Source organism: Barbatula barbatula (assembly GCF_947034865.1).
Source record: "Barbatula barbatula genome assembly, chromosome: 19".
NCBI classification, from domain to species: Eukaryota; Metazoa; Chordata; class Actinopteri; order Cypriniformes; family Nemacheilidae; genus Barbatula; species Barbatula barbatula.
In genome coordinates, this window is record NC_136782.1 from 17269070 (window position 1) to 17320068 (window position 50999).

Consider the following 50999-nt stretch of genomic DNA (forward strand, 5'->3'; position numbering starts at 1 on the left):
TATAAACCCTTTTGTAGTTCATCTTTCGTCGCCAAGCACTTACAACAGAAAACAATTGCACTGAATGCGGTCCAAGCCCCATGAAAAATAATAGAAAAATTATATACAAATAGTATTATTATTTAGATCTGATTGATTTGTGTTCATGATTTCATGATTATGTTCCATTTCATCATAGTTATATGTTATTATATACAGTATGTAGTATAGAATAACAATGCATGCCTGTATAAGTAGAAATGTACTGTATATGGCCTTCTCAGCAAAGAATGTAAAGAGAACATATTACAGAACTCGAGACTAAACTTGCCGTGGATCATTGCCATATAGAGGTCATAAAGTGACATGTCAAACAGTGGCCAGTGGGAACATGCATCCTGAAGTGTGAGCATCCAGCTGTGATTGTTCCAAGAACTACACTCATATCACAATGCAGATACCAACATTACTGTCCTGGCAAGCTGTTTAGATCACATCAGGTCAACTTGGATATTTGAGTCCTAATTTTAGACTGACAAAACATAAACATGTCCTCCGATTTTCTATATGCAAAATGTCCTATTAAACAGTCACGCTTGAGGGCAACCCTCAGTAGCTTGTTCAGACAAGTCACAGGGAAAAGTGGGTTGATAGATTATACAAACCCACACCCTTTGAAACAATGTATCGTGATATTACAAGGGTCATGTTTCAAAAGGGAAAAACCGGCGTATGTATCCCCAGTTTGAGAGAAGCTTTATTGTCACTTATGGAAGAATGGGTAATTGAAAATCAAGCATGTTGTTGTTGTGAAAGTTATTACTATAGTTGTAATTTGGCGAAAACTCTTTTCATGTTTCTTTCGAAACCACGTGCTACATATTACAAGTAAATCTTGCATAAAAAAACATGATTTTATTTATATGGCCCATTTTTTGGAGACACACATACAAATGGGTTTAGCCATGCCCAGGAGGCAAAGGCCGCCACCCCATCACAAGACCTTTAAGACCCATTTAACACATGGGCCGGGTGAAAATTGAAACAACTTTACACATTTATTACAACAGTTGGTGTAAAACATGAAAGAAAAGAGTCAATTACTTGCTTAATAAACTTCCAAACATCAGTAATTATGTTGTTGGTCATAAGGAGTGAGTCAGAAGAGAAAATTTTTTTTCATGCATTTACTGTACAATACGTTTATTTTGTTAAACCCATTACCTTCAGTGCGGTTTGCTTCATAAACTACATCCCGCTACAAGTTTTTGTAAAACCAAGGAGGTAAAAGACTTGCTTGATGTTAAAAAGGATTCAGGGCTCAACTTGATCAGATTCAGTTAATTGAAAGCGCACAACCAAATAAGAATAATGAGTAAAAGTTGAGTAACTTGAGTAAAAGTACAAATTTCTTGCCAGAAAATTACATTGGTAGAAGTGAATGTAACCTTTTAGAATATGACTTGAGTAAAAGTCTTAAAGTAACAGATAGAGACTGTACTTAAGTATCAAAATTACTTTTTACATTAAATCTACTGGTAACGGGCAGGACGCAGTCCAAGGTTACCAGAGTGGGCAGGACGCAGTCCAAGTTTACCAGAGCGGGCAGGACGCAGTCTAAGGTTACCAGAGCGGGCAGGACGCAGTCCAATGTTACCAGAGCGGGCAGGATGCAGTCCAAGGTTACCAGAGCGGGCAGGACGCAGTCCAAGGTTACCAGAGTGGGCAGGACGCAGTCCAAGATTACCAGAGCGGGCAGGACGCAGTCCAAGGTTACCAGAGCGGGCAGGACGCAGTCCAAGGTTACCAGAGTGGGCAGGACGCAGTCCAAGTTTACCAGAGCGGGCAGGACGCAGTCTAAGGTTACCAGAGCGGGCAGGACGCAGTCCAATGTTACCAGAGCGGGCAGGATGCAGTCCAAGGTTACCAGAGCGGGCAGGACGCAGTCCAAGGTTACCAGAGTGGGCAGGACGCAGTCCAAGGTTACCAGAGCGGGCAGGACGCAGTCCAAGGTTACCAAAGCGGGCAGGACGCAGTCCAAGGTTACCAGAGCGGGCAGGACGCAGTCCAAGGTTACCAGAGCGGGCAGGACGCAGTCCAAGGTTACCAGAGCGGGCAGGACGCAGTCCAATGTTACCAGAGCGGGTAGGACGCAGTCTTACCAGAGCGGGCAGGACACGGTCTAAGGTTAGCAGAGCGGGCAGGACGCAGTCCAAGGTTACCAGAGCGGGCAGGACGCAGTCCAAGGTTAGCAGAGCGGGCAGGACGCAGTCCATGCCAAAACCTGACAAAAGCTGGGATAGAGCTGGATAAAGAAGGACACAGCGACTTCACACGTCTTCACTACACAATTTCAGCTGCTATTAGATTATTAATGAAATTCTTAAATCTAATTTCTTTTTTATTTTGCCTTGTTATGCAAGCACTGTCGAGCTTGTGCAGAGGCTGCAGCTGCCAGAGGGGAACTGGAATCCCCTGGTTAGGCCTGTTTTCCTCTGCGTTTTTTTTTTCTCCTCCAATGGAGTTTTGGATTCCTCGCATCCGTTTGGATACTGTTTTGCACTGTTTGCCTGGCCGGGGGGCTGAAGGAATTTTAGAGTTTTATTTAATTAACACTGCATGTAGGAATTTATAGTCTGTCTGATATTTGACCTGTGTTTTGATTTGCGTAAATATGTTTTGCTTATAGTCAGTATGTTTTCTTGTACAGCTGCTTTGTAACAATTAAAATAGTAAAAAGCGCTACATAAATAAAGTTGACTCGACTTCTTTTCTTGCATTTCCCTTACAGTAACAACCCAGTCATTTGATGATTCATGGAACTGAAAAATGTCCTGTTTATCTGTAAAAGAAGCAGCACATTAAAACCTTGTGTAGACATTAACCGCAGAGAGCACCATTTGCACTTGCACATCGAGCTGTAACCAATGATTGGTTCAGCATTTTCATGTTGACCGGATCGCCGACTTGTCTACTTCAGTTCCGTTTCTACGCTTTTATTTTGTAGTAACGAACATGCTTAGAGGAAATGTATCAGAGTTAAAGTATACATTTTGTTCAGGAAATGCAGTGGAGAAAAAGTCTGCAGAAATATGAAGACTCGAGTAAAGTACAGATACTCCCAAAAATACTTTTGTAATGTACTTAAGTATATTTTTACTTTGTTAGATTACAACACTGCCCATTAGTGTTCACTGCATAGGATATTGAGGAAAGGAGGACTGTCCAGTTCGATAACATTTCTTAAATTGGATAAACTCAGTAGCATCCATCTCACCCATCCCAGTAGTCCATCTGAAAGGCATACATCTGTTGAGTCTGCACAGAAAAGTGATTTTGTTATGCTATTTTATTGCCTTTAATGTATTGTGAATTATTGATTTCTCTCCACAAAAGGCACAAGATGCATCCGTATAGAGTCTTTAAAGGTTGAATATATGCAAAAAGGCCAAAACTTCAATCCATTGACCCCGACAATATAAAGAACACAAACCTAACCCTGGAGATTTAGATTAAAAAAGATTGGAGATTATGAAACTATTTCTAACATTATTTACTGACCTATCATCTCTTGTCATTTCAAACCTGTTTGACTTTCTTCCTTCTGCAGGATACAAAAGATATTTTGAAAAATTGGTAAAAGAGAACTGTTGGTCCCCATTGACATGCATTCGTTTTGTGTCCATACAATAGAAGTCAATGGGGACCATTGGTTACCAAAATATTTTTGTGTGTTCTGCAGAAGAAAGAAATCACACAGGTTTAAAATGACAAATTATAACAGAATTTTAATTTTGAAGGTGAACTATTCCTTAAAGAGTTAATCTTATCAACTCCATTTGTGTTATAATAAAGGATCTGTCATTGCCAAGGAATGGAGCCCAATAAATATACCATACATGTGCAGATGTTCAATTTCGGTTTGATAGTTTAGTTTTTCCCTAATGAACAAAAGCCAAGAGATTCAAGGAACTAAAAAGTCAAAACCAACCTTGTGCACTAAATGGTTGTGCTCTGCTTTTGGTCTGCATTGTATTCCTCTTGCACAACCGTTGCACAACCATACTCCCCAATCAATGGTAGAGAATATTTTCACTTTATCCAAAAGGTATATCCAAGAAGTTGACTTAAGATTGAGAAATCAAGATGAACATCTACACAACTCTGTCTGGCCAATTGCTGTCCCATGAAAACCTTCAGATAGGAGAATGAGAGCAACAGCTGTCATGACAGATTGTGCACTTATCCATCACATGATGGAAAATACAAACACTGGCAGGAAAGGAGATTTTTGTGATGATACTGATTCTTTTAATGTCTAGAGGTCTCCAACATTAATGCCAGAAAATCATTTATGTAGAGCAGTTCTTCCAGTGAGGTGCTAAATCTAACTCCCTCAGTCTGTAACTCAGGAACCAGATGAGACGGTTCTTCTCAAGAAACCAGTTGATCTGGTTCACATTAGACTAAACAATGCTGACATCTAAGTTTTAACTACTGATAATATTATTATACCACTATTTGAATACTGTTTATTTAGTTGTGATTTTGTTTATTTGTAATCTATGATATATATTAGTTATATTTTTCAAAATTTAGTGTCACTCTCCCCATCAATACCTGCCTTTGAATGATGTTTATTTGTATTGTAGTGAAGAAGGTGAATCGTCCAGGAGAAAGGGCATCCAATAGGGTAAAATAATGAATAATGGATGCGCATCATAAAGTGCGAGGATTACCGTCAAAACAGATGTTTTGACCGTCTGAACTCTTGGCAGTTATCGACACATAGCAGTTACGTGGACTCATTTGGATCAGAATCTCAACAAGCTGCATGGATATGGAGATTCTGAGAATTACATTTGAAGGAAAGATAATCGTCCAAGAAACATCAACAGTTTTTTGTGATGTACCTAGATTGTGGAGGCTTTGCATTCGCAGATAGGCTATATACTGTAAGTAGAATCTGAAAGCTTGTCCTAGAAACATATGCTTTTAATAGAACGCATACATATTAATGCTACATAACTAGTGTGATTAATCTTGTTTAAGTTTTACATTGAATGAAACCTCATTTATGCACATGAATAAGCTTTTAAAAGTTTAACCACAAAATGTTTTCAGATGATGTAGGTTTCTATTAGATGAAAATAGAGTGCAATGAAAATAATAAAAGTGACTACAATTATAGGGTTTTGTCAAAATTATCCAAAATCGGATGCCAGTGATTAATAATGCAGACATATTTTTTAACAAAATAAAATGAATGGTTGTAAAACACAAGTCAGCATAGAACTAGATTTTTTTAACGTCATTATAATATTGTTTTGTTTGTTTTTTTCATGCTTAGATAGGAAGAGTGTCTGAACTATTGGTGTGACTGAAAGGAAGATAACAAAGTGGTAAAGATGATGAATTTTCCATCATTTTTTTGTGAAACAGATTTACAGGCGACAAAATAAAGCTGGTTTTTCATTATGCCAATAGCAGGATTTGGCAGAAATAAATTCGGCATGCGCTGTACATAAGTATAATTCGCATTGCACAGAAATGAAGAACATTTCCCCTCATGAATTGTGGTTAAGTGACCATTCTTACAAATTCAACTTTCATGGAAACATTTAAAGGCAAATTGCTGACAGTTACAAGCACCAGAGAAGTACAGAAGGATATTTGAATTGACAGTTTTTATGCCTTTGCTTAATGTTAGAGTTAGAGCTGATTAACATTACAGTGTCCTGCGTACTAAGCTGAGCATTGCATTCAGCATCAACAGCTTCGGACGTCCGTCCAAAAAAAGAAACACTTCTGAAACACAATTTTGTGTCACACTGTGATGTAAGTGTTTCGCTGTAAAATTGGAGAACAGGGCCACACACGTGGATTGTATGAAAAACACATTTCTTGTGTTCATAGTATTTCCTCAACATATGACTATACATGTCACTAATGGACGTGCATAAATGTAACCTATTATTTTGTCTGTCTTTTTAGTAGAATTTTGCATGGACAGAATACCATGGTTATATTAAACCCCAAAAATGTATAATAATTGAATCGTGTTTTGAAGTATATTAACAAAATGCACAGAAAAAAAGATTGAATATCGTATAATCATTTTGCTGTCTTGAGCCTTTTGTGTTTTACAGTTCATCTGTTACAAAATTACTTGTTTTTAATCTGCTGCCAGAATTTACAAACTGATCACAAACAGAAATGAAACGCTCAATAAAAATGAATATAAATAGAGTTAATGTGTCCCTTTTGTTGAGAGATAGACAACAACATCTCCTCCAGATGCATAACTAGCGGCATGACTAATATCAGTTAGACAACCAGGTATTAATTTTGTATTATGTATATTTTGTAAGTTTTTATATAATTAGATGCTTTGCAGACTAGATGATCTATTAAAATAAAAACATCTTATTTTTGCTTTTAATGAAAGCATTATGTTTAAACTGACTACGGAGTTGATATATTTTTCCCCAAATTGGAGACAGGCAAAGATAAACTTTTACAAGACTGTATCTGCCTTTTATAATGGGCATTTTGCCTTTGGATGGTTTTTAAAAATATTTTAACTGTGAGCTTCAAAGCAACTGAGTTTAACGCAGAAGATTTACACACAAATCAACCCAAATATTCAGATAAAATGTCACACCAATCCAAGTTTAGATTTTATTGTTCACGACATATTCAGACATCTGCATCACTGCAACATTTCAAAACTAAAGCTTTGACCTGCCAAGCTTTAAGCTACTCATTATAGTAGTTTAAAACAGTTTTTACCTTCCCTATAAATTACTAATAAAATCATATTTGAGCTGTACAATGAGGACATTAGCTTATAGGCTAACAGAATTTTTTGTTTGATTTACGAGTCAAACACGAACTGGACGAAAGAACTGCACTTCCCTGTGCTTCATTTGAGAGAAAGCGGAACAGTGACTCGTTTTTGCGGTCACTTAAAGTTATAGTTCACCCACAAATGAAAATTCTTTCATCATTTACTGACCCTCAAGTTGTGTCAAACCTGTATAGGCTACTTTGTTCTGCTGAACAAAAAAGAAGATATTTGAAAGGATGTCAGCAATATTCAGTTCTGGGACGTCATTGACTACCGTAAGACTAAAATCGTCTGAAAGAACTGTTTGCTTTCCCAAAAATTCTTCAAATATCTCATTTTGTGTTCAACTATAAAAAAAATCTACTATGGGAGTAAAGGATGTTCCTGAACTGAAAATTGTTAACATTGTTCCAAATATCTCTCTTTGTGTTCAACCGGACAAAGAAAATGTCCCTTTAAGTGAATCAGGATTTATTTTCCTGTGAAAAAATGTAAGAGGTCAAATAATTGATTTTTTTGGTGAATCGTTGTTTACATAATGTCCAAACAAATTCAAATGAAGCAGATTTCCCATCGCTACTGCCTTGAGAAAACGGGGAAGAGCAGCATGATTCGTTTTGCTGTAGAATCGTGTGCAGAACACACTGTTCTAAATAATAACTAATAAGTTTGTAACTTCTGTAAACAACTCATTACTATAAACAAAGCTTTGTTATTTGGAAAAAGGTCCACACTTGAGTAAAGCCTCGCTAACATTCATTGTCATACTTCCAGATTTTAATTTTCTCACATTCTCACAAAGATCAGTGTCGCGGTGAAGAATAGAGACTGTTAGAAAGAAAGCATATGTCACAGACACTTGGCCTTGTCTGCCAAACCCTTGTGCCTCTCATTTTTCAGGATCGTGTGTATATGTTAGTAGAGTAAAGTGGAAGGATTCCCCACAGGTCGGTAACTGGGAAAGTGCTTCTTTTCCCAAACTCTAATGGATTTCCCACATGTCATTGTAATAAATTAGGCTAATCCCGCTCCCGTTTTACCCAGATGTTAATGAATATCACATAACATTGACATATATATAAATTGTAAAAAAGGTTTTGAATGAAAAGGCTGGTGTGGTTACAAACTATGATAAATTCCTGCAAACATTTCAAAGATGTGTTTTCTATTAGGCTTGTAACAACTTTACACATGACACTAATTTAAACAGTTTGGGGACACATGGATTTCTAACTAATTATGTTTTATAAATCTGAGACGCATGGTTTAAAAATGCCGTTGAAACTGTTACAACACTCCGCAGTTTCCCTTAACCTTCATTTGCACATTGGTAAAACTGGCTTGCAATGGCAAGAAGTGGACACTGCAGGCTCACAATGTTTTGACATCTAAAAAGCTGTTTTCGCATTAATGTTAAATCAGCAATTGCAAATTTAGAAATGGCAACACAAAGCAGGGGTTTGAAACATAATTCTGGAAGACATGTTTCGGTTTAAAAAGTCAGATTTGAAAGTAACAGTGTGTCTAAATGTTGTCTGAGATGCTCTTGAGATCGTTTCTTTACTGGTTTACATGATTAATGTGATGTTTGTGATGTAATTCACAATCTCAATATGTTATTGTTACTACACAGCCCAGTTTCAGGTTGTAATTGAGGCTGCCTTATGCCAAGAGATTTCACTCAAAAAGCCATTTTAGGGCAAAAAATACACTAGACTTTTGCTCAGATTTTGCCCAGATTTTCAGTCTGGACTTGTTGCAGAAAGACTGTGCCATCTGAAACTTTCAAAAGGTCTGCAAGTGTATGATGTCTAGTTAAAAAAATATGTTCAGATTTCATTAAGCAATTTATGGCTGGAATACACTAAAATACTTTTTTCCTTCATGAAATCCTCCTCTTGTCCTGGTTGAGTATTGTGAGAACAGTTCGGGAACAGTTAGCCACGTAGACGGGGTTCCCTGTGTTGCCTGGGGCCAGATTTCCACTGCAGCGTGTGTGTCGTGCGAGGGAGGGCCAGCTGAATGCAAAAACAGAGCGCTCCTCCAACTCTTTGTCCATGTGTTCATCCAACAGCATCAACTGTTTTGGGAACAATTATTATACACTATAACTCAATATATATTTTTTGCTCATATTCATTGAAACCTATTTTAATTAAATGCTAATTAAAATGGACATTTGTTAGGGTTAGAGATAAATCATTTTTTATTTAATAACTACGTAAGAAACGTGTTTGGATTCTTAATCACCATAAAATAATAATAAAAAAAAGATTTTACTCATCTTTATGTTGTTTAGAATCCTTTCTTACTATAATAAAACACAGACATGGATGGGGCTCCAAAAAGCACATTGGTCCACAAGAGGATTCTTTTCTGTATCCATTTTCCCCGGAAAAAGGAATAGAAAATTGTCAAAACAGATGTCCCCTCCATCAACTTTAGCAATGCGATCCATGCCTGTGAATGTATGAAATCAGTTTGTTTTAGAAATTAGTAGTGGAATTCTAAGGAAATCGAACAGGGAGTTGTTGATGCGTATGTGCTCATGACACCAGATTTGGCATGACTCCATTTCCGTCTATACTTTCTAATACTATACTGTAGTCAAACACCTGTTGTTTTACATTTAAACATATGCTATATATGTTAACATACAAACGTATGCATGCAATTGACCAAATCGTGCTGGATGATGAAGTAGGTTTGCTTTAGAGATCTCTGTTTTCCAGCCTGGGGCATTCTTGCATTTGTGCGAGCATGATTCTTTTTAATATAAAGCTAATGGAATTCCTGATCTGTGCCAAGAAGCACACTTTTATTTTACAGCAGGGGCTACATGCCAAGGATCTGTAACAGTCTGTGTTGAAGAAATGTTGGCACATGTTTAGGACAAGCTTACATTGGCCCAGTTTAAACAGATTCAGTGGCAGAAGACTCTACTCTCTGTTCAATCTTTTTAGCTATAATAAATCCCAGTAACAAATCCAGAGATTAGGAGTTTTGAAACTTACATTAAAACTATAACTTCTACTTTGATAAATGCACACATTTTTTCTTTAACCAGTTTAAATACAATGATTGAAAAACTCATAATGGGATTAAAATAAAGTATATACATGTCAAAAAATAGAATATCAAAGTGTAACAATATACACAACAGGAATTTTCATATTTCTGATAAGTGTGCATGATATAAACATTTCTCTTTGTATAGCAACTGTATTTTCCCAAAAGAAAAACAGGACAACATTTTTGGGGGCGAGAGGCACATTTTATACAAACAGAAGGCATTCATTTAGTTTTGTTGCATGTACAGATGGACATTTATTATCGTTTGCCTATATTTCATCGGCGCTAGAACAGCAAACACTACACTCTTGATGTATGTACTGCCTAAGTTACACAACATTTTCACCATATTTCTTTGGGGTTTAATATCTTGAAAACACTTATGTATCTGTATTTCAAGAAAACGCCTGCAAAATGTCCCTTGCTATTTTCACAGATTTCTCCAACTGCACACAACAAAAAGTCTGCTACTGATTTGTGAATTTTGACGTTTTTGACAGGCTAATAAAAATATTTTTTTATCACAAAAATCCCCATAATAATTCTGAACATATCTGCAATAGTTTAAGGGAATAGTTCACTCAAAAAGAATGTCCCATATCAGGGCTGTTTTTGTTCATATAATGATGGCGAATTGGAATTGACTTTTTTTTTTAAAAGGCTTTAACTCAACTGCTGTCCTAAATGTATTGTAGTGTGTCAGCTGATGGTGTACAGATGATGGACAGATAAGCAGTAATTGAACCTCTTGTTTAAGTTCAAGTTGGAAAGGATATGTATATATATTTACAATTCGGAAGCAGTTGCACGTTTGACCTCAATGAATAATTGAAGAAAGAAGTGAACTTAACCACTGAGTCAACAGTTTTAAAACTTCCATATTTGTACAGCACCGTATATATAACTAGATTGAATCTTTCAGCACAGGATATGACCGTCTATTTTTGTTAAAACAACATATCATGCATAGCAGAAAAATCAATTCCACGATCTATTTAGTTAGTTGGCATTGCGACAACTCAGCCAGCTATACCAACATCAAAATAACCCAAAGTGTTGTGAAGTGTGTGTACACTACAGTATACTGTATGTTTGACTATGAGGTATGTCTGGACAAAATGAGTCAATGCTTGGTTGTGGTTTACATATCATCTTCTAGCCTAATTTAAATAATCTTTGTGGCTGTCTTACTTATCTAAAATATTTCCTTCCAAACTAACTTTGTTGTTCAACACTATGGTCTGTACCTCTGCTCCTAAAGGCTCGATCCAGCGGAATAGCCAGCAGTAGATTTCATGAGGAGCGGCTGGCTCTGGAGAGGTATTATATCAATTAAAATGGAACAGGTCTTTGAGGGCCATGCATGTGCTACAGTTTAATCCAGACCACAATATTTCATAAAACAGATCATTTAAAAAGATTTGACAATCCCAGATGGAACAGAGGACAATTGGACGCCAGAAGGTTTGCTAAACATGATGTGCCCCTTTTGAGGGACTCTGCCAGCCTTTGTGAAGTCCTGGAAATCTACTAGAACATATTTCTATAAATAACAGTTTAATTTGGACTCATCTCTCACGTATGTATGATTTTGTGTTTGGACATGTTATCATATCAATCATTCTTATGGAAGAATAGTTATTCTGAAGTGTCTTCAAAGACTACAATTTATAAATGACTATTTTTATTTAATTTTTTTGCTTTATGCATCTTCTCAAACCAATATCACATGCATAAAATACTTGTGTGGATAAATAAAAGAAAATGAATTCAGCGTTTTATGTGCATGTCTTCACCCTCTCAGATTTCATGTCAAAACATGCAGGCAGCCATAACAAAACTAAATGCGTATTAACTAAAAGGGAGAGAAATGGCAGAAAAATAGGGTCAACTACAATGAACCTGCACGCCATTGTGTTTAGCTCAAGGGTGCACTCCAACTCCACCCCTTTGTAGCACATTTCACATTATTTTTGTTATAATTATGATACCGTGACAGGTTCTGAAGGCTGTATTTCAAACACCTCACCTTGCAATTAAATATACTTATCTCAACATATTACCTCTGCTTATCTTAGAGCAGATGTTCCTGCATGCTCCAGTATGATGCAACCACCCTGCTGAAAAGACAATAGTAACCATCTCAGAAATTATAATGGATTTAATGGTCATCATGGGAACACAATGGTTTTCCTGGAAACAATAATGCTACTGGTAATGTGTTGGATTCTATTGGTGGGGTGTTTTCTGGTTTATGAGAACTATTAGGACATAAAAAATAGGAATCATTTTTTGATAAAAACATAGTTATTTGTGTTCTGTGTTCAGTAGGCCACAGAATGTATATTGTGCATTCATATTTTCCTTAATATTTTAGAGACATAATTTGCCTAAACTTTATTTACAAGATGTTTAATGGAGACTAGAGGGGACATTTTAAAAGATTGGGTCCAAAATGAGATAACTCTTTAGAAAAATTCTAAATGTTATTGCGTTAACATGTTTTTATAGTGTTTTATTGTGTACGTTTTTTTTTTGTTAATATGGCTCAAATCAAAACAAACAGGGTGTTTTGAAACATTAAAGAACTGAGTTATCTCATTTTGGAACCAAATGCGGCTTATGTTGTTTTCACACATTTTGGATTTTTGACTGTCAAATTCGAACACAATGTCCTACCATAATGTGCAAGGTATCATTTTTTAGGAAAACAACTATCTTTCAATAACAAGGGTTTTCACATTACTGTGTGTTGTGAGATTGTAAATAGAACTGAAATATACAAACACTTAAATACATTTTTATTCAGACATTCTCAAAAAGCAACAGAATCTAGCACTTCAGACATGAAGAATATACTGTAGTGAATGCAAAAAAAGTATTTTAGTGTCACAAATGTACATAGTTTTCTTTCAGGAGCCTTTTTTGACCCCATCTCCAGGCGTTTTTTTTTTGTTGCACTTTTCACTCCATTCACTAATGTGGTATCGTCTGAACCCGTCTGAAGCTTTCCAATTACAAGCACAGGCACGCACGCACACACTCAGATGCACTGCGCATGTTCACGCATATGTGCGCACATGCACGCATTAGAGCGCACACGCATGCAAATCCACACATGAGCATGCATATGCACATCCCACATTCTAAGATGTGTGAATCAAACCGATTTTACAAACATTTCTAATGAGACAAAATTCTCGACACCCATATTTCTTCTGGATGTCTGAATATGCCGACACCGTCAGTCTAGCTCCCCGTGAGTTTCATCCCGATCGCCTCTAATGTTGTGTATGTTCTCTATGCCATGTTTTTTTATTGCCTATTTTATACTTTACTTGCTCAAAAACTCTCCGATCTGTCGCACTCCGTAACTGCCCTCTACCGCCTCTCCACGAAAACTGCAGCAATTGGCTGATGAAACGCTAGGGATTATCGTTACAGATACACATACAGAAGTGCATACATGTCCAAAAAGCCCAATTTGTCTACTTTTAGGAGCAATTCGATTTTTTTATTGCACAAATGGTTGAAGAGTTCCGGTGAAACGAATACCGCTTGAAAGTGCGTTGGCGACGACGCATCCGATTTTAATTGGTCAAGGACACATTAATCATTTTTTTCTATAAAATATTTTTCTTTTGCACTTTTTTTGCAGTGCGAGTCATACTCTTTATAAATGGAACATCCAGTTCTTTTTTATCCCAAGGAACACAGTAGCCTACGAGTAGAAAATATTAGATCTAACCAGGCCAGTCATTATCCCATCATCGGCACATGTGTCTGAGGATCACGTCAGTCTCACATAACTGAGGTTGAACCTGACCTGCAGACGTTATTATCCGCAAAACTGCATATGTGAATGTTTATAATATTCACAAATATAACATGTGTTTTGTGAGTTTGATTGGACCCCTGTTGTCTTACAGTGCCCCCTAACGACAACTGCAGAAATTGCATTCTCCACAGTATTAGGTTTTGCTTATTCATCAACATTAGAAAAAATCAAATTTGATATACACCCATGATAAATAAAATTCCCGTAACTCATAATTTAAAAACCTTAATTTTATATGAAGACATTTTCAAGTTCTACTGGGCTATTTTGAACATTACCTACAGTAAACCATGTGTTTTTATATATTTGGGTATGCTTTTAACTAAAGCCTACCCACAAGTTCCATGTTTTTCTACCTGACAGTTTTAAAATAGAAAACAAATATTTCTAAAGACATTCCCTTGTTTTTTCCTCTCTGGTGTGTCAGTGTTATGTCAGTTTCTCAGTCCCTGAGATATATGGGAGTCATGTTTGATGACCAGCTGTCCTTCAATGATAACATTGCAAAGACAACGCGGTCATGCTGATTTGCCTTATTTAACACTAGAAAGGTTATAACATATCTTACCGAGCATGCCGCACAATTCCGTGTCCAGGCCCTTGTAATCTCAAGGTTGGACTACTGCAATGCTCTCATTGCTGGTCTTCCTGCAAAGGCTATCAAACCACTTCAGCTGGTTCAGAATGATGCAGCAGCATACCTCGTCTTCTAAAAGAGCCCAAAAGGGTTCATCTGACACCCCTTTTCATCTCTCTCCACTGGCTACCGGTTGAAGCCTGGATCAGATTCAAGTCACTAATGTTTGCCTACAGGACTATCACTGGATCTGCACAGGCATACTTCACACCCTCCTACACCCCATAAAGAACCCTGCGTTCAGCAAATGAGCGCCGTATTGCCTTCTCATAAGGGCAGTAAAACACTTTCCTGCTCTCCTTCACAACTCCTTCCTTGTGGAACATTCTTCCCAACTCTGTCCGGTCGACCACATTTCTAACAACCTTCAAAAAACTACTTAAAACCCATCTCTTCTGTGATTACTTGACAGGCAAATGTCTGTTCATTCTCTCAATGGGTTTTTTTCTGGCTTTCGTGGAAACTAGTAACTTGGTATAGCACCTATAGTATTATTGCTCCTGTATGAGATATCGCTTTATTGCTCCCTGAACTCTCTGTAAGTCACTTTGGATAGAAGCGTCTGCTAAATGACTACATGTGAATGTATATCTTTACAAGGAATTAGAAAGTTAAATATCACACAATGCGTAGGCTTAAATGCGTAGGCTTTAGGTCCAGCAGCTAATGATTTACAGCTGTTTCTATGCAATAGCATTAAAACTACATCTAGGCCTAACTGATGCATTTCAAGCAAATGTATGTCAGCGAAATCAATAATGCATTTATAATCTTCCAGGAATAATTCCTTTTGCAAAGATATTTTCCATTTTCCTCTGCAGAAAACAAATTGTCAGCTTTCGTTTGCATTTGGAGTGTTGGTGAGTGGTCAACATGTAACATATGGTTTGCATTTGAACCGCTGTTGTAAATCTGTGTAAATATTCCATAAATCTGTAAGCAGCCCTTTTTATAGAAGCTCAGGGGTCAAACGTGACCCACGCGTTCCTCCAGAGAGTTTGGAGACCTGGTAATATTTTCCAAGGACCATGTTGTAAAATACTTGTTGTTTAATAGTGTTGATCATATGTCAAAAAAAATGAATACAAATGCATGAAAAGTACACATGTAAGATTGTATGCCTGTTTACAGTTGCAAACCTCGATTTTTCTATAAGCTTTTATAAACACTCCTGTGACAGTGTACAAAGATTTATTGTGCAATAACCTGGTCTTTCCTCAGGGGATTTTATGTGAATTCCTTCTTTATGCATCGTACATGCCCAGCCGTATGCTTCGGTTTAGTTTTGTCAGTTCTGTGAGGTCTTGCCAACAATGATGTCATGTCCTTATAGTTACTTTATGTCTATTTTCATACATACGTTTACACATCCAACCTTTTCATGTGTCAGCGTGTAATAAAATCCCACACACAGTGTGTGTAAACGTGTTTTTTCCAGCTGGCTCTCATGAAGCCTTCTGTATGTTGTTTTGTCCGTGGGAAGTATATTTTGCTGGTCAGCAGATTTCGGGATGCCGGTACTAATGTCAAACTTAAGGTCTGTCTGTCTGTCTGTATCCAATATCACAGATATTTTGGGTCTTTACAGTATCTTTCCATCATCTGCTTAAAACACCAACAGAGATTTCCTCACATGTAACTTGCCAACCACCTGCTCCAGGTGTTTTCCAATACATTCCAGTGCAAAAAATGGAGCTTCAAAATAGGTTCAAGCTCTTGATGCAGAACAAGCAAATGTATAGAGATGCAGGGCCCTCTGCTGGTGAAAATGTTTAAGTAGCTCATGATTCATTGAAGACTGAACAGCTGTGTTCGTAATTGTGATGTTCATGCTAGTGTTGAATCTATGACATGAAGCAGATGCTTGATACTTTGATTTGTTTCCTCTGTGAAAAGACACTTTGGGACACTCTACAAAAAGTCTTGCTCGGAAAAAGCATAGCTTTCTTTCTGTTGACTAAATGTGAAATAAGGTGTAAACATACACAAGTTAAGAATTGCTTACATAACTACATCTGTGCGGTATCATTTGATGCTCTTAGCAGACACGGCATTTTCATATGACTGCTCTAAAATAGACATTTGCGGCTTTTGTAAAACATTTTGATAACAAATACAAATGAAGCTAGCTTTTACTTCTTTACGCAAATTAACTGTAAAGGAGAAACACAAAGCACTACTCTTATCCTAACTTTAAATCTAGTTGTTGAGTTCATTAAAAGATTAATCTAAAATATTTCATCACGCGCTCATCTCGAGAATCAAGATCAGTAGCCAATCACAAACGTTGTTAAATTACATGTGATTAACCCGGAAGTGCAAGCCGAGTTGACGCTCTACGAGCTCTACTTAGAGAATCTTCTTGGTCTATTACGTAACAGACACGAGTGAGTAGAGGGGCAGCTCAGCTGTCAGAGGGCTTATCTCTGAAGAACAACCCGGAATAAACATTTAAAACCATATTAAACGTTTATTTCGTTTTCTGGTGAGTGTTGTTAAATACTATGAAATTGAACTGGACAGGAAATTAGAGGGTAAGGGTTAGATGAGATATTTGCTAGCCAGCGACGCAAATGTCGTCGTTGTCGTCGGTGTTGTGACGGTTTAAATACGTGAATGTTTACAGTAAGTTTAGCTCGTTTAACTATTATTTTAATGTGTTTGTGTATTGTTTATAAAGCATTACGCGTTGTCAATGACATAGTGTCACTTCGTGAGATCTGCACATGGAGATTAAATCATGCGCGCAGGGTTACGTTGTGACAGCGTACGTGACATTGCAAACATACATTCTTTCTTTATTACAAAAATAAAAAGTTTTGTAAAATTGTAAATCAACCATGCGAAAGACAACACGTTTTGCAGTATTGAATGGTTAAGCGTAATCCATGTGTTGTGAAACGGCAATAACGTAAAATAATTATGATCTGTATTCTTCTGACGCTTACACTTTTTATTGTATTTTGCGCTGAAATACAGCCAAACGCATTGCGAGTGTGTAAACAGGGGTGTCATGCAAAAACAATGCGAATGCAGTTCATTGTGCATCCCTCATGTATAACAATAATGTGGGAAAATGTTTGGACTTGAGTTGGCAACATTCTATTCTCCTTTCAGATATGGAACAAGCAAAGCAGGAGGCCTTCGATCGAGCCAGACAGCAGGTGATCAAAGATGGCTACGAGAGAGCATTCGAGTGCATCAATAAAGGTCTTTCTGCAGATGAGTCCGGGAACAAGACGGAAGCGCTGAAACTGTATCAGCAAGGACGACAGCACCTCCTCAGGGCTCTGACTGTGCCCACTCAGGGCGAGGAATGTGTAGGTCCCTCCTGGGAGTCAGCTAGACAGATGCAGCGTAAGATGCAAGAGACCCTTAACAACATCACAACCCGTCTAGCTAACCTGGAGACCACCCCGCACCCCTCACCTGAGACCGTATCTCACACAGCACTTCAGAAGCTTTACCCTGATGTTCCCAAACCAAAGACAGAGAGGCCGGCTCTACCACAGGGGCATGTTTCCAACGGTGGAGCAACAGGGGCTACGGGTGGGCCCGCAGCACAACGTAATGTTGTAGGTGAACAGCCCCCTGCGTACACCCCGCAAGCCGCTGACGGCCACCTGTCCATTTCGTACGGGACTGACTCGGGTGAGCTCTCACTTGTCGGCGACGAGTTTTATAGTCATACGTCTAATTCTACACCTTCTCCTCAAAGTCTGGGGGAAGATGGAGAGGAGCTCTTTTTCCTTCCTCAAGGGGTGCAGATCTTTTTCGTTACCCCTGAGGGGCACGTAAGCGCTCCCTCTTACCCAGGGTACCTACGCATCGTGAAGTTCACCAATGAATGCTCAGATAGATTTCCAAACAGGCCACCTGGTTTCCTTCAGGTAAGCGATTGTGCCATTGTACATTCCAAAACTATACTGTAGATTGTTGTGTCGTTCTGCCTTTAGTTACATCTATAGATTCTTATATAGAGATGACATGATGTCAGATTTAGGCATTAATGTATGCGTGTTCGGATTTAATCTCTTATAGACTCTTATAGCCAAATAGACTCATCATGTCGTTAAATTCTTTCATTTGGTAAGAGCAGTCCAGGGAGGTTTGTTTGGCTTGTTTTAAAGGCATGGTGTCCTTTAACCTACTTTCACAACCTTGTCTAACTCTTAAGCTCATTGCGCAGATGATGTTGTCTTTAATGAGGCCTATCTCTTCTCCTGTGTCCTAATGATATCATGCGAGTGTGGGCTCACTGCTTCAATCCAGTAGGCTTTCAATGAATGATGTCATTCCAGGAAATCCCCAGTCACCCGGTTGTCCGGTGTTATTGAGTAATTGTTGGCCAGCTTTATAACCTTGCTAAGGAATGTTCTTAAATTGAACCTTCACGAGAGACGTACTCCGAACTCTCACTCTCCCAATGAACTAAACAATTATTGGTTTATGATAGCATCTGATAATATTCGTCTGATAACAGGCTTAATGTAAACAGAGTTATGAAATCATGAGCGGATAATTGTTATGATACTGTAATGAAGTCACGGTCGATATGAATGCCTTGCGTAAAATTCTAGACCCAGTTATGGTCTAACAATGCCTTAGATCCAAAAAATAGAGCACGTGAACTCTCCACACTGACATTGAGGTTGTACATATGCTGCATCCTGGAGACAGGACCATTGCTGTGCTTTTGGATTTGACTGTAATCCAATTTAATGCTAGCAGTCATGAGGGCAGGATGAATGGTATTCAGATTTTCTCTGCGGTCACCCTCTCACATGACTCGGGGAGGAACTCCAGAAAGGAACCTCAAATCTTGATCCTTTTGGAGAGTTACAAATTCTGCTTTTGGCCTTTTCATCCAAAAAATGATGTACTCACCCCATCATGCCAGATTTGTTTGACTGCCTTTCTTCAGTTAAACACAAAAAAAAAAAAATATATATATATATATTTATAAATAATGTAATCTTATATGGTGCTCAAAGTCAAAATGATGACGCTCCAAAAGGCACAAGACTCCATCATAAAAGTAATCTCTCACTAGTGGGTCAATAGATGTCTTTGAAGTGAAAAAACAGGCTTGTGACAGAATGGAATTAATAACTTTTTGTGTGTTTAAAGTAAATACTAATTCATATTTTTTTTATGTGATTAGCTAAATTAAAATGTAAATAAACAGATCTGTGCACTAGATTGATCGATAACTTCAAGTGTTATTGGTTCTCGCATAGATTCACGTTTGATAAACTTGAAAGAACATCAGGATATTTATTCTACTGTTATGTTTTTAATTTCAGGTTTGTGACTGGCTTTACCCCCTGATGGCCACTGACTCTCCGGTCCTGCTTTGCAACACAGGTGTCTACATGTTCCCAGACATGATGGCTCCCACCCCAGGTTCCTACGTTGGAGTGGTCCTCTCCTGTGAACTTCCTCAGAAGGAGCGTGAGGTTTTCCAGGACCTTCTCTCTCAGATGACTGACCTGCATGTCCAGGTGAGCTGCCCCTGCGTCCCTTGCAGTCCTACCTTAAACGCATCCGGGGCAGCTGAGGAATCAAAGCAGGTGTGGCAGATCGACCTTGTATCACAGTTTGCCTGTCGCTTGTTCTTTCTCTTCCACCTGAATGTTAATTCCAGTGTTTGGCTGATGCTGTGTATGGTATTTATTTTGAGTTTTTGCTAATATTGCAACAGACTAGCATGAAGAATGACATGGTTTAAACCTTTTACAAATTTTAGATGCATAATCTCAACATACTGTGCGCGCTATGCATGATCTTATATGCATGTACATTTGTTTTAACACTTTACTATCTTCACAGCTTACAGGTGCATTTGAGAGGCTAAGAGATTTATTTAACAAGGTACTAAAGCATTGTAATACCACTGAATGTCAAGTGCCTTTTGAGTGTATTTTATACATTTTAATACCATTAGGCAGATGGAAAATGTTGATAACTGTCCATCGTCAGTTCATTACATTTATAATAAATGTAAATGTAAATAATAAAATGTCTTTTGTTGAGGATGGAAACTGTAACTTTGAACTTTTAATGGACTTGACAGTTCATGTGGTTGTTATAATGCCTCTAAGCTTTCTGCTGCTTGCACGGCTCAGAATTACTTTTGGTTTCGGGTATGATTTGAAAAAAAAATCAGGAAACAGCGAGATGGCTTGGCTTGCGTATTTAAGTTGCGAGGCACACCTCTTCCCTCACTGTTTGCACTCACCGCAGCAATCCAGGGACTAAGAGCTGACAATGGAGAAGCAGCTGTAATGTTTTAGCAGAAGAAGAACGCTATTTACAGCTATCGGTTGGCTCTCATCGAGAAGTCATATTATAGAAGTCATATATATTGTGAAATACAAATTGTTTGTCCATGTTTTTAGAAATCATTTCAAATGCCTGCTTAGGCAGCTTTAAAATGTTTTCATTAATAGAGAGAAAAGCTGCAACCAAGTGCCGCCATTCTCTGTAAAGGAGGGGGCAACAACAAACACTCGCATTGTTGTGACAATAACAGGTTCTTGTACCAAATCCTGCTGACTCACTGGCTCAAGAACAGTGTTCGGACAACAAAGGATTATTTGGCAAGAGGAAAAATCTAGAAGATCAGACTTGCAATATTCTCCTATTCCTTGATACACAGTACTGGCGTATATCCATGCTTGTCCTTAAAAGTCACCACTTGCTTGTAGTAACTGCTCAAGCTATCTTCTGCATTCTTAATGATGCTGTGTTTTAACTGTTGCCCCCTATCGTGTGTCCCCAAGGCATCAGATGGCGCAACAGATACCATTAACCTGGGCCAGAAGGTGCCAATCGTACCAGCCGAAGCAGCGCCACATACTGCCGAGGAGGAGAAGGTACTTCCTGAATGGAGCGAGAAGGTGGCACAGGGAATTTTGACAGGTAGGGTAAGAATATATCGTATAAAAACCGGTTTCAGCAGCAACAACATAAACAAACATTATGTGGCCCAAAGTTTACTTCTGTTAGACCTCAGCAAATAATCTATAACTGTTGAGTAGTTTTAATGAAGTATAAATAGTCTACAATAAAATATTAATATCAATTAAATAAATACAAATATATTACAACCTTGGTGTTGCAAATACAATGCTTTACCATTTGAGCTCCGGGAAAGTTGTAGGTTATGTGCGTTAAGCTTTAATTGTTTCAACTGTATATGATAGGAGCTTCATGGTTGAGCTGGGGAATGGTGAAGGGTGCGGAGTTCACAGGAAAAGCCATCCATAAAGGTGCGTCCAAGCTACGAGAGCACATCACCCCAGAGGACAAACCAACCCAAGTCAGCCCAACCGTAGCCAAAAGCCTTAGTGTAGCCAAACAGGCCACCGGGGGTGCAGTGAAGGTCAGCCAGTTTCTTGGTAAGGTTTCCTTTTCTTTGTTAGTCATTTGACCAAATCAATAATAACGATGTGACTGTGAGATGCACTTAAAAGACTGTTCCATCGAATTGTGTTCCATACTTTTTCAGTGGATGGACTGTGTACTGTCGCTGGCCATGTTGGCCGAGAGTTGGCCCCCCATGTAAAGAAGCATGGAGGAAAACTTATCCCAGAGTCTGTAAAGAAAGACAAGGATGGCCGCTCCAATATTGATGGGGCTATGGTCGTCGCAGCAAGTGGAGTTCAAGGTAAAATGGTTCTCTTCAGGGTGATTCACATTTTTCATGGCATGTCGGAGCTGCATCCAGATGGAAATGGTTTTTTAGAGTGCCGCGCGCGTGCCGTGGGTCATTTCACTAGAGAAAGGAGATTGGCAGTGGCAGAGTTAGACTCGAGATGTGAATTGCCCCTAAAGGTCCAGTGTGTAGTTTTTTGGAGGGTCTTTTGACAGAAATGCAATATGATATACATAACTATGTCTTCATAGGTATGTAAAGAAATAGTGAGCTTTTTCTTTCTACATGTGCCTCGGGTCCCCTTACATGGACTTCGCCATGTTGTTTCTTCAATAGCCTTAAAGGGCCAAACTGCTCTACAGAACATTTTGTAAATAATTTCTCCTACGGCAAGGTAGAAAAACGTGACGACATATTGGTCCTCTGTCAGTTGCCGTAGTGTGTCGAAAGGGAGGGGTTGGAGTTAGTCGGTGGTCGCAATTCGCAATCTCACCTCAACACTAGATGCTGCTAAATCTCCGCATTGGTCTGTATAAAAAATACATAAATTCATTGGCTCTTTAAGTCAAGAAAATTTAATTTTTATTATGTATTTTTTGTTTAATACATTCAATTCGACATCTCACTGAAATAAAGAAAAAAGGATTAAAAATGTATGTTTTGCTTTTACAGGATTTGCAACAATGTGGACTGGGTTGGAGGTTGCATCTAAAAACATTGCAAAGAGTGTTGCTACAGAGACGGTTACCACTGTAAAACACAAGTAAGTTACCCCTCCCGATTCTCAAATCTTTCCAACTGCTTTGAACTTGATCATACTAATTTGCAATTGAACTAAGAGGGACAAACAAATTGCACTCACACACGTTTCTTGCATATTTATTTGCAGATTTAGGGGTCTAGAGATTTCAGACCCTCCAAAAGAAAGAAAGTAGAAACATTTTCCCCTTCACCTTTACAAACGGCCTTACTTTATGCTTAAAAGCATGGCTGAAGCTTATGTGGCAGCCCCTGCACGCAATACTAATGATTAATTGTTCATAATGATTTTGAGACCTCCATTAACATCCTTTCTTACTCTGTGCGCTGATCCACAGTTTAATGGAATGAAAATCTGCATCTAACAGCTGACAGTAATTCACAACATTGAGTTTGGCTTTAAATATGAAATTGCATCAACGAAAAATTTTATCAGGGTAGAAATGTTTGCTACAAACAGTAAATGACGTTTGTTTCTAATACATATTGTATAATATCAAGAATGGTGTATAATGGTGGCTGATACTGGCTCCAAAAGTCTGATGAAGTAGTTTCATAGCAGACTTTAATTTCAGCACATTTTTGAGTATAAATTAAATATGAATTTCATATTGTTTCAGACTTTTGGACTCCAGTGATATTAAATCCCACCCTTAAAGTATTGACAAATTTTCCATTTGTACAGTAAATCTCAAAACATTGACGATCAAAAAAGGCATGTGTGGGATTAATTTTCCTTCCCAATTATGATGTTCTCGAGGAAACTGAAGCCGTGCATGACTGTTTAACTGCTTTTCTCTGCTTTGAGAATCCTCTGTCTCCTAAATCTCATGAATTTACATCTCTATCTCTCATCACCCTTCATCTCAATCTGGGTTATCTGTAATCAAGGTATGGGGCTGAAGCGGGCCAGGCCACAGATCACGCTGTCAACTCAGCCATCAATGTGGGCGTCACAGCCTTCAATATCGACAACCTGGGAATCAAGGCGATGGTCAAGAAGACGGGCAAAGAGACTGCACATGCCATTCTGTCTGACTATAAAGTCAGGGAGCCAGGTAGTCAAATTGAAAAACAAGACCCAAAATAGCTTAAATTGTTCAGACCTCTTTCTTTTTGGTGTCCATTTTTAAGAGCAAGCCAAAGGTTGTGCATTTAGAAAAAAATTATGAACTGGATGGATAGATGTTATTTGTGTACACGACTGAGATCCCACTTTAAAGACTTGACAGACCACTAGCTACTATACTAGATAGAGCGAACTGTAGTACTGCCTATACACTGCATACTTCATTCACTGTGCCGCAGTAAATGCACTTTAAAAATTATCTCTTCCGTCAAACTGACAGCCCTGACTGCCATGCGGTTTTCCTGATCTTGCCTTACATTTCACCAGCAATGTGAACTTATCAATTTGATATAAACAATAACTTAATGGGATCCACCAGAAAGTTAAAAAAGTCTAAAACCTTTTGTTTCCTATTCTAATGGACTGGGAAGGATGTAAGCCAAAAATGTATTATTCTGTTTTCCCGTAAAGCCTTAACAGAAAATATTATTTTATTTAATATGAGTGCTTATAACTCTGAGCTGTGTATAGCATATTCGAATGCTTTATAGCTGGTTTATATTAGCAGTTTGCTATCCGTACTTGTGAGTTATGTTTTAATAATATTAAAAAGCACTTTAACCCCGGTTAAGAACAGACATAAACAATTGATTTGGAAGATGTGTGGTAGATATTCCTGTGTACAATACTGTATGTGCATTAAATATAAAAGCATTTGAAGTCTGTTGAACTCAATGTCTGATCTTTTGAGGTTAGATGTTGTGGAATGCAGTATAGTTAAAACCTTTTTGGAAATGTTTAAATACAGTCATTGACAGTATATTTATTTTAATAATATTTTAAATAAGATATGTATAATTCATACTAACTACATTTAATCGTAACACACCATATAATGTATGTGTGAGTGTGAGTGTGTGTGTTTAGCAGAGTTTTGATTAACAATGTTGACAATGGCTTTCCTTTTTACGATTACATTACCTGCTTGAAATGTCATAACATTTCAGATTAACAGACGGGTCCTACAGGGAACAAAATATAAATCTTCATGTCAATCCTTATGGCACTATGGGGCGGTTTCCCAGACAGGGTTTAAGCCTAACTTAAATGTTAGAAGATGTCCTGATTGACAACAACTGACAGTGCGATTGTTTTGTCTCGCATTGTTAAAACAGTGCGATTGTTTTGTCTAAAGATGCACAACATTAAGGTTTTTTTAGTAAATTATATTCTAAAACGACTTAAATATCCTAAACTGACCAAAATCTAGTCCTGGCCCAATCCCTGTCTGGGAAACCGCCTATATATGTCTTATTAAATTGTGCTGTAAATTTAACCACATTAAAAGCCAGTTTGCTGGCTGTCAGAATCTACGGTTATCTGACTCCATAATAAATGATATATTTTAATCAGTATTGTCTTTTGCAGTAATTCTTTTTTAGTGTGATCATTTTAATTTTGTTACAATTAAGTTATTGTGTAATAGTTGATGCCAATCAGAGCTGTATACAGTAACTGTACATAGTCTACATGTACTGCTCTAGTCAGATTAATTTATATTGCGATTTTCTTTTTTCACTTTAGTTGTTTCGCTTGAATTTTTACTGTCTCTTTGTGAAATTGAACAAGCTGAAAGCCCAAATCATATATTTATTTTACCATCAAAGGCACTAAGCGTACAATTAAATGTTTGCATCTGTCTTTTATGACTCATACTGTCCTCAGGAACCAAGTTCCAGACGTAGTCATCCATCATTCATTGCTTCATCTCACCCTTCCTGTGCCACAGACATTCCTAGAAGACAGTGATATTTATATATATTATTTTTAATTTGTGCAGGTTTTGTTTATTTTCAAAATACGGTTATATCGTAATTAATAATATAAGATCATAATTGACATGAGCTAGACATACACTAAAACATTGATGCTACATGGAAATAAATATTACCACAATAATGAGCACCACAGCAGATCAGGCGAAACAAAAATATGTTAGGCGTGATACCATCTAGTGGTGCCATGCTATATCTATAATCTATATGTTAGGGTTTTATATTTTCAAAACTCTTACTATATATATATATATATATATATATATATCTTGCATATATATATATATATATAGTAAGAGTTTTGAAAATATAAAACCCTTAAATAGAACATATAGATGTGATATATATACAGGCCTACGAAAGAATGTTTAATGGAGTCTATGTGAAATTGTTACAGAAGAATGGTTGTCATTATGTGAATGTATTTCATTCATATATTATAAATGCAGAACTGAAATACACAAGCAGTGAAACTTTCCAGTTTTTTTTATTTATTAATATAAGTAGTAGTAGTAGTATTAGTAGTGAAAGTAGGCTGTGGTGTATCTTTAAGTGGTGAAATATATCAGAGTCAGACAATAATGTGAATGAACATTATACTAATTAATAAAAACAAAAAAACAAGCCTTTGCAGAAAACAATTCCTTGTCGGTTCATGTCAAAATTCAGCCCTAAATGATGCATTCGAGCACCTGCTTTTATTAAAGGCGTGTGAAACGATATCAGTACAATAGTAGTTGTGACACTGCATGACGCGAGGAGCGCTGGACATCCCCAGTTCACCTCTTTTATTAAAGAATAAAGAATGAGAAATATGATCAATAAACGAATCCTTAATGTCATCATTTGGATAGATTACAATTTACAGCGACTGTCCTGAACTGAGGGAAGACCTCACAGTCCCCCCCTACCCGGGAGGAGCCGCATGCAGCATCATTCTCTACATACAGCTGAAAAGCGTCTAGGTAGGCTGGTGACTTCCTTCATCCATTTACCGATTTCTACATGGCATACGACAAACGCTACGGTTTGCATTGAAACGAGAGATAATCTGATGTAAATACGTGCAAAGGAGCAGACAGACGCCGGCTGAGCCCATCCTCCCCATTCAACATCACTTGAGAGGGACCGGAGCTCACAAAGAAGCGCTCGTGAATATCTCCCCCTGCTCTTAAAATCCAGCACCTTTTGCAAGAGATGACAAGCCGTTATTCGACAGTGACATCGGATATTTAAACACGCAAAAGTAAGATGAATGAATTCTTGTGCGTCTTTGGAGCAAGTTTGTGCATTAATATCGTTTTTAAATCGAGAATGAAATCACGACTTATGTGAGTCTTCGTCATTGTGCCATTCCATTGGGCGTGTTTAACTTGGAATTAATGTACAGTATAGGCCTATCGTTTAAGCCATGCTTGTATTATAATTTAAATAAAACAAAATGCCTAATTTAGTAAATCTCGCTTATAATTTGACTATCAGTAATGTTTGTCCAAAGAGTTAGATTGAAATGATATAGCAGAATATTGCACAGTAATGGTGACAGGTGCACTACAAATAGTTCAACGTGACTTGTTTGTCTCTTATTCCAAAAAGCGACAACAGCCACGGGTTTTGAAATGGAGTTGGAGCATTTCGACGAACGGGACAAAGCGCAGAGATACAGCCGTGCGGGTTCACGGGCGAACGGGCTCCCCAGCCCCACGCACAGCGCCCACTGCAGTTTGTACCGGACCCGAACCCTACAGGCTCTGAGCTCCGAGAAGAAAGCCAAAAAGGTTCGGTTCTACCGCAATGGGGACCGGTACTTCAAAGGAATCGTGTACGCTATCTCCAACGACAGGTTTAGGTCATTCGATGCATTGCTGGCAGACCTCACCCGCGCCCTGTCAGACAATGTCAATCTGCCCCAGGGGGTCCGGACCATTTATACCATTGATGGGGGCAAGATTACCGGCATGGACCAGTTGGTGGAAGGTAAGGATGGATGTCTGTGGACATGTGGTCCTGATGCAGATGTCTGGAGGTCCACGTGTGCTTGTGTTGGGGATCTCTATCCTATCGATGTATACACCTGTGAAAGATTTATTATTTATTCATATTATTTATAATTGTAATACATTTTTTATTGGGATAGCTAATTTCATTGGAGCAGATACATTGAGATCATTTTAAAATGCTCATTAATATTTTACAACTTTTGCATCTCTACTACTTCCTTCCTCTCAGTGTTGAACAATAAATCAAACCTAAACAAGCCTATTAGGTCATTAATGTATGTTTGTGCTTAAATTGCATGATAAGTAACTTGAATTTGAAGAGACTGTGCCATGCTGTCATTTGGGGTCTTTCTGCAGTTCAACTTGTGCAAGACATATTCGGTTGTGTAGCTGTACAAGTGCTTTAACTGTAATCTCGGAATAGTCTTGGTAACAGAGCCTTTTATTTCTGTTGTTTATTGTGTTTTACAGGGGAGAGCTATGTGTGTGGATCAATTGAGCCTTACAAGAACCTGGAATACACTAAAAATGTCAACCCTAACTGGTCGGTCAACATCAGGACCGGTGCATCCGCACAGGCACCCACCTCTCTGGCCAGCGCCAAGGCTGGTTCTTCAGAAACAAAGGATAACAAAGATTTCATCCGGCCCAAACTGGTGACCATAATCCGCAGTGGGGTGAAGCCCCGGAAAGCCGTGCGCATTCTTCTCAACAAAAAGACGGCCCACTCCTTCGAGCAGGTTCTCACGGATATCACTGATGCTATCAAACTGGACTCAGGGGCGGTCAAGAGGTTATACACAGTGGATGGTAAATTGGTAAGTATAGTTTGGATGTGACGTACGATTGTTTGAAAGTTTTATGTATTGTTGGATAGATGTTTCTTGAGTGTCCTGGTTTCTCTTAAGGAGCATCATGGCCTTCAAAAGGTCAGGCTGTACTCCTTATAGACTGAAGGACGAATTGAAAGAAAAGAGAAAACTCTTTTCAGGAAAAGTTCACTCAAAATAAATACTGAAAAATTATAATTCTACGTATTATTTATCAAAACAATCAATCCCTATGGGTTTTGATTGCATGAAAAAGACCAGTGTAATTCTCTAAATATTCTCTAAAATAATAAAATATTATTATAGAAAGTTAAATTATGGGTTAATGTTTCCTTAAAGGGGCATTTGGGGAAACCACATTTAAAATCGAGAGCTGTCTTTGTCTGTTAAAAGTTGGCAGTTCTAGAAAATATTGTATTTAAATGAAGGGCCAATAGAGGGTTTTCAGACAAACAAAGTCAAACAAACACATACTTTTCACAGAATACCCTCAACACTCCATTAGAATAAACGTAAACATACAGTACTGTATGTTTATTTGTGTGAATAATCTACAAGAAATGTATTTTTAGTTGAGTAAAACATTTCCCACTTTTCTGGCACATGCCTGTAGTCAGTCTGATTTGAATTGGTGAGGAGAACACTTTACGCAACTTTTACCATGGTACATTACCATTGGAGTAACCATGAGGTTAAGTGACAATTACTTATGGCACAATGATCTTGGGTTACAAGATCAGATTTCCACCCTAATGTTCTACTAGTATTTCCTCATTCTTCAGTTGCTTGCTAAGAAATAGTCTTTGAATCATTTGTTGTTTAAGTAAGGGAAAGAGAGATGATGGATACCATGGTTTAGGAGGGTATCAGACAGAGGCAGCCTTATGGTTTGGCGCAGACGGGGTGCTGTGACCTTTCTGTGTCGCTGTAGGATCTGTGATGAAGTGACAAACTGTCATCAGAGGGCTTTAAATGCATTAACCCCATTTACTTTATTCTCCACTCTGTTTACACCCAACACCGAGACTCTGAGTACTTCACCAGCACTTTTACAATTCATACTCGCATAAAGGGCCATTACTTGAATATTGCAATGTACAATTTTGTATTTTCACATAAAACAATTTTAAATGATACACTGATATATTAGTCAGGCTGATACTCGATGCTTTTGAGATTTACATTTACACATTTGGCAGACGCTTTTATCCAAAGCAACTTACATTGTATTATCCTATACATTTATACATAGGCATCTGCAATCTCCTGGGATCGAACCCATAGCCTTGAGTTTGTTTTTAATTGTATTATTAATAAAATATGCATATCTTTTTGTGTATATTTTATTATTATCTATTATTAATTTAATAATAAATTGTATCATTAATATTCTCATATCTTTAATTGACCACATTCATATGAATGTATATTTAAATGTAATATCCATTGCGATTACCTTCACCAATTCTCTCACATACCAATTGTGCATGGGCCCTTTCCCTTCTCCTTGATATATTTTTTTCAAACCTCTGTCGGTTTCTATGGCAATGTGGTTGCTGGGGATGGTTGCCTAGGAACAGCCTCTGCGGCAGGAGGGGTGCAGTATCGGTTTTGTTGCAGGCCTGGGTTGGGATGACGGATGTTCAGGATAGCAATGAAACGGACCACTTGCATGGGGCATCACACATGGCTGTTCATGCTGTGTTATAAAAACATTTACTGCACCCGTCAGAAATTTCTGGTGTGTTTAGCAAAATGATCCATTTCTGGATCAATGTATTGCGCTGCTACTACATTTACAGATTAATGCAATGATGTGTTCAGCATTTCAACAGTAAAGGTATTTATATACATAGCAATGTTTTACAGAAATGATTTTGAAGGAAATATAGAAAGCACATACATTTTCCCAATCTGATAAATCTAGCAAAGTAGAAGTTGGGTTTTGGAACATGATAGTTGGATACTAGCTGGTCGAAATGTGTCTCGATGCTTCTCATGCAGATGATTCTTAAGGAATGTGCGACTGAGGTAGCGAAAGTGAAAACACTTTAGTATTATGTCCATCTAAGAGAAACATTTTGCTTTAACTTGAACTTTCACAAACAATAGCTAACATAAATCTTGGCCTCAGCCATTACGTCCCATTTCTTATTTATCTCTTCTCCAAGCGGAAAATCCTTCAGAGCTAGCGATACAGGCTTTGAAAGGTATTGCAGTGTTCATGTTGATTATCCTTTGAAGAACATTTATCACGAGCGCTGTCTGTTTTGATGAGTGAGACCGCTGTAAGCTTTCGGTTTGAGTGCTTCAGATGGAGAAGTCTGACAAACCCGTAATGCTTCAGTATGATGGAGTCATCCTCAGATGCTCTTCATGGTAGATCTGGACCCCAGATGTTATCTTCGCTTTTCTGGTCAAAGCTAAATCCATCGTTTGTAGCTCTTTCTTGTGCCTGTCTTTGACTATTTAGGATGGTTTTCTGCACCGTCATTTCGGAACGGAGAGAATGTTATAATAGAGCATTATTGAATTTTTGGGTGTGTGTAATGTAACATGACTATAACGAAAGACTGAAGAGGAAGTACAAGGAAGGGCGGTGATGAATGAAACAAACATCTACATATATGAATGAAAGATCAATGGATATATATTTTAATAACCATAAATCCAGGGTCTGGCAATATTCTATTATAAGTTTTAACATTTTACCATACGTCCTAGTCAAGACATTTCATTTTATGACCGTGTATATTAAATATTTTTTTAACTCTATAATTTTATTCCTTAGTATTGTTTTTTGTTTTATGAGATATATGGTAACATTCAGTATCCTTTAAATCTTGGATGCTGAAGTGTATTTCACATAAGAACATGCTTTGTTTTGATGTACAACACTTTGTTTCTGTGTTATTTTGAATAATCTGTATGAGTTCGTACGATCTCATTCATACATTCGATTTACTTTCGCTCCAGGGTTAGGGGTGTGGCTTCAGTATTGCCTTTTTCCCCACTAATCGTTCATTTTTTTACCATTCACAACATATTATTGTCACAGCTTTACCAGGCAATCTTTTGCTATTTGCTGTGTATAGTTCTTTTAGTATCGTGGTTGTCTGAATGAGTCATTGCATTCCTTTAATAAATAAGGCACCTTTTGTTGAATTAAGTATCTAGCACATTGCATCTTGAATCAGGAAGATTTATAATTCCTACCAGTTTGTATCCGGTTTATCTAAAAGGTATTTTTAGATTGCCTGTGGCCTCGTTGTTACCCCCTGCTTACCATGCCGGACTCATCAACGGTTTTAAAATATCTGTCAACCGGAAGAACGTTTTTACTTCCATATTTTGACGCATTTCCGAGAATGGAATTTCTAATGGGAAAAATAGTTGGTGTGGCTTTTGTCTTTCTCTGAGGTTTGATTGCATGTATATAAACAGTCTTTGCATTTTGAAATGGAACTGGCAGCAGACTGATGGTTGAAGGGGAGGAGTTAACCAATGCTCTGCCCAAGCCGTCTAACATACGTCATTTAAGATGGATCATCATTACAGGAAGAAGATTATGAGGGCACATACATTTTTATGAGAATGACCCACATTGATAAACTATTAACAATAAACGCAACAATATTTCATGAAACAATATGCATCGTCCTTTTTAATTTCACTGGGACTCGAGTTCCGCTCGGAGTGGCTTGCTTATTTTGGCTCTCCTCTTTTTGCCAGGTGGTTGATGTCCTTAGGGAACAAATGGGACAATATTTAAATCAACCGATCAGATTTCAGAAATAAGTTTACAGTTTATTTTAAGTTAAATTTTACTGCCAGCATTAGGTGCTTCTACCCATTGTTTGACATATTCATTTTATGAGCTCTAATATTCAAATAGAGTATTATTAAGAAAACTAACTAACTATTTTATTTTATTTTTTAACATTATTTTCAAACAATGAGTAGGTTAACAAATGTTTAAAACAAATATTTTTTATTGTTGTTTATTTATTTCCTATTTATGTTAATCACAATTCATGTTATATAAAAATAAATACTAATTTAGCTTTTAAATAAGTTCATTTTTCAGATTTTTTATTTCTTTATTTTGTATAGGTCTCAAATAGTCTAAAATCTTGCCTAGGGCTCCAACAGAGGCTGGGCCGGCCCTGCCACTAAATTATCTCAAATGAAAAAAATATTTGTGATTCATACTGTATATTGCTCTCGGACATCTTGAGGCAGCGGCTAACTGTCAAACTTAAGCAGCTAAAGCTTGACCTCTTGGTTTAAACTTTGTCCGAACATGGAGCAGATCAGGTCTGTAATCCTGGTAAATGTGCAGCTTGTCCTGACGGTAAAAACCCATTCCACTATAAATGTATATGGGTGTGTGTAATGGGGCAACATGTCAATGCAATGTGCTGAACTGTGCATTTATGGAGCTAGTCATTACACAATATGCGCCTCTGCTGGACTTACATAACACTTTATGGACACTCATGTCTATGGACACTTTCATTTACTGATGTAACGTCATTGTGATACAGTACATGAAGACTCTTACATTTCAAATAGACATTTGTTTTTATCAAGCACAGACAGGACATGTCCCCTATAAAGAACTGAATTATTGTGCATCATATTTGTATTTCATGTATTTATCTAATCTATCCAAACAATAATTGTCCGATTATGTCACTTTCCTTATCTGTAGGCTCTGTATGATCATTCAATATTATGTTATTGCACAGTATCTGTGTTTTTTGTCAGCATATACATTTTTTAGCTTAGTTTTGTACTTTTGTACTTTTAATTCCTGTTTTTGTTTATTTCACACATATAATTAAGATATAATAATAATTTCGATTCACTTCTAAATGTTCTGTTCGTGGTATTTTTGTACAAACATTTATGTGAAGATACAAAACTAATACAGAAAGTTCTTCTGAGACATAATTGTTTACGTCTTGCATGCAGTGGTCTGTATTATATTCATTACATCACATTATCCCATTGAAAGAAGTGTAGGTATTGTTTTGTCTAAATCTCTGTTTAAAGCAAATAGTTTTTTTCGCTGAAATTTCTCATGAAAGGCAGTTAAATGTAAATTTGTAATTCACCTGTCACGTGATAATGTGGCCAGTACTTAAACTATATTTATCCCAGTTTTTGTGTAATCTAATTCATTTAAAAATGCATTAATTTCATTAAGAATTCAATTAACTTCTACCACCCTTGCAAATATTTCCAATTGTCAACTCACAGTCATCTCATATCTCACAGATTCAGCTCTACACTCGGCCACGTGTCCCCAATGGCATCGGTGAGCGCAGACTGAATGCATTTACCAGATGAGAGACCTCTGAATGTTCACAGCAGGGATCTGTCCAGATCAATCCTCTGTAGGGCATTATGGGACATGTGGCGGCTCGCTCTGCTACTATTACTATATGTTACAGAAAGGAAATCAATGCTGTCCTGTCTCCAGCATTTTACTCTTTGTTTTTACCTATGCTAGTAAATATGTAGATCTGGTTTTGTTTATGGCAGGAATATTAGGAACCTTTTCATTTTGCTTTAATTTCTGTGGTAAATTAGAACGGTGATGTGTTGTTCTGCTAATGTATTCTAGCTGTGCTTGGACTGTGAATACCGCTCCCTCTGTGTAAAGTCCCAGCAGGGGTGGGTTGAATCATAGTAGCAGCACATGTAGTGTAGCCGATGGGAGACCTCAATATAATGTGCATTGGTGTGGCTAATCGCCAAGGGCTTGCTGGGCGATACTGTGATGATGTGTGAAGTATGATGTTGTTTTGTGGTTAGTAGTTATGTTGTTAAGGTCTGGCCACACACCTTTATGTACAGCACCTTATATGAACCCTTGCTTTTAAAGCACTATGGTGGTTGACACAGAACTAAGATGTCGTAATGTTTTTGCATCTTTGACTTAGGAGATAACGTATTAAAAGCAGTTTGTCCGTTTAGGGCTGCTGTTGTAAAACAAGGCAAGGTGACCTGAGGTGTACGTAAATTTGTAACTCTTTGATTTATCCAAGAAACAAATAACATCATGAAATATAAAGGTTTTAGAGACAAGAGTATTGTTTTACACGGCAGACAGAATTTGTAATACTGACACACGGCACACAAGTTGTTATGATATTGAATGACACATTGAGCTTTGTGATTTCGGTACAGCGTGGGTTAGTAAAATACTCTTGTCCTAAAATCTCTGAGGTTCTATGTGGTGTTGTCTAACATCTTTTGCAGTACTGATGTGCAGATAAGTGTCAGTAATGGCTTTGCAGAGGAACCGCAGCTCTGGTGTGTTTGGGAGGAAGCTCCAGTAAAAGCTTCCTGTCAGACAGGACACAAACCTGCAGGAGGTGCTCATTAACTCTTCTAGCATGCTGATCTTCATCACTGCTATTAGGAAACCTCTGTGAAGGTCAGATCTCTGTACCGGCCTGATTTATTTATGACAGAGCTTCATGATGCATACGGCGGTCAAATGAATAACATCCTGATCTCATTCAAGAAAATCAATTTACTTCAAAAAGAACATCTGTGTACAGTTACACAAGTGTACTGCTGTCACTTCATTTTCCTGCCTCAGCTCATACAGTATATCATGTATATATATATATGTTTTACCTTGGAAAATCATTGTGCTATTTCTTAAATTATCTTATAAAACGGAGTACTCGGTATCTTGACATCTTTTCTCTTTTATATAAATGCTTTATAGATGTAACAGGGTTTTGTCCAATCTTCAGATGGCAAATATGGATTAAAAACATACGGCTTGCCAATGTTTCGAAGACCCTGCTTGGTACATGAGGTTCTCGCCAGCAAATGGAGACTTTTCAATCAAAGCAAAATGTTATGATAGCTGTATTTTAGGAAATCCAATCTTCATCTTATTCAAATCTGATTTTGTTCATTTATTTGTACGGTCACTGTAATCCGATGGCATATAACTCTGATGTTTGAATGTGAGAGTTTAACATCATGAAATGGACGTTGAGAATGTGTGACTGTTGAGTTTTGAATGTTGCCTTTAAAGCAGATATTTACAGTCTAAAGAAAATGTTTATACTTTCATCCGCAAATCTTGTAGATTTTGTTCTGTAAGTAAAACGAGCAGATATGACAGATGTACACAAACACAGGACACTAGGAAAATTCCAGCCTGCTAGCACATGATCGGTTTCAGTATACCATTCATTCTTCCAGCGTATTCTGTTAGAGGATGATGCTGTAGTTTTGATTTGTGGCTGCTGGAAAATGAATAACTGCTGCTGCCCTGTGGCGATCAGGAGAAATGTCTCCTCACATACATGTATAAAAATAAATTAACGTTTTCTCTGGTATTCATCCAGGATAAATATTTAGACCGTAAGACTATTTTTAACTTCGGTAGTAGGTGACTTTCATGACAGATTTTGGTGAACTTCATAGAATTTTCCAGAAAAAGCATAGCCCTAGCGGTTCATAACCAATAATGTTGCTTGCAAGTTTACATTCTGATCACTAGGTGGCGCAAGCTGCTTTATAAATTGTATCAGACTTGATATCATTTGTCAGATTTGTCAGAAAAGACTCAAGCGAAAATGGGACCAAGTTGCCTCAGTGTTGTCACTGTATAATGTCAACAGTTCATGTCTCTCAGATAAAAAGATTTTCTTCACTGTATATGTCAATCTATGAATGGTTCCTGGTAGACTCGCTCAGCTGAAAAGTGAATCGCAGTGACACTTTAGAAACATTTAATCCAATGGAGTGGGAACCCTAAGCACAAAATTAACCATCTAGCCTTTTTACAGGGGAGTACATTCTGATGCATGCAGAATTATTATTTAAAGTATCAAGTATTTCAAGGAAACGTATTTCTTGACCATTTTCTGTGCTGGACAGAAAAAATCTGAAAATGAAATACCTATGTTACTACACGGTGTAATTGTTATTGCTGAGATATCAGTGAATATTGGATTGTTCAGTCTTTGCACTTGTGTATGAGTACTGTATTAGGTCACTTTTTGCCATCTGGTTGAATCATCTTACTTTGATCTTGAGGATGACATCATTGTTGCTACAGCAACAGGTTCTCATTGGTATGTGTAAATGATGCTTGGATCCGTCTCGCCTTCATACAGCTGTATGAATCATTGTAATACTGTCATAGTAGTGACCTTTACATGGAAATATCAAAACAACTTCGAGACAATCTATTTGATGGATATAAACAAAGAAATGCACTATTGATGCATTATGCAAGGCATGTATTCTTTTGTTTACACCCTTGGATTTCATAGCACACAAAACTCTGTTAGCATTCTTGACATCTCATTTTAAATTTCATTTCACTTTTTATATTATTTCAGACATTTAAATGTTCGAAAGTTGCATTATGTTATTTCAGTTATTGCTCACTGATTTAATATTGCCTCTAAATTGTTCTAGTTACGCACAGAAATGGTGAAAGGGTTTTGTACAAACTAATGTTTCCTGCAGTGGATATTCTTTCTGCTTTTTAACAGATTGTGTAGGCTATATTATTAATATACATAATTATTTTTATTGTATATTTGTAGGGTATTGCTTGCCCTAAATGGAGTGTGTTTATGTTCGTCTAGGTCACATGCCTTGAGGACTTTTTTGGTGAAGATGATATATTCATTGCCTGTGGGCCAGAGAAGTTCCGCTACCAGGATGACTTCCTGTTAGATGAGAGTGGTAAGATGCCCATATGCCAATATGCTAAACATATATATATATATATATATATTCATACATATATATTCATACATACACATTTACATTGAAATATAAGTAAAATGTCTATGTCTAAAGTAATGCCCTTTTCCTTGAGGCAGATAAAGCAGAATATCGCCATCCTTACTTTGTTATCTATTATTTCTGTTCATTTTCTTATTTTTAGTTTTGTTAAAAAATACTTATTGTACTGCATTATGTACGAAAAATAATATGATAAAAATCAAGGGGCAAACAAATCGACAAATCGTCTTTTTCTCTTTCTCAGAGTGCAGGGTGGTGAAATCACAGTCTTACGGCCGCCTATCTTCCATGCAGGGTCGCTGCTCTCCTCGCGGTGGTGGACCCTCGAGAAGAAGCAAGTCCCCCGGTTCCAGCTGCTCAGGTAAACATAAATGCATTTGTGTCAGTCAAAGAGATACTGTGAGTTGTTCTCGAATGGCATACTGAAATTATGTTTTAAGATGTATCTTTAGACTGGCGGAGATTGTTGGGTGTTGTAGACTGACACTGATGTGTTCAAGACTGACCCATTCAATCTAATCTGGGTACTTGTGAATTGATTCATTGCGAGTGCAGGATTCAAAGTACAGTAGTTGCATTGGATGTGAATGTGGTGTGTAGGTGTCATTCTTATGGATGAATAAGTTCAAAATTTTAAGTCACAATGGAACATCAGATTAGGCTGACAATTTAAATTTACTGACATTTTCTTTTATCCGTATCGTGGACATCTAAAATGAACTTCTACATTAGTGTTTAGATTATAATTACATTTTGTGGGTCATGAGGGAGATCATTGTTGCCATTTTTGGAACATTGATGTGCTTGCTGAACAGTACCTGCAGGTTCATCCCTTCAAGGGATAGTTCCCCCGAAATACACCCCCATCATTTACTCACCCTTGTGTCATTTCAAACCTGTATGACATATTTTCTTTCACAGAACACAAAAGAAGATATTTTGAAGAATGTTGGTAACCAAACAACACTAAACCGCATTGACTTCTATTGTATGTACACAAAACCTCTGAGTCATTTCTTAAAATACCTTCTTTTGTAATTCTTAGAAGCAATAAAGGTAAAGAAATGATGACCAGCTTTCTGGACGCCTGTCTCTGTATCTGACGCATTGGCACATTTGTTCAGCGTATGCAGAACGCATTTTAGCAACATTGTTATGTTTTGTTGTGACATCTTGTACACGCAGTTTCCAGACTTCCTATGTTAACGCTGTGGTTACTCATTTGTCCTCTAGTTTGTGTTTTTCACATCAAACATGATTGGTTGTGTTTTTTCCTGACCGTACAAAATTGCATCAAAATTCGTCCTGAACATCCATTTGATCCAGGCTTTATTGTCTCGATGTAAAGGAGTAATGAATCATCATTTCCTGAAGTTAATGTTCATAGAAAACACCGGCCATTTACCTGATTGGGTTATGTCACTTCAGTAAGCTGTATATAGATTCGTCAACAACAAAAACAAAACAATTATTGTGCTTGTTCTTCAGATTTCGGTTGACCGCCGGTCAGCACAGAATGACAGAGTACTCGCTGTGCGTGCTGTTTGGTAATAAGCTGCTGAGCTCCAACCTCGTTCCCCGAAATGTTCAACAGGGTACAAGGAAATGATGTGGGACAAATTGTTTATGCTAATGTTAATGTTGTTTTAGGAGAGAGCAGATTTATTTGTCTAGGTGGTGAGAGTTAGATATAGAAATTGGTAACTATTCGTAGATAGAAATCTGCTTTCTGGCTGAAGGTTTCATGCAATAAAGATACAAACAAATAGTTAATAGTTAATGTAATATTTTAAGGCTAAGATACAACACAAGACTTTTGCTTAGATTTTCAGTCTGGACTTGTTGCAGAAAGTCTGTGCCAGTCTGCAGATTTGATCAGTTAGTGTGTTTCTATCTGAAACTTGTATGTGTATGATGTCTAGTTTTCAGATTTAAAAAGTCTAGTAGTATGTTCCAGCCATTTGTCTGTAATAAATTACCATGTTAATTTATGCTGTGCACCTACAGTAAATGTTAAAACTAATAACGCAGCTTTTACTTTTCTGCAGCTTGTAAATGTAGCTCTTTTAGGTGCTTCGATGCCAAATTTTATATGGGGTGGCCGGGTGGCCACGGCTACTTCAGGGGTCCCCAGACCAAGAAAATGTGTGTGTAATTTATTAAATTAGAAATTAATAAATAAACCCAAGGATTTGGGATTAGAGGTACAAGTGATAATTTACTTCGCAGAGTTTGTCACAAATGTGAACAAAACAATTGCACAACGTAATGAGTTTAAAGCAATTCTAAAAGTATGTAGATGATATAAATTATAAAATATAACTAATTAAATTGTTTAAAAACGCGGTCATCCACATGCGTTCATTTTTACCTCATTTTATTTAGATTGCGACTGTCGTAGTTAGTTTTTTATCATGCAGGTACTGTTTTTCCTGTAGTTCTGTAGTTAGGTTCACCTTGTTGTCATTTTTTTCCAAAGCCTCTGTTAATTTCCGACCCTGATGTAAACATTGTATGTTGGGAACAGATACTAGAGGTAAAATCTATTAAAAAATTCCAAAACCGATTGATATGTCAGTCGGATTGCAAGGGGTGGCTTATGGTGTTTGTAATCCGCTTTATATGACATGTAAACACTTGATCAGATTTGAAACCAAAGGAAGTTTTGCGGATGTGCAACGACGTCCCTGGGTCCGACAGATGTAAGGACATATGGCACACGGAACAAGGAGCTGTGGCTAAAGAAACCAAAAGCCATAAATCTGACAAAGCTGTATTTCTATATGCTTGTCATCTCCAAACATATTTGTACGCATTTAAAATGTCAACTTTTACATCTGTAATTTTTGCTTTTTAGAACAAGATACATTTGCAGATTTACAAACATACTTAAATATCTAATCATAAAATTGTATTTGTATTCGTTATACCCAACACTTATTTTATTTCCAGTTTACTGACATGTGCTTTGGAAGGATTTACTGGTTTTACCATAGTAAATCCCTGTGTAAAACGACCGTGCTTCATAATGATATGTAGACATTATTTTGAGTTTATGAACTGAATATTATTATGCTGGTGTCTGTGACACAAAAGAAATACATCTGTGCTTATAATCTTGTTTGCGTAGCCGTTTTGTGTTTTGAATATTATTAAAGTCCACAATAAGGGTCCACTGAGCCGTCTCCCTTCACCGTTAATGCTGATATGAATCTGCACTTCTAAAGTTGGGTATCGCTGTTATTAAACATTTATTCATTTTATTGTTTGCTTGCAGACGCTCTGGTGGGTCTTTGTAGTTTTGCCGTGGTTTTACCATGGTACAGCAGGAGATCTACCATGGTAAAACCGCATCGGATGTGCTCATGCTTAATGGCACGAGACATTACACTGCCTTTATAAACTGTAACTGTGTTTTATTCCTGCCGTTTGTTAAGAAAATATAAACAACATGTGCTCTAAAACACCTTTTAAGTGGGTATTTTACCACTATTTACAGATTGCACAATCTGAACAAATTCAATCTGATGTGTCCATGTAAACGTAGCCGTAATCAAATTCACACGAGATGAAATGACTCATTTGTTTTCTCCACGCAGCTCACATTTACGCACCTTAGTTTGTCGTTCGGCACACACACACACACACACACACATAAATGACGACTGATCCGATAGCCTTTCAAATCTGTTTTCCAACCCCAAAATACCACGGTGATGCATTCTCACTCTCTCCCCATGCGTACCACAGATGGCATCCAGAACACAGTGACACACAAACGTTTGTTAGTTTTCATGTTCTGCCTTCAACGAACAAATGAAATACGATTTGAAAGGAATCATGCTGTGAGTCCCTGAATCATAGTATATAATCACAGTTTTATGTGGGTTTGCACAATGCTCAGGGTACTTCACAGATCCACTTCCAAAACCACGTCATATGTGCACTCACGCCATTCAGAAAAATCTGTGCTGTCAGATTTGGAGATCTTTTTGCAGTCACCATCACGAACTACGATATAGCATATTAATATTGAACTCCTCCCTCGGTGGCTGTTCATGACGCAAGGCATTGCTGAAGATTCAGCCTATGAGCAGCCAGCAGACACATTTACATCCGTCTCGTCCTGCTCTCCTCCACTCATTCATACTCGCGCTGTCTGACAGTGATCATGAGCGCAGGAGGTGTTGCGGTTTGCTCCAGCAGTCTGCTGTACTCTAGAACAGGTAGGACAGAGAGTTTGTCCTACACTTTTGTTAAGATGTTTGGTTTTCTTAAGATGGTGGTGAGCGAGATTGTTTGTATTTTGTTTGTTGTTCAGGTTCAAGAGAAATGTAGAGGAACATTTTTTGAATGTTTATGCTTTGTAAATGTATCATTGCTGTTATGCTTGATAGTCTGTAAGTTGCAATTGGAACAATGCAAATATTTTGTTTGACATTTCCGATATTGACGACTGTAGTGAAATTGTCAGTTTTGTATTGAATATTTTTGTTTTGTTTGTCACACCAAAAATGCACAAACTGCAAAAATGTGTTTCTCACTTACAGAATAAATATATTTTTAAAAATCTCAAATTAAGGCACATTGTTATTTGAAATATGCAATATTTATCACAAACCGAAAATTATATTTCCCAAGGGGGTGTGAATAATAAACGTAATTTTTTTTGTTCACTTGAAGATCTTTTTTTCTTATTTTCACAATTTAGTTTTTTAGGAGTACGGGTCTAATTTAAGAATATTAAAATATTTGTACTAATAAACAAGAAATATGCTTATTTGTTTAAACATTTAACAACATTTGAAGTTATTGAACACAATCTTGTATATTTATTAATATCATTAAATATCATTATTAAAACATGTTTATAATATTAAAAGTTTGAATTTTTGTTTCATTTTGCTCCTATTATATTTAATTGTACGAATGAATCAACTTGCTAATAATAAGATTTGTGTTTTTTTATTTTATTTTAGAGAAAAAAATATATAGTTTTTCTTTGTTAGAACCAATAAACGGAGCTAAATGTTTCTTAATTTCAGCTAATGGAACAGCAGGCAGTCAGCTGTCGACTCCACGGTCAGGAAAATCTCCCAGTCCATCAGCCACCAGTCCAGCCAGTCTGAGGAGACGGAGGGTAAGACCTGTTACTCCAAGCACCTTTCACATCAATCTATCTGCTGTAATGACCTCTACTGATCTCTGAGATCATTTTACACATATATACAGCAGATAAAAGTCCTCCATAATCCTTTGATTTTAAGACTCTTTTTATTTCAGGTGCTTTAGAAACTTAAAATCAAAACACTGAATCAATTACTCTTGCATAGTAAATCCTTGCGGAATAATTCTACCTACAGCCAAAATGTTTCCTAGCAACAACAGATGAGTCGCTTGACCTGACCGCATCCCGACTCTTGTGACACTATCTCTATAAAAGACATCAATAAGACGCTTTAAAAACATAATTCCCTGTTTGGCAAATTATTATTTATAGGATAAGAATTGAAACAGATTTGATTAAAGTAGCTTAGTCTTTTTTTCCAGATCTAAAAAGAAGAGCGTTAATAATAACATTTATCAATATCACCATTCATTTCTTCTCATCTGATTATTTTGCTATTTTGTCCAACTTCTTAATTTCACGCTGTTGAATAACATTAGTCGCATCTCGCTGTGAAGAAATGCCAAGAAAAGTTGGTTATGTTATTTATTTCCAATATTGAAAAGGATGTTGTTCTCTGAAATGCAACTGCCCGAAGACAAGGAGGCAGAATTTATTACTTTTTTGGCTGCAATTAACAGCCACTGGCAAGGTATTATTAACATTCAGTGCAGCCCTTTGAAGTTATTCTTGGTTGGTGGTGCTTTAAATAAATAACACTTAGAGTTTGATAACAGAGCAGTTGGAAAATTCGTCATGTGTCAGTACATTAAACATCAGCGAACTTCACCTCACTTGCTCGTCTTCAGTACTCAAGCATCTTAGCGCACTCAAGCTGTTTCCATAGAAACTCATCTTTATATTTTCTGGTATTATACCGCTTGTCAAGATGATTTACTGTGCAGCTATGTGCCAGTAAAGTTTTGCAGCTAGTTGCCAGTAAATTACTGTAGATTTATCTAATATATTGGCAACCGTTTGTTCAAGATAACTGAATATTAAACAATAACAATTCTTTATCTTTACAGAAAAACGATAAAATAACAGCCTCTGGGAACCAGAAATCCATTTAAACCTTTTCATTTTTTTTCCAAACTTTGGTTCCCAGAATGCTTTGCATGATGCTGTTATTTTTTCTTGTTTTTAAAGACTTTTAATGATCATTTATCTTTGAAAAAACTGCTTGCCAGTAAATTACATAAATTTAAATCTATAGTAAGTAACTGGCAAACTGCTGCCAGTAATACTGTCATTTCTACAGAATTTCTTTACGGTGTAAGATATATTATATGGCCAAAACCATGCGCGTGGACACAATTTCCATTAACAAGACAAAAAACAATGCTACGCCTTGAATGATTTAGCAAAAATGTTATATTAAATTCACAACTGGTTGTAAACTGGCGACACTCACTCTTGGTTGACAGGGCTCTCAGCACAGTGGCTCCTCCCTCTCTCTTGCCTCTACCAAGGTGTGCAGCTCTATGGACGAGGGAGATGGGCCGAGCAGTGAAGGTGAGGAACTTTGGGTTATGTATTACATGTTTCCATCACGAATTAAAGTGTTTCGGACATATTTGGGCGACTTCATGACAGCTAGTTTTATTGATCATGTTTAATCTTGATGGCGTGCTCTTTGTCCCTCTAGCTGAGCTGATGGAGGATTTTCCTCAGGTTCCCGCTTCCATAGCTGAGAGGTACAAAGTGGGGAGAATGATTGGAGATGGGAACTTCGCTTTGGTCCGGGAGTGTGTGGAGAGATCCACAGGACGAGAGTATGCTCTGAAGATCATTAACAAAAGCAAATGCAGGGGGAAGGTAACATTGCAATTCAAGAAGACATGAACATCTCATTCAAGTGTGCTTACTTCAGTGTATCCTAATAGAATGAATGCAGTCTGTATTCATTAAATAAAATCGCTTGTCTGTGGCTCGTAGGAACACATGATACAGAATGAGGTGTCTATTCTTCGGAGAGTGAAGCATCCCAATATTGTTTTACTGATTGAGGAAATGGACACTTACAATGAGCTCTACCTGGTGATGGAGCTGGTAAAGGTAAACCTGCAACAGCTGTCTAACTTAACAGAGAAAAGATTTTCATTGGCATTACAGATGATATTATACACATTATATTATAGATTGCAGATTTAGACTAGTGTGTAAGCAAAAGCTAATTTATTGACTATTGAAAGAATTGCAATATAATATATATCACTATGTCTTCAGAGGTGTATAAAGACCTCACCTAATGAAGCACGGACAAACGGACAAAGTGCTTGAGAGTGTGTTTCGTAAAAACGTTATCTCAAAAGAAGCGAAAGCGTGACGACACCGTAGGTCTGTGTCAGCCACCGTAGTGCTTTGAAAGGGAGGGTTGGAGTGAGCCGTTGGTTGCACTTCGCAAACCTCACTGCTAGATGCCACTAAAATCACCACATTGATCCCCATTTTTGGGGGGTTACAAATAAACAAAAATCAGCTTTTTTTGAGCAAGTACATAAAAAGTGTCTCCTTACACAGCTTTAAACCTATAATAATTATTTACATCATAAATCACAGTCTGATGTAACTTGATTTCAACCCGGCTAAAAATAACATGTTTGTTTTAAACAGTGATGGTGATAGAGAGGCAAAAGCTGCAGCATTTTGTAGCTTTTGTCTCTCTAAGTAGTTTTTTATATGGCATTATACATTAGCAGACGTAGAGACACTACAGTATATCATGTAAAAACACACATAAGAGTTTGTGTTGCATGTACCTTTACAACGTACTATATATTGTAGAACAGATCTAAAAAGACCATCATCTAAATCATTCTTTAGGTTAAGAAGTAGATTACTAAATAGAAAATATTATTATCTCTGTATACTAATATAATAAAATGTGTATGTGTGTGTGTGTGTGTGTATACAGGGCGGTGACCTCTTTGACGCCATCACTTCCTCCAACAAGTACACAGAACGGGATGCCAGCGGGATGCTGTATAATCTGTCCAGCGCTATCAAATATCTGCACAGCCTTAACATTGTTCACCGCGACATCAAACCCGAGAATCTCTTGGTGGGTTTAACAGTATGACAGAGAACATCTAGTTACTATGCAGAATTATATTTCATTCCATTGATCTTTCTTTTTGACACCTGCTTACCAGACCAAACAAACCAGCAACGAGAAACGTTTCATACTTTTATTGGTTTCACGATTTTACCCGCACAAACGTCTTGCAATGGTTTTGCTGGACATGTATGTTGTATTTTCAGGTTTATGAACACCAGGATGGAAGTAAATCTCTAAAGCTGGGCGATTTTGGCTTGGCAACATTTTTAGAGGGACCCCTCTACACTATTTGTGGGACCCCGACCTACGTAGCTCCAGAGATCGTCGCAGAGATGGGGTGAGTCAGATCTCTTTTAACCATACTGTGTTATCCACATGGTAAGAGGGCCGGAGATATGGTTTGGAATATAACTAATACAGTCCTATTGTTGCAGGTATGGGTTAAAGGTTGATATCTGGGCGGCTGGGGTCATCACATACATTCTGCTTTGTGGGTTTCCACCTTTCCGTGAGTAAGTAGAGATTTGTTGTGATCTAAGTGACATGGTATGAGTTAAAGGTGATATGTATAAACTCCACTATTATGTTTTCAAGTGTTTTCTGTACCGTCCCCCTATCTGCTATTGGTTAACAGATTATCCGCAATACTGTGGATAATAAATTGTGCACTGCAGTAATACTAGATTTGGAACATTGATGCATCTGGATGTCTATCTCCCTCTAGTGGTCAAATAATGTAATGCAGTTCAGACCTTCCCAGAACCAATATTGTCCACTCCTGGGGCCGCCGCACTTAAATGGTTTTTACAGCGCCACCTACCGAATCGGAGTTAGGAGAGAACCATAAAGCCAAGGAACCTAGTTTTTGAGGACTGAAAAAGTGCAACTAAGACAGTATTTCCACCCAATTCTAATAACACCCAATTCTAATAACCCAGTCAGGTTAAAATTTCCAAATAAAATGGTAAATTGAAATATACACAGTAAATAATCTGCATACAGTATGATATACAGTAGGCTATGAAAGGACAGAAACATGCACAATACAAGGATCTCCCTTCTTGGATTGTTATGTGTTTCAATAGGTCAAATTAAAATTTCAGTTCATTTAATATAAATAAATAGACTTAAATTAGGCCGTAGCCTAGTATTTGACCAATTTATTTATTAATCTTTTGTCGTACTATTCCCTCCACTGAGCTGTGTACTTGAATAGACTACACAGTACATTACAAAATCCAGCAGGTGGTATTTTACCAGTCAATTATTACATTTACATTTTACATTTGGTCATTTAGCAGACGCTTTTAACCAAAGCGACTTACAGATGAGGAAACTTTGGAAGAAATTATAACGACATAGGCAACAAAATGCATAAGTGCATCAAAGCTAGCCCATTAAAGCCTAGCACAGTATACAAAGCTAAGAATAGTGAGGTTAGTACAATTTTTTTTTCAATAAGAAGACAGAAAAGAATTAGAGGTTAAAATCAATCAGCTATTAGATTTTATTATGATGTCAAATGTGTCAAAATGAAGAGACATGCATCATGGGATAAAATGTTAAATGTTTTAATGTCGAACTAATAAAAATGTATTCATATTTGACACTCGCACTCTGATTGTCAAACTTTCTGAAAATGCACTCGATGCACTAGACTTGTCACTTCCCTTGTCGCAGGGTCCTAGATATGCGGTCCTGAGAGTGCAGCCTGCGATATTGCAGTCAGATACTACTCCCGAGAACACAGAATAGACCGTACAGTTCTTTTTGCAGTGTCACAATAAAAGTTAATTCTATTTTTTATGAATTTGTTCATTTAGGAGCACAGAAGATCAGGATGCACTTTTTGAGCAGATTTTAATGGGACAGTTGGATTTCCCTCTTCCGTACTGGGGCAACGTATCTGACTCGGCAAAGGTCAGTGTAGCAGAATACAGATTCAAAATGTGAGTGTTTTGGAGAAACATAAACAAACATCTTTCTCAATGTAGGAGCTTATTACCTGCATGCTGCAGGTGGAGGTTGATCAGAGATACACAGCCCTGCAGGTGCTGGACCATCCCTGGGTCAACGTAAGACTTCATCTCTTCATTCTTCGTTTATGCATTCTTAATAAAAAAAAGTTTTTAACTAAATTTACAAGGTGCCAGAAAAGATTTTGGTGACTTGGAAGAAAGCACTGAAATGCTTTTCTCTTCTTCTGCAGGATGAGAGATTGTGTGAGAATGAACATCAGTTGTCTGTGGCTGGCAAGATAAAAAAACATTTCCACACCGGCTCCAAACCCAACAGCTGCACCGCTGGAGTCTCCATCATTGCAGTATGAACATTTACCTCTCATCAGTTTATTTCTTTGTCCATGATGTCCCAACTGACCTTAATTCGTTTCTTCCATGCATAAATAAATAAATAAATCGCTCTTCATCTTCCGTATATGAATTGGGATTTAAAGATTCACTCAGCTCACGATGCGATTCACGATACTGATCTCACGATACGATTTATTTTTACTAAGTGAGTTGAGACAAAAATGGGAGATGAACAACTGCCTTTTTATCATTTCTCAAACGCTGCACATTTCTTTGTAAAATTACATATATTTTATGTCAAATAGCAAAACTAATCTGCAATTTTAAAACAAATTCCAAATCAAATAAAAGAATGAATAGTACAAGTCTCTTTAATATAAACAACCAAAAAGTTTGTCTTTGCTTTTCTTGGATATTTTTTACACTTATGAAATACCAACATATCCACGTTTTAAAATTAGCAGTAAACACAGCTGCCCCTGCTGTTCATAACGTGTATTGCGATTCATATAACATCTCGATCGACTTGAACCGTTACATATTTTAATCGATTTTCAAACTTAATCTTGTCATTTATAGAAATGAAACTGCTGAAGTGATATTACAGTCCTGTGTGAGGTTCTGTAGGCTGTGCTCTTATCTTAAGCTCTTTGCTGACTCATCCATCAGTTCTTTCATCGCTCTTGTCTGCCTCCATCCTGTCTGACATCATTGTGTGTAACAGCTCTGACATTTCTCCCTCTGTCCTTCCGCACTGCGCTTATATAATGACTGTCAGCACTGTTGTCCGGGACTGGATTCTGTTAGCCGCTCGAGGACGCTTTATTATATTTGTCATACATGCATTGCATAACGTTACGACACCCCTGCAGACACAAAACATTCAAACATATGACTTGTTTTTTAACTATCTGCTTTGTTTTGCGCTTTTGATGGTATTGCATGTTGGTCATATTTTGTTTGTACATTTGATTTTGTTTGTTTGCACATTGCTTTGCGTGCTTATTCCGTACGCTCCACTTGGAGTTATACAAATATATGTTTGCGATTTCTAAACGGAGTGTTTGTAGATGTTGAATCATTGGGGAAACATTGCAACACTTTGTAAACACTTGGTTTTCCACGGCACTTTATGGCTCAGAGCTTGTGCTGTTTTTAATAATAAAAGTAAAAATCTTTCTTTCTGCTCAGCCGGAGGAAGGGTTTACCATCAAGCGCTCAGAGTCTTTGGACTGCTGCCCGCATCCGGGGATGTATTGGATAAGGTATGGCCACAGAGTGCCACAAGCCGGAGGTGTTTCCATGGCAACGTGCTGGTAGTCTCCATACCCCGCCCCTTTCCACACCTGACCTGTTGCTATGATGTGATGTCATGCTTTGCTTATGTTTTCCCATTTCACGCTCACCGATTTTGCTTTCTGCTGGTGCTTTGCTGAATTACATTTGCTGGTGTAAATTACATTTGTAGGTTGCTTTTAATTATTTTTGCACACATACAGTACAATCCCATTTACACCTGTCCGTACAGCAATCAGATCCGTATTACCGCCATTTCCGAGCATCTGCTCAATGTCGCGTTGTCTCATCCCCAGACCACCCCTCTTGATAAGGAGAGGCAGGTTTTCAGACGAAGACGCCACCCGGATGTGAAAGCCACCCTGAGCATCTTTCCCTCCGGAACTCCGACCATGGCAGCGCTCTCCCCGGCTGAATTCACATCGGAGTCTGAGGACATCTCTCCCAGTTCAGCCGAGACGGTCCGCACACCACACTCACCCTTTTAACAGCCCACACACTGTCTCTGCAGGAAAACATACCATGAAACAGACGATAAGAGGAAAAGGTAAAGTGATTTGTGTTTTGTAATCCGCGAAGGTAGCACACGGTCTCATGCGTTTCCAAAGAAGCTCATGTCTGAATTCAAATTCCAAATAGTTTTCTCCGTCAAAACTACACGTTTGGTGCTACAAGAGACTGACCACTACGTTTAGATCACCTGCCTTACTTTTCCTGGGAGCCTCCTCTAGTGTTGTGCCCTCTAGTGTTGAGTAGTGAGAAATGCAGCTCATGCATTTGTCTGCAAGGCTTGTCCTTTTTATCCCTATAATAAACCTGGGATTTTAGCATCTTTTCTTTCTAAATCTTGTATGTGAGTTTTTACCTTTTGTATGACTTTATATTTTACGAAATTTAGCCTAGTAACCTTATATTTGCATATTTCAGCATTTCCATGTGATTTGTTTTTATCTGTTAGACGATAGAAGGTTCTTTATGTAATATGTAAAACGCCTGAATAGTTAGACATTTGATGTGCTGTAGGTGTGGCTGTGGAAGTGTTTATTTTGAACCTAATGCAATCCAAGTGACGGGTGCCGATTTGAACATGAATAACAATGAAACTTGTCAGTTCAATGCTGCTGCTATAATCTCCTCGACAGTAAGTTTGGGTCTGTCCGTACTACTGTCTTAAAGACTATAATATTATACACTATAATAGACTGTACAGCTACTTTCCTGAATACGTTTAAATTCTCGGATATTTGACGGGAGAACAGAATGTACTAAACAAGTTGAGGTGGCATCTAGATTGCCTTGTTTGATATTTAAAAGTGTAAGACACACTAAAATATTTGGATGACATTCGTGCTAAGCTTATATGATTTTGTTTGTAACGCAGAATGTTTAGTTTGAATCTGTGGATTCAATTGGAATGTATCTTTTAATATTGTGTCGCACAATGACCAAATGAGACTGAAAGAATTGAAAAGTTTTATATGGTGAATTGAAAACACGTTCTGATTCTTTTTATAAATGAAGAGTTTATTTGCAAAAAACAGATATCTCCGTTTAAAGCGGTTTATGTTATCATGTTTTTATTGTATTAGTATGATTGATATTCATTTGAACTCACAAATAAAAAAGACACGGTTTTCGAAATTTTAAAATTTAAAGAAATTTAAAGTTATCTGTTTTTTGCAGAATTTTTCCATTTTTGAATCGTTTCAAAGGTCTTTAAGTCTATCTAAGAATCACTACACAGAGAACCTTATTACCTAACCAATATTGTAACCGACCTGTTAATCAATCTTCATGCAGAAATGATCAAGTCCTTTATCAGTTTTGACCATTTA

At 37.5% G+C, this 50999-nt stretch overlaps 2 protein-coding genes across 11 annotated transcripts; both read left to right on the forward strand.

Moving 5' to 3' along the window:
* Nucleotides 1-16694: 16694 nt before the first annotated feature.
* spartb (spartin b) lies at nucleotides 16695-25277 on the forward strand. Of its 6 annotated transcripts, none has more exons than XM_079481186.1 (9): nucleotides 16741-16861; nucleotides 17494-18266; nucleotides 19683-19949; nucleotides 20209-20250; nucleotides 21162-21300; nucleotides 21585-21779; nucleotides 21890-22048; nucleotides 22709-22799; nucleotides 23687-25271. In XM_079481186.1, exons 2-9 carry the CDS (start codon nucleotides 17496-17498, stop codon nucleotides 23883-23885), a joined length of 1863 nt encoding a protein of 620 aa, XP_079337312.1. In that variant the 5' UTR covers nucleotides 16741-16861; nucleotides 17494-17495; the 3' UTR covers nucleotides 23886-25271. The 6 variants fall into 6 exon arrangements, with proteins under 6 accessions (XP_079337313.1, XP_079337315.1, XP_079337316.1 ...); XM_079481188.1 differs by having other exon boundaries at nucleotides 16754-16861; nucleotides 19683-19880; XM_079481187.1 differs by lacking the exon at nucleotides 20209-20250 and having other exon boundaries at nucleotides 16695-16861.
* Nucleotides 25278-27318: 2041 nt separating this feature from the next.
* On the forward strand, nucleotides 27319-49652 carry dclk1b (doublecortin-like kinase 1b; the record flags this gene model as incomplete). 5 transcript variants are annotated; one of them, XM_079480711.1, is made up of 16 exons in its annotated part: nucleotides 27319-27676; nucleotides 28171-28517; nucleotides 37166-37265; nucleotides 37573-37689; nucleotides 42374-42468; nucleotides 43923-44010; nucleotides 44096-44313; nucleotides 44434-44553; nucleotides 45413-45559; nucleotides 45760-45893; nucleotides 45991-46068; nucleotides 47380-47476; nucleotides 47551-47631; nucleotides 47766-47879; nucleotides 49060-49133; nucleotides 49461-49518. In XM_079480711.1, the coding sequence occupies 16 exons, from the start codon at nucleotides 27319-27321 to the stop codon at nucleotides 49516-49518; spliced, it is 2226 nt and encodes a 741-aa protein (XP_079336837.1). The 5 variants fall into 5 exon arrangements, with proteins under 5 accessions (XP_079336837.1, XP_079336839.1, XP_079336835.1 ...); XM_079480713.1 differs by having other exon boundaries at nucleotides 44144-44313; XM_079480709.1 differs by lacking the exon at nucleotides 49060-49133 and having other exon boundaries at nucleotides 42338-42468; nucleotides 44144-44313; nucleotides 49461-49652.
* Between the last annotated feature and the right edge of the window lie 1347 nt (nucleotides 49653-50999).

Excerpts from the sequence above, each read along its gene's own strand:
- spartb (XM_079481186.1), top strand. The coding sequence starts at position 17,496 with ATGGAACAAGCAAAGCAGGAGGCCTTCGATCGAGCCAGACAGCAGGTG. Across the intron at positions 18,267-19,682 it reads GGCCACCTGGTTTCCTTCAG|GTTTGTGACTGGCTTTACCC; the intron begins GTAAGCGATTGT and ends TTTTAATTTCAG. Across the intron at positions 21,780-21,889 it reads GAAGGTCAGCCAGTTTCTTG|TGGATGGACTGTGTACTGTC; the intron begins GTAAGGTTTCCT and ends ATACTTTTTCAG.